We start from the raw sequence: 72,089 nt of genomic DNA, 5'->3' as shown, positions 1-72,089 counted from the left end.
AAGGCTCAATTAATGACCATCTCTGGTTGCTAAGATGATTGTTTCATTCCTCCACCTTCCATTTGTTGCTTTTGTTATCTTTTAAAAAATCAGACCGTATTCTTTATGTAATAATCTTTATAATTGCTTTTTAAAAATGCCCTAGCATTATTGACTTGGTATTAGCATTTCAAGTCATTATATGACACTTTAGTCTCTCGCTCCCTTGGGTGTTATAAAAATCACCCTGGACTGAGAGCAGGCAGACATGGGTTTCAGGCCCAGCTCATCTATTCATGTGTCCAAGATGTGGCCAGAGGCAAGTCACTTTAGCTCTCTCTCCTGGCCTCAGCATGAGGACTCGAGGACACAGCCCCTTTCCAGCTGGGCACTCTTGTGCATTCGTTTTCTCCTTTGGAGACCGCCTGTAACCATTTCCAGTCTACAAGAAAAGGTTTTGAGGACGCAGAATCATTTTGGCCTATAAAAAAGCATGGATAAACACCTGCCTAACCCACTTTAAGAAATAATAACATGACATTTATAAACCACTTTGCACAGTGTTTATGAATTCCCTCCCTGGACGCTCTGAGTTTGACTCTAGTTATTGTAGCTATTTACATGCCTGCGTTTGGGCAAAGATTTGCTCCTGTGATTATTGTGGATTCGGTGTCTCCTATTATGTTGCTGGTATAAAATGTGTTAAGACCAGTTTCTCTGACACAGAAAATGACCCAGAAAAATAAAGCAGGACTTCTTTTCAGTCGTATCTTTCTCGCTAGCTATATCTATGGACAAAAATCCTTCCCAAAGGCAGATGAACTGGGCTGGAATTGCATATCGGAGTTACAGCTTCAACCTGAAAGGGCATCTTAGAGTAGCAGAACCTATCATAATGAGAGGTCCTTTCCCCCTGGGAATGAAATGTTCAAAAGGTGATTGATATCTCCTATTTCCTGAAAAATTATTCTTAAGTGACTGAGCATCTTCCACATTTGGGGATTTTCATCTCTGTGTAGGTAACAGAATTCCCAGAGGTGCTGCCCTGGATGGGTATCATAACCTCCTCCAAAGTCCAAATCAGGGGAGCTCACCATCCCAGCCCCCACCCGCTGAAGACCTTCAATGGCACATCTCATTGTACAGTGAGACCCTTTCTAGACACTTCCCAAGGTACCTTCTACTCTGGGCCAGTCAGATTCTCCTTCTCCCCAAGAAGTCCTTACTTGCTATGATGTATGCATGTTGTGCAGAGGCACTCTGTACCAGATCACAAGTGCCTTTTTTTAAAAAAAATCTACTTTTATTGAAATATTCTTTAAAATGCCAATTTTCATTTTGTTTTTTATTATTTTTAATATTTTTATTAGTGCATGATAGTTAAACATAATAGTGAGGTTCATCCTGACATACTCATACATCATGGAAGATAATTTGCTCCACTCCAGTCCCCAGTGACTCCTCTTTCCCTTCTGTCCTCCCTCCCTCTATTCTCCTTCCTCTACTTTACTGGTCTTCCTTCTACTTATTTATTCTATTTAATAGATGCTTTGTAGATATACATAAAGGTAAGTTCACTGTGGTCTGTTTAGATATACACGTAGCATAATTTGGTCCATTTCGTCCCCTAGTTCCTCCCTATCCCATCCTTCCTCCTTCTCCCTCCATTCTCTTCCTTTACTCCACTGAACTCCCCTCTGTTTTCATGGGATCTGTCTTCCCACCTTTTTTCCCCTTATTTTTTTTTCTAGTTTCCACCTATTATGAGAGAAAACTTTTGACTTTTCACAAGAGCCTTTTTAAATTTGCAGGTATACTTTTTAAATTGCCAGTGATGTCGCTTTAATAGCTTAAAATCATCCATGCTGGGAATATTGGCAAGTGCTACACTCTGTCTCCCCACATGGTGTTGGCTGATAAATATCTCACGGCATATCTTTGTATATAAGGTTAAAGACTAAAATCTAATTTCCCACATTTGGACCCCAGTTGACTACTTGCTAGCTATGTAACTGTGTCCAAGTTATTAAATCTCTCTAATCTTCAGTGTCTTCATGATCAAAAGAAGGTAACAAAAGACCCAGTGTTCCAGGGTAGAAGTGAAAACAAGAATTAAACACCCATGTAATGTGGTGGGTAGGGTGCCTACACACACCGTATTAGCCAGTAAATGTTGACCACTACTATTATCAGTATCATTATTATTACTTTTTGATGGGATAATAAAAAATGACAGTCACTGCTAACTGAACACACTTTAGTCAGTTTTGATTGATGTATATTTTATTCATTTTCTAAAGTAAATTTAATTGTATATATTTGAAGTATACAGCATTGTGTTGTGGGATACAAGTAGATAGTAAAAAGTTATTACAGTGAAAAAAATATTAATCATTTTAAAGAGGTACCAATATTTTGCATGTGCTGAAATCTACTCAGCATGAATCCTGAATAGAGCACAATTTTCCCAATTGGAGTCTTCATGTTGTATATTTGCTCTCTAGACTTGTTCATGTCCCATATCTGCTATTTCATACACACTGGCCTACATCTATAACTACCTCTATAACCACTGTTTTGCTTTCTGCATATTTGATATTTTTTTAGATTCCACAGATAAGTGAAATCATGCAATATTTTTCTTTCTGTGTCTGCCTCATTTCACTTGGCATAATGTCTTCTAGGCTTAACCACATTATCACAAATAGCAAAATCTCATTCATTTGGGGGGCTGAAAAATATTTCTTTGTGTGTGTGTGTGTGTTTATGTGTATACATACACACACACACACACACACACATATATATATATATATATATGCATGTATATATGTATACACACATATAAACCATTTCTTTATCCATCATGTGTCACAGGACACTTAGGTATTTTATCTCTTGGATTTTAAAAATAGTACCTCAGTGAATATGAAAGTGCAGATGTCATTACATAATGCTGATTTTATTTCTGTGGGGTATATGCTTAAAAGAGAGGTTAATGGTCATAAAGTCGGTTCAATTTTTAATTTCTTTAGAAACCTCTACACTGTTTTCCATAAAGACAGTGCCAATCTACATTCCCATCAAGAGTGTATAAGAATTCTCTCTTCTCCATATCCACAAGGTAAACATGATGAACAATTACCTTTTGAGTTTTTGAAAATAGTTACCTAACAGGTAAAGGCTTGTATCTCATGGTGGTTTTGATTTGCATTTCCATGATGTTTAATGATGTTGAGTACTTTACCATATATACCTGTTGACAATCGTTTTATGTCGTCTTTAGAGAAATGTTTATTTAGGTCTTTTGTTCATTCTTTAATCAGGTTATTGGGTTTTCTAATTTTGAATTGTTCCCCAAAGGCTCCTGTGTTGAAGGCTTGATCTCCAAATACAACAATTTTTAGAAGTGAGGCATCTAGGAGGTAACTGGATCATGAGGGCTCTGACCTTATAAGTGCTTTAATCCAACAAGGGGTTCATGGCTGAATGGACTATCAAGAGGTAGTGGATATCATAGGAGGTGGAACATGCTTGGAGGGAGTGTGTTCTTAGAGGCATCCCTTGGAGTCTATATTTTGTCCCCAGCCTGTCCTGACATTCTACCAGGCTGCCATGAACTGAGAAGCTTTGCTCCACCATCCCCTTCTGCCCTGATTTCCTCCCTCATGATAGGTCCATAGCAATGGAGCCGGCTGACCCTGGACTGAAACCTCTACACCTGTGAGCCAACATAAATCTTTCCACCTTGAAGTTGTATGTTGCAGGTATTTTTCACAGAGACAAACAAACAAACAAACAAACAAATAAACAAAAACCTGACACAGAAAACACTCAAAAAATCATCATTATTGTCAACTTTATATGTTTCTGTGTTCTTTTATCCTATTTTATTGTTTAGGAGTTTTAGAGTTTCAGGTCTTACATATTTAGCCCTTTTATCCACTTTGAGTTAATTTGTGTTGGATAGTGTAAGGTAAGGTTTTATTTCATTGTTTTACATGTGGAAATGCAGTTTTCCTACCAGCATTTATTGACTAGGCTATTCTTTCCCCATGGTGTCTTCTCAGTACCTTTATAAAATATTAGTTGACTGTATATGTTTGGATTTATTTCTGGGCTATTTTGTTCTGTTGCTCTGTGTGTCTGTTTTTATACATGTGCCATGTGATAGTATTCATTATAGCTTTGTAATATAATTTAAAATTAGGAAATGTGATGCCTTCAATTTCTTTTTTCTTTGTAAGAATTGTTTTGATGATTTGGGTCTCATGTTTCCACCTGAATTTGGGAATTTCTTTTTATGTATCTGTGAAGAATGCCATTAGATTTTTGATAGGGATTACATTCAATCTAATTACTTTGGGTAGTATTGGCATTTTAACAATATTAATTATTTTAAGCTGTGAGTATGGGATATTCTTTCTCATTTGTTTTTTCCTTCTTCAATTTTCTTCATCAACATCTTTTAGTTGTCAATGTACAGATTTTTCACTTCCTTGATTAAAATTATTCCTAAATGTTTTTGATGTTATTAGAAATAATGTCACCTTTTTTAAAGTTCTTTTTTCCCAGTTTGAATGTTATTTATATATAAAACTTCAACTGACTTTTATCTATTGATTTTGTAGCCTATAACTTTGCCAAATTCATTTCTTAAGTGTTGCAGTTTTAAAAATTTTGTTTGGTGGAATCTTTGTTGGGGGGCTTATGTGTTGGAGCATACCATGTACAAACAGATCATTTTATTTCTTCCTTTCTGATTTGGATGCTTTTTATTTACTTTTTAATCTTATTGCTCTTGTTAGTGCTTCCAGCACTGTGTTGAATAGAAGTGGTGAGAGTGGACATCCTTGCTTTGTATGGGATCTTAGTGGAAAACCTTTCAGTTTTCCCCATTGAATGTGTTGTTAACTGTGGGTTTTTCATAAATGTCAAGGAAGCTTCCTTCTATACCTAAACTGTTGAGGATTTTAATCAAGAAAGGATGTTGGACTTTTTGGACTTTTCCCCCCTGTCATTTGAGATTATCATGAAAAAAGTAAATTCAGAGTTAAATCAATAACCTGCAGTATGGATTCTGGGTTTGCCCCTTAACAGTTGTGTGAATTTGAATGAGCGACTTCAATTCTGATTATAAGTTTTCAGACCTTTAAAATGAAAGTAGTAATACCCCATGCCATAATGAGATAAAGTCTACAAAATTAACTTGCAAAGTTTATGGCATTTAGGAGCTTCTCATTAAATTTTAGCTTTCTTACACTCTTTCCAACAGGTAGTCCAGAATATTTTGATCAATCCTCTCTATCCAAATGTTATCATTTAGAGATGCAGATATTTAAATCCTTGACTAAATGATCTCTTACTCAGTGATAGTCCAGAGTTAATACCCTTTAATGAGTACTGCTTTTATCAGCTGGGCTTTGATTTGATTTTAATTTCAGCTCCCAACTGACAATTTTTAGGGTTGCTTTCAGCAAATCCCACCAACCAGTTATCTGTGAATGGTACCCCTTTTATCCAAGTAAGATAAGTAGTCAGCATAAGAACAGAGCCTTGTCTAAAGCCACAGAAACTTTTAAATTTATATCAACAATTAATTCTCTGTGGCCACGTCAAATCTATCAGTGGGTTCACCAGATACGAGAGAAGACAGGAAAGTGCTGACTCAACATTCTCCAGGAATGAGCTAGGAGGAAGCAAAGCACAGGCTAAAGGTGAGAAGGGCGAAGAGGGGAGGTGTGTCTAGAAGTGGCCAATGGAGCCTTCCTTGGAATGGGAGAGAAAGACTCTTGGGTATAAAAACACCTAGGCTCCTTTCCCATAAGTCAACTTGATAGTGCTAGTTCTATATACACCTTGAAATTATTATTTGTTCTGTGTTTCAAATGGGAAATTGAAGTTTGACAAAGTCATTTGGACTAAGCCTGAATCTCATGCAAAGCAATTGGTTCAGAGCTATTAGCACAGCAGATTTCTCGGTCCATTAAGACTTTGATATAGTAGGTGGCATCTCCTTGTGATTCTTTCCATTCCGAGCTCCAGACAAACTGCCCTTTCTGGGTCTCTAGTCTGTTTCTCTGATTACTTTTTAAGTGTCTCTCAGGAAAGTTCTTCCTCAATTTGGTGCTCACTGTTCCGGGCCTTTTCCTTCCAGCCCTCTCTCCTTGCTCCCTGACTGTTATTTTTTTATACACTATCTTTGACAAACCACATCATATGGAGACCTCCTAAATTTCCTGTTCTCCCCTCTTCACTCTTTTCTTGGCTGTCTATTTAGATTCCTCCTTTATATTCTTGCAGCAATATTTCATGTATTCACTCTTTCCCTCTCAACGGTTGCCAAAATATGCAGCTGCTTCCTCCTCAATATTGTGAAGATCTGCCCTCTTTATCTATCAAAGTTAAAAAAAGACTTTACAACCTCCACATTCCAGCTAACTCTATAGGGAAAGATGGAGTCCCTAGACATCGACTGTTTGGTCTCCCGGTCTTTTTCGTCTTCACTTGTACACCCTTAACTTCTCTTGGTGTGGTCAGCGTCAGTGCAAGAGGGAGGCCATCTTTCCACCGCCTGCACTCCATAACCATGCAGTGTCTTGTCCTGGTAGCTGCAGTAAGTGCTTTTAAAAGTAGCACCCTGCCAGGCTGCCGCCATCCCCTTCCTAGCTGAGTCACCAAGACATCTTGCTTGGAGGGTGGGACCTGTGAGAATAACATACTCTTGTCTCATTACTTATTCCTTCTGTTCAACAAAATTCCAGACTGTCTGAGGCTAGGATTTCCCTTTTTCTGGTACTTTCCCACAGAAGGAGGAATGAAATTTATCTGCTTGGTGTGATGGTGAGGACCAGTTGTCCAGTGATCTGCTGCAGGGTAGAATCGGTGTGTGAAAAGTTGCATGTACTTGTGGTCTCACTTGGTTACAAGGCCTTCTGCACTCAGAAGGGATAAGGCAACCCAGTCCTCTATGCAGCTAGTAGGTTGAGTATAGGTTTGAGGTCCTTTGGTGCATTGGGTTTCCCAGGAAGTGTGAGGAAGCCTATATTGGCCTTAAATCAAAACTATGTTCTTCAATATAATTTTACTCACACAAATCAATTTTGTTTTTTTGTAGCCCATGTATCTATTAAGCCCATGTATCTATTAAGTACAGAGAAGAGAGGGGGAATGATTACCATCTCAAACTCCAAATAAGATCATGGTTTTAATTTCTTTTTATTTTATTATTATCAAAATTAAATGTATACATACCTAAAAATAATCATCTAAATTTCCATATCTCACTACTCCTCTTAAGTTATCTTACATCAATCCTGAGAAATAAATTACTAAAAGCCATCTCTTGCCCACTATAATTCAAGCACATTTCTGTTAGACAGATGGGGCTTAGGAGTTAGCCACTGGACTAAAGGACCCGACCAGAACAACTGTAGAGGGGGAAAAGTGTATTTGGGGGCTCACGGTTTCAGAGGTCTCAGTCTGTGGACTTCAGGCTCCATTCCTCATGGATGAACATCAGGGCAGAATGTGGGCAGAGGGAAGCAGCTCATGTGATGATCAGAAAGCAGAGAGAGAGAGAGAGATATCTCTGTTTGCCAGAGACAGATACATACCTCAAAGCCATACCCCAATTCCTTCCTCCTCCAACCACACCCTACCACTTCAGTTACCACTCAGTTAATCCCTATCAGGGCATTAACTCGCTGATTGGGTTAAGACTCTCACAACCCAATCATTTCCCCTCTGAGCCCTCTTGCATTGTCTCACACTTGAGCTTTTGGGGGACAATTCACGTCCAAACCATAACAGCCACATTCTATAGATGTGGAAATAGTCACAAGGAAGCAAGATAGTTTTCCAGAGATGAGACCTCATCACCAGAGAGTAGAGAAGCTTCCATGACAGCCCTATCTCAGTCCTAATGTGGGAAGCCAGCCTGTCCCTCTTGCTTTGTGTCATGCTCTACTAAATGCAAGTGGACTCAGTCAACATTATTAGAGTTGTTCCTCAGTATCCTCGGGGATTGGTTCCCTCACTCTAGCAACACCAAAATCCTCAGATACTATGTTCCTGGTGCAGTATTTACATATAACCTGAGCACACCCTCCCACATATTTTAAGCCATCTTTAGACTATATTACCTAATATAATGTAAATGTCATGTAAGTAGTCGTTATGCCATATTGGTTAAGGAATAATGACAAGAAACAAGTCTGTCCATGTTTAGTATAGACACAATTGTTTTGAAGTATATGAGATCGAATCTATGAGTGTGGAACCTGGAGATAGGGAGGACCAACTTTCATTCAGTATTCCTTGAGAGGTCTTCATTGAGTTTGGGGAAGAAGTACATTGTATAACTCAAGAGAGAAAATTAGAGAACACATGATATGACTCTTGAAGAAAACAGGACTCTTTCATCATAGTCCGAAGATAGGTAGATGAGAGATAGATAGATAGATAGATAGATAGATAGATAGATGATAAATAGGTAATCTTTTAATTTGCATGGGTTTATTTCTTCAAATTAAGTTAGTTTCTCCCTAATCTAATTATTTTTCTTTCCTGGCATACCATGTATCCTCCTCCTGCCTCTGATTCCTCCTGAGTTTGTGTCTATCTGGTTTACTTAAATACCTCTTTATATTGCATTAGCTAACCTTGTGCCTTGGGCAATTCATTTTTTTTTTGTTTTTCAACTTCATTTTTCTAGAATTTAAAACCAAACCCTCAAATGAAATATCTAAAATTACCTTTAGTTCAAACCGTGAGCAGAGGAGGGCAACACATTGAAGGGTGGGGGTACAGATCAGAGGTCCATGTTTTGGCTAATGAATGTAGTTAACTTACTTTCCTTTACTAATTTGTGGTGGAAAAATATTTAAACCCTACCCAAGGTTTAATTTTGGTGGCTCACTCATACACAATCATGTCTAATAAATCAAGGGACATGTTAGGAAATGTCATCCAGGACCTTCAAGTGAACTCACCATAAGTAAAGGAAATGTGAGGTATGATGGAGGTAGGGCCTGAAGGAGAGGTTTTTTATTTCCATTTATAATTTGATGGCTCATATGAGAGCTCATTTCTCCAGTCCCTCTTAGCATAAATTATATGCCCTGGAAGAAAATAACCACATGAGAATGGACAAAGGTTTATCACTAGCCTACAATGCTTTGAGACTTGTACAACTTAGCATAGAACCTCCTTTTTTAACATTAAAACAAAAGTATGTGTTCCTTTTCACTTCTAAAAATCAATACTGTAGATTCCTGGCCTTAAAGAGAGGTAGTTACTATGCCAGCTTTGCTAGTGTTCAGACTCTGCTGAGCTCTCAATCCACCATCATTGTGGTGCAGTGGTGAGAGTTCCAGCTCAGGAACATGGCGGGACAGCAGTGGAAGCCTTGGAAGCAGAGCTGTAGGTTGAAGTGGGACTGTGGAGAAACTGTGGGTGCCTGAGGCTAAGCCTTGATCAGCCACTGTAGTGACAATGATCAGCACTATCAATTAATGCATGTATATACCGTGTGGACCTTCTAGAAATTTCTTGAAGGGGACTCTCTTAGACTGACTTCCCTGTGGTCAAGCAATAATATGAGAATTAATGTTGGTTAGAGAATCTTCCATAGATCTGTCTCTTGCCCTTCCTTGTTCAACTTTGTATGATATTTGGGCTTTTGCAAGTTATATTTCCCATGCTTCTGTATCAACTGGTTTCTGGGTCTAAGCTAGCAGAACTCACAGTCCTCAGAAAAGTGAATGACCTTTTAGATGCTTGCGTGGACTGGAGAATAGTGTGGGTTAGAAAGCAAAAGATTATAGTCTTCCATCCAGCATGAGAAAATACCTTTCATTTTCTTCTGTGAAACAGCAAATTTTAAAGTAAGAGATATTTTGCCAAGTAGGTCCATCATGGATCATCAAGTTCTAAGCATCTCTCTGTACATATGCTAAATTCATTCAGATGGGGTGAGGTATGATGGCCCTTTCTCACTCCACAACCTCATATGAATTGTCTCCATCACTGAAATGGAAACCCAAGGGACAGATATGTACACATTATTCTACTGAACCTGACACAGTGACTGACACATAGTAGGCATTCAATAAACATTTAATGGAGCTGCTAAATTTTTTGAATGTGGTGGTGGTGACAGCTAATCACACATAGATTTTTGACTTGTCAGTTATACTTTACATCCTATGTATGGAGACCAGAACTTCCAGGTAATTTCCATAGCATTTGCTAAGGGACCATATTTTGAGAAGCAAAGCCAGACATTTGAAAAATACACACACACACACACACACACACACACACACACACACACTGGAGTAAGGGGCTGAGTCCCAGAGTAGGGTAGAAAACAGAAACATGCTTATGTATTCCTGTGCCTATTACCAACTACCTTTCTCTCCACTCTTTAGATCCCAGACTTTTCATCCTTCCCTAGCCGAAATCTACTTCTTGGAAAGCATTCATACTACTGAGTTAAAGGGCAGAAAAGATTAAATGACTATCTTTTGTCTAATATTGTTTACAGTTTTAGCAAGAAACAAAACTCTTGTATGTTGTGAGCCAAAGGAATGGAACTCTAATTATGTAATGTCAGGTTTAAGAAGACAGAAGGGAAACAGGAGACTACGCTTGTAGGTGATCACACACTCCAGCCACTTGGGAAGCCTTGCACAGAGAAAGTGCACAGCACAGGGTCAATGCACAAAAATATTTTCTGTATCAGCAAAGACCAATCAGTACATCACTTAGTGATGAAATGAAAGTTCACAAGTTGTATACCACAGACACTTTGTGTCATTATGGGCCCTCTGGAGTTGTCCATGAGACTCATTAGAGTAACAGAAGAACACAATCTACCTGTAGAGAATTTGCTTACTCCCTGTGAAAAAAATTAAAATTAAAGTATTTTTGAAATAAATATTACTCTGGCTGAAAATCTGCACACTTGGTAAATGATTCACTCTATTAGACAGGCAGAAATAAGCATAAAGAGTCATCAACTATCAGCTGCTTAGAATTAAAAATAGGAAGAAGTATGAATTTCTGTGCCCAATTTCTTGCATTCCTCCACGAAGAAGATTTTGTCATTTCAAAGTGAAGATATATGTAGTCTCTAGCTTTGAGGGAGTTTCTCTTGAAGCTATTGATGATTCCAAAAAACGAGTTGTCTGTACCACTGTGGACAGAAGCCCTATTGTGGAGGGCTAAAGACGTCATAATCTTTGTAGAGAACAGAAAGGCAGATATGTGCTGTGTTCTTGAGCATTCATTACTTTAGGGAGGACACTGTCCCTTGTTCCCGATAGTTACCCTCATGTGCCACCAAGCAATGCTAATAGATCAGTAAGGCTCTCACCCTGGCTCCAGTGGTCCATCAAAGTCGGATATGCTTAACTTTGCTGCTTTTTTAGTGGTTTTGTGTTTACTTCACTCTTTTCCCATCTTTTATGCATGCTTCCACGTGACACTTATTGATATCACTGTTGCTAAGTTTGGGCACGCTGCCAGAGAAGCTCGGATTTGCTCTTCCTTTTGCATCCAATAAATTCATCTGTTAAGCATTGGGAGAAGAATTCTGGAAACTCCATCACTAGTTGGCAACTATCACATTTCTTAAGAGAAGAAAAATCTTCAATCTAGTTGAAACCATATTTCTTGTGCTGGAATGGATTTAAGACCAAAAAAAAATATTACACATTTGGGCATGGACCTTGATTTTTCAACATACATCTTTCATGTGTTAGGAACTGATGATGCACTTTTTTTTCTTCTGAGGTTCTTCCTTTACTTAAGGCATTAAACTGCCTGCTCAGATGAAAAAGGATCTACCACCTTGAATGAATGTGCTGATTAGGAATGGTGAAATTTATGTACATTACATTGAGAAGGAAGGAGAGATTAAAATCCTATTTCATTTATGTAATTTGAGTTTTAAAAAAAAGGAAAAAAATAAGTTAAAGTAACTTATTTTGACCATCTGATAATTTAGAAATTAAAGTCATGCATGTATTGCCCAGAAGGAGGTAAGCAAACTGTCATGACTCTCTGGCAGATATTTCCTGCAGTGGCTTTTAAGCCTTGCTACCATGAGCACCTGAGAAAGCTCTCATGGTTAGTCTTTGTATTTGCCCATGCCTGTTAATATTCATCTGACCAAGTACAGCATAGCTCACCTTGTAGATTTCTACTACCAAACAGTTCTTAAACCTCAGCAAGTCTAATGATTTGCGACCTTTCTACTACCTAACTCAGAGATTCTCCGTGTATGGTCTCCACACCAGTAGCATCAGCATCCTGGAAACTTGATAGAATTGCACATACTTGGGTACAGTTCCAGACCTACCGAATAGCAAATTCTGGGAAGATGCCCAGAATTATGTGTTAATAGGCATTTCAGGTGGTTCTGAAATATGCCCTAACCAGAAAGGACTTGCCTCCTAACTTGAAAATGAGAATGAAAAGTTGGTTCTTTGGTTCTATTCCAAGGTGGCAAACAAGTAACCACAAAACAAGTATTAAACCCATCCTAATCAATGAAGGATAATTCCTTGCTCTTGAGAGTCAGTCAAGAACAATGTCACTCCAGACACTGTTTCTGAAAGTCAGCCAGTCCCTAAACTCCAAAGCTAAAAGTCAGCCTGCTTCAGAGTCTGCAAATCTGTGAACCCCATACTTCCTAAAACTCTTTATGATATTAAGTCTGGCTTTATTCAGAGAGATTGAGATTTATAATGGTAGCTATTCATTGCTTAGGAAGCAATATATTTAGCTTCTTTGTTTCATCTATATGTAATGGAAAGTTTCATTGTAGATTTTGAAAAAGTCAAAATTTATATCAAGAGAGGTTTTCACCAGCACTTCAAAACTCTTGTGATGCTGACTTTTTAAGAAACAAGATATGTCTTGTCTAAGATAAGAGCCAACTACAATTTAGAAAATATTTATTTCCTAATAAAAGGACAAATATATAGAACGAAATATAATTGTCCATTGCTATACATACATAGTTATAAAGTAAAAAATGAATTATTCATAAAAAGCTGTCACATAGTAATATCAAAACAACAGGGAGAGAAGAAATGAAGGCATGGGATTGATATTGATGCTACATCATAATTTCTGTAACAGAAAGCCAGAATAAAAAAGAGACAGGAGGCAGAGTTGGGAGTAGATAACAATAAATGATGTCACAGTGGACATCAATTAAATTTTAATGCAATTCATGAAATATTTGCTAAGCACATACCTTGTACTGTTATATGCTGTAGATAAAGAGACGGAATTGTGTTGGAAGAGATAGGCTGTAAGTAATTTCATTGCAATCCAAAGAAAGGTCAATTGAACTCTGTCAGTGGTGATGGTAGTGAAAAAAGCCTGTCAAGAGGAGGTCACAGGAACTAAGACTTCTAAGGTTGTGTAAGTGTTTCTTAGACTGAAAAGAGATAAGGCTTTGTGGCATAAATGGGCAAAGTCAAAGATGTCTGAAAGTGGGGATGGAATTGGGGAAGTAGTGATTTGGAGAACTGTCTGGTAAAAAAGGCTAGAAAAACAGGTTGGGCCAGGATACAAAGGGTCTTGAGGAGCTTGGATTGATCCTGAAGGCATCATTTTCATCTGAAGGGAGTCATGTATTAATGCCTTGGCATAACATTGAGCTGCAAAGGACTAACCTTTGCTGTTTTTAATAGGGCATCTTTTGGACTGAATAGTGTCCCCCTCATATATTGAAACTCACATATTGAAACTCTCACCCCCAATATTACTGCTTTTGGAGTAAGGAAGTAATTAAGGTCCAAGGAAGTCATTAGGATAGGACCCTAATCAGATAGGATGAGTGTCTTTGTAAGAAGAGACCTTAGAGATCTCTTTCTGCCACATAAGGGCACAGTGAAAAGGCAGCCATCTGCAAGTCAGAGAGACAGCCCTCACCAGAAGCTGAACCCTGTCAGAACCTTGATCCTGGAATTCACGCCTTCGGAATTATGATAAAATAAAGTCCTGATGTTCATGCCACCCAGTCCATGGTATTTTGTTATGTTAGTACTGACAGATGAAGAAAGGATACTACTGGAATTTTGGTTGGAACAATCCTTCATTGTGCAGGACTATCCTACATGTGGTAGGATATGTAGTATCTCGATCTTCCACTCTGAAATATTAGTGATGTTTCTCTGTCACTATGACAATGGAAAAATGCTCCCTTACTTCTCCAAATGCCCCCAAAGTGGAGAGCAGTACTGACTTTCCCAGTAGAAAACACAAAAGAAGGCCCATAAGAAGATTACTATAATTGACATAGTATTTGTCATATTGATTCCTGGTCTTTTAGTGATTAATGGTAGGACTTTTGTGAGTAAGGAATGTGGTATAACAACAGCAAAAAATGCCTTAATATTCTTCTCAAAATTCTACATGGTTGGGATGGGGTCATTGATTTTCAGAAGCAAAAGTGATCTCTAATTTGGCTACCTTGGTAGAAAAAAAAAACTGAAACAAAAATCCAAAATATAAAAAGCTCTTTACATCCTGAGATAAACGAAAGCAAAAGAAAGGAAAACCAGTAAAGACGCACTGTTTGATACCAGTCTTTAAAATAAACAAAACCTTGAACACTTCTATTAGGTTGCTAACTATTTAGAAAAAAGTAATCCCTGAATTTGACAATACTGAATTTAGCAGATATATGATACACTTGGAGATATAATTGTGTGGGGAAATTGTTGCTTTTCTCATCCTGAACTTAACCATACTGAACTTAGCCTTGGTAACCTCATGGAGTTTTTTCGTCCAATACCTGCAGTATCCTTTATTTGGAAAGTCCAGTTTTTCTGAACTCTTTCTAAAACCCTGCAAGCAAAGGCACTTGAGAACATTTCAAACTCAATAGAAATTTCATCATATCCCTTTGCAATTGTCTTCTGATTTATATCAACTTAGGTATATTTTTTCTCTTCTCAGACTTCGTGGAATCAAGAGTCATTATTCCTTTGACTTATTTTTCTTGTTCAGCATGTTTTTGAGACCTACTCATATTGATGAGTGTATCTGTGTTTCGTCTCTTTTTATTGCTGAATAGTATTCCAATGACTGAATATAACACAATGTGTTTATCTATTCTTTTAAGGGATCTGTTGGTTGTTTCCAGTTTGGGGCTAATACAAGTAAAGCTGCTAGAAATATTATTACAAAAGCCTTTTTGTGGATATGTGTTTTCATTTCTTATCTATGTGTGGAATTATTAAGTCACAGAGTAGATACGTTTTTAACTTTGTCAGAAAATGTTTCCCAAAGTTTTTATGGAATTTTATACCTTACTGAAAAACCATGCGAGTGTTCTTCAAACTCTATATCCTTGCTTTATCAGTCTTTCTAAATTTTGCCTATTTTAAGCAGTTGTAAAACAGTATCTCATTGTGGCTTTAACTTGTGTACTTGTGTTTCCTTTACAACTAATGGTGTTAAATATCTTTTCATATGATTATTGGCCTTTCATAAATTTCTTTTAAAAATGTTTTGTCTAGTTTTAGCTGGGTCATTTGTCTTTATATTGTTTATTTGTAAAGAGGTTTTTATATTTATGGATAGCATTTTTTCACATATATACTCTCTCCTTGCTCCAGTCTGTGGGTTGCCTTCTTTTTTTTTTTTGGTAGCATTGAGGGTTGAACCCAGGGCCTTTTGCATGCAAGACAAGCACTCTACCAGCTAAGCTATATCCCCAGTTCCTTGATGGTGTCTTTTGATGATGAAGCCTGTCTAATGTTAATGAAATCCAAATTATCACTCACACTCTTTCCTTTTAATGATAATGGCATGTGTTCTAAGAAATCTTTGCTTAATCTAAAGTTCTGAAGATATTCCTTCATGAGTTCTGTTAGAAGTTGTGTTGGTTAGCTTTCTCATTTAGATCTATAATTCATCTCCAATATTTTTTTCAATGAGGAGCAAGGTAGAGGTCAAATTTGTCATAGCTTGAGTTCTTCATGAAACAGAATTTCATGTAGGAAGTTTTTTGGGGGGGCGGGTTCAGAGGAAGAATATTTTTGAAAGGCTCAGAAAGCAGAACTGGACAGAGGGAGAAGTTGAACTATGCTGCAATAAGGTCTCAGCTGCTCCTTTGGGGAGCATGATACTTGAGATGGTCCTTTTGGTACTGGGACATACCATCATTGCTCAGGGAAAGAGGCTAGGCTATATGCTTGTCCACAAATATTCAAGGAGTAATTGGGAGGAAAATAGGTTTTATTTAAAGCCATCTTTGAAGGTAGATAGGTAACATGGTAGTATTGTCCCAAACAATGTGAGAGAGCTGAACTTTTGTACTTCTGAATTGGCCAGTTACTGGATTCTGGCTGCTACTAGGGACAGGTTATAACATTGGTTGGCCAGAACAGTTCCTGGACAGGAAGAGGCTCAGCTGTGAGCCATCAACAGCTGCCAACACTCCCATGACTGAAAAAATATGAGTCACAGCAAAAGTGAGGGTGAAGTGGGGTGGGGCTGAGGGAGGGTAGGGGTGATGCATCACAGAACTCATGACAAGGTTCATTTGGGGTTTCTTTTTTCCATACAGATATAGTTTTCCTCTCCCACATTTGCTAAAAAGACTTTTTCTCCACTGAATTGTCTTAAGGCCTTGGTTAAAAATCAATTGTGTGAGTCAATGCTTCTAACTGTATATTCTTTTTCATAATGTATTTTCCTCTCCTTATGGCAATATCAAGATGTTTTTGATGACTGTATTTTTATAGAAATTATTTATATTGAGTTTAAATCTTCCAAATTATTGAATTTGTTCATTTAAAAAAATTATTTTGGCTCTTCTCAAATATTAGCATTTCCAGAAAACTTTTAGGACCAGCTTGAATTTCTTTGAAAAACTTGGCTGAATATTTTTGGATTATGTCAAGTCTATAGATGAATTTGGGGAGAATGGACATAGTAACAATATTGAATCTTTGAATTAATGAACACTATATATATATATATATATATATATATATATATATATATATATATATATATATTCCAATTTATTTGTTTGTTCTTTAATTTTCTAAGAAGTCTCTTAATTTTTAGTTTGTAGTTCTCACACAAAATTTCTAGTTGTTTGATCTTTATTTTATTTTTTAATTGATTTTTATTTTTAAAATACATGACAGTGGAATGCATTACAATTCTTATTACACATAGAGCACAATTTTTCATATCTCTGGTTGTATATAAAGTATGTTCACACCAATTCATGTCTTCATACATGTACTTTGGATAATGATGTCCATCACATTACACCATCATTGATCTTTTAGATACTATTAAAATAATTTAATAATTGATTTCATTTTCCAATTGTTTATTGCTAATAAAAGGGAATACAGTGGATTTTTAAATTGATCATGTATCATACTGTGTTGCCCAATTCACTTTTTAGTTCTAGTATCTTCTGATAAATTTTGATGCATGTTTTACATGCACAATCATGCATTTAATCATGTAATCTACAATAGTCAATTTTACATTTTTCTCTCCAATATTTATGTTCTTTATTTCTTTTTCTTTTCTTATCAACCTAGACTAGATTTAGTACAATTTTAAACAGAAATTATAAAAAACCCATTCTTGTCTTGTTCCAGATCACACAGGAAAGATGTCTACAGTTTTATGATGTATAATATTGCCCATAGATTTTATGTATCTGACCTTTATCACATTGAAAAAGTGCCATTTTAGTCTTCCTTTGCTGAGAATTTTTATAATAGGCAATGAATTTTATTAAATGCTTTATTTTTAGTTATTAATGTAATTATACTTAAATTTTTTACTCTTTTACCATCAATCATTGAATTTTCAAATAATAGCTTTATATTCCTAAAATAAAACCCACAGGGTCATGTTTTTTGTGTATTGATAGATTCAATTTGCTAGTATTTCATTAAATTTACTTAAAACTATGTAGGGTATTGGTCAATAATTTTAAAGAATACTTTTGTCAAGGATTGTTACTGGGATTATGCTAGCATGATAAAAATTGGAAATGTTTATTCCTCATCTATTTTATGAAAGTTTTATTTTTAAAAATTTTGATAGAATATGAAATCTGGAACTTTCTTTGTGGGACATTTTGATTGCAAATTGAATTGATTTACTGGATATTGAGTTATTTAATTTTCTGTGTCTTTTGGTCACTTCTTGTAAATTGTATTTTTCAAGGAACAGGAATTTGTCCAGCTAACTTAATTCATATTGGGAGACAATTCTCAGGGTCTGTCACATTTCTGTATGTTCTGTGAGCAGAACATTGGCAGCTTTTGTACCAGATTATCTTTCCAAGCTGTTTGTATGTTGAATGCTCTTGGAAGACAGAGATGGTTTCTCTGACTGAAGAAGGAGACAGGTTTGTTTGCTGTCCAGTATAATAAATATGATGTCTCCCACTGGGGCAAATGTCAGGGAGGTTTATTTGCAGCTCCTTATTGAAGACTGGGTTTTCTTGGCCTTGAGATTTCTCAGCTCTGACACAAACCAGCTGTGAGCATGACATCCACCTGGACTGCTCATGTCATCCCAAGGGACTTGAGGTTTACAGGGGAGCTGATTGTAATGTGAGGCTCATGCTGTGTCATGAGTAATAAAGTACTTAGTCTCTGACCCAGAAGTCTCATGTCTGGTGCCAGCATACCTGACACAGGCAGGCTAACCCTTAAGCTTACAAACAAAGGGAAGTCTTCACAGGTCTTGACAATCCAAGACATTTCCTGACAGTTGGCAGGAGTGTGTTTATCTCTTATCACCTTTTGAATGTTTAGAGATCTGCAGTGGAAACTGCCTCTTTCAATCTCTCTCTCTCTCTCTCTCTCTCTCTCTCTCTCTCTCTCTTCTCTTCTCTTCTCTCTTTCTCTCTCATATCTTTGATCAGTCTTGCTAAATATTTACTAGTTTATTGATTTTTTAAAATAAAAGCTTTTAGCTCCATTTTTAAAATCTGTTTTCTGTTTCATTCATTCCAATTCCAGTATATGTTATTTCCTTTCTTGTACTTGTTTTGGATTTAATTTTCTCTTTTTGTTCTAACTTCTTAAGATACAACTAAGATTATTGATCTGAATATGTCATTCTTATCTTCTCATGTATGCATTACAGTAACTGATTGCCCCCTAATATTGCTTCAGTGTATCTCACAAATTTTGATAGGTTGTATTTTCATTACCATTCAAGTTAATAATGTTTTCTAATTTCCTTTCTGATTTCTTTGACCATTGGTTATTTAGATTTGCATAACTAACTTGTTAAGTATTTGAAGATGTCCTAAATGTTATATTATGATCAATTTCTAACATAATATGGTGGGCAAAGAACATGCCTGTACTCTATGTTAAATATTTGGGCATTTGTAAATAATGTATCTTTTTTGATATGAATATTGGGTATTTTCTAAAATGTCAATCAGTTATAAGACTAATACCAGTTTTCATACTTTTTAAGTCATTACTGATTTTGTCTGTTTTATCAATTACTAATAGAGGGGTGCTAACATTTCCAACTTTATGAATTTTCTATTTCCCCTCTTAAATCTCTTAGCTCTTGTTCCATTTATTTTGAAACTCTTATTACATAAATGCTCATTAGAAGATTGTTATATCTTCTTGTAGACCTAATTCTTTTGTCATTAAGTAATGTCTCTCTTTAACTCTGGTTATGTTCTTGATCTTGAAATCTACTTTGTCTGATATCACTGTAGCCACACAATCCTTATGGTGTTTATCTTAGGTCATGTTTTTACTTTTCATCTATTTGTCTTTATATTTAAAGTAAATTTCTTGCAAAGAGTATGGAGTTGGATCTTAGATTTTTAATACAGTCTGGTAAACTTTTATCTTTTACTGGGAAAATTCAATTAACTTAAAACTAATAGAATTAAGTGGAAAGGTTATGTCTAAATCTACTATACTGCTATTTAGTTCTCATTCCCCAACCTAGTGTTTATTTCCCTGGTCCTTCTTTGATGAATTCTACTGCATGATTGAATATGATATTTTAATTAAAATTATTTCCTCTATTGATCTTTTAGTTGCACTTTTTTGAGCATTTGCTCTAGATATTAAAACATGTATCTTTAACTTAACGTAGTCTACCCTTGAATAATATTTAATTATATTGCACAAAGAATAGGGCCCTTCAATGATACAAGAAAGTTGATTCCTCCTCCTACCCTTTGGTCCTTGTGGTTATAATTTTTATTTCTACATATTCTAAAAGCCCCAAAATACATCACTATTATTTTTTGCTTTAGACAATCGATAATTTTGTATCTCTATATAAACATGTTTACCATTTCGACTGCTCCATATTCTTCCCTACAGATCTTAAGAGGTAACTTTTCCCAGTTCTGCTGCCCTATCTCTGACCTTCCAAGAGCTGACCCCATAAACTTAGTGAGGAATTATGGGAAAGAGTTTCTAAATTGGCACAGACTTGTTCTGTGGCTGGGGATCCTTGCATTTCAATTCCATTGTGCTAGTGTATCTGTGGACATTAAAAGTTCACTTCCATCTTTATCAGTATTTGTGTGTGTGTGTGTATATATATATATATATATATATATATATATATATATATGTGTGTGTGTGTGTGTGTGTGTGTGTGTGTGTGTGTTATAATAGCCATTCTACCTGAGGTGAAATGCTATCTCATTGTAGTTTTGCACTGAATCCTATGAGTAGGTATGCCTAAAACATGTTAATCAAAATTTTTAGAATGAAAATTTAAAAGTTTGTAAAACAAACAAAAAAAAAGTTCATTTAGATTTTGTCTGGCTTTTCCTTTCTCCTGTCTACATCAGATTTTTCTTCCCCCACCACTCTGCCAGTAATGACTACACCTAGCATGCTCTTTTCTCCCTGGGAGGGCTTGTCACTCAGAAACTTAATTCATCCAGGTTTCTTTGTGTCCTCAGTTCTCTTACAGATTTAAAAAGCAAACAAACACCATCACACCCACAACTATGGTTTAGTAACTTCTCTGGAGTGTTCTTGTTGCTACCATGAAAGCACCAGGCTCTTGTGACATTTTACATCCTTCGAAGAAGTGGAATTCTCACCAAGTCTCCCTAGATTTATCTGTAGATCTCTATTCCTGAATGGAAGCTAATATAAGCCCCATGACATTTATGATCATTTTTAGTTAATAACAAGGTCTTCTAGTCAGTAGTCCAAATGTTTGATCTGATTTAATACTAGACACTTCCCTGTTGTCAGCCCCAGGCTACCTGTGGGCTGGACTCTAGCCATGGAAGAGGAGGACATCATCTACCTGTTCTTGCGTCTTCCTTCCAATCTGTTCTCAGACCATTACAGGATGGGAACAGTGGGAAAGAGGAGGTGCTGAAGCTGGAAATGCCTCCCTTGACCAACACTGATTTTGGTGTGAGCTGTGGGAGTTTGTTTGGTTTTCTTTTAAACTCACCTCTTCTTTGAGATCTTTAATGGATTCTTAGAGTCCTGTATTCCACATTTCCCATTACCAAGGAACCTCTGACTTTCCCTCCATGAAGGTAGATCCATCTCTATTACCACTGACCTTTTATGCCTTTCTCAGTCCTTGTCTCTTTGCTGGTGACTTCAGCTTTGGGTTTGCTGAGGTTGTTTCTCCCAGGTGTTCCTCTTAAACAAAACCTAAGATACCTCACAATGTCCTTTCTTGGGATCCTCCATCAGTCCTATGGAAATACTTTCACAATCTCTGCTGCTATGAACTCGGGCTTCCCTGTAGCCACCTCGACTTGACTTCTGAGCAGCTAGCCTAATCATTCAGCTAGCCTGGTCATTCAGATTTTCAAGGTGGACTTTATGGTTTCCAGGATTTCAGGGCTTACCTATGAAACTCTGGAAATTTCTTCCATTGTTATGATAAAAAGGGCAAGGATGCCCAGTCCTCATCCACAAAGTGATGAGATTTGCACTTTGCCAAATACTTCCTAATCCCCAAGCCCCACCTTCTTTGTATCCTTGGCAAGCTGCTGAAGTCTCATAGCTGGTTTTTCCTCTGCTTTAGAAGTATATGATCTTCCACCCCCAAGATCTTAGTACCTCAGTGGAAGCTTGCATTTAAACAAAAACAAACAAAAAAACCAAAATGAACAACAACAACAAAAAATCCAGTTCCATTTGCCATCCCCCCCCCTAAAAAAAATTGAGAACAATCTAAAGTCCAGCAATATGAAGTTGGTTAAGTAAATTATGGTACAACTAAGCACGAGAATATTCTTAGTCCCCCTGCAAAGGGAAACCTCCAAAAGACTGAAGACTGTCTTTATTTGTTATGAAATGATCCCCACAATATAATATTAAGGGGGAAAAGCAAGAGTGTATATTTGCAAGATGATATTGCTATTTTTTAAAAATGTGGAAATTCATGTTTTTGCTTGTGTTTAATAAAATATCCCTGAAAGGATACACAAGAAGCTGGTTACTTCTGGAGGGAGACATTTGATAGCCTGGGATAACATTTTGTACAATTTTTAAACCAAGTGAATATACAACTATATTTTAAAAGAAGAAAATATTAAATTGGGAAAAAATAAATGATGGAATAAAGACTGCAACTGATTCATTCAAGGAGTCTGACTGTGAAGGAAAGAAGAGAGAGAAGAAGCTAGTGCTGAATGCAAGACAGGGGAAAGATGCTTCATTTTTTCCACCATCCCATGACTATTCCCTGGTTTGTGTAACACTATTCCACTGAGTTGTGACATTTTTCCCACACCCAGGTATTTGTTGACACTCACAGATTTATAGGAGGCTGAGGCTGTTTCTGGAACGTCTTGCATTACACTCACAATAGGGGTGTAGATGTGTATAACATATCTACCCAGTGGAAAAATTAGTTAGAGGTGAGCAAGTAGAGACCAGATTATTAAGGCAGGATGAACTCCAAGGCAAAGAACTCTGGGAAGTTGCATTCTGGGCCCATCATTCACATAGAAAGCAATGTACACAGTGCCCCCTGGAGTTGTGCAAGGCATCAGGCCTGTTGAGGTCATGCTTGCTAGTGGGTTTCTTCATGAAGATGAAGGCAGAGGGGTAGGAGTCATTACCTTCGTTTGTCTTTTTATCTCAGTTGTCTAGACACCATGAGGGTGGAGATTGGTGGAACTAGGACCATTAAATGGAGAATACCAGTGGCTAGAGCCATCAGTAGGACTCTGCATGGAACCCTAGTTAAGCTGAAGTGAGGTCAGAATTAGGAATATTGCTCACTCAGCTGGGATCATCAGAGGCAGCAACACCATAACTCTCTAGTGGTGGTTGATGGAATCTCAACATGGGGGATTAGGAGGGCTGGGAGAGGTGGGTCTCTAGTAAGGCAACGGTGAACTCAGTTTTTAAATAAACATTTGGGGGCTGGGGATGTGGCTCAAGCAGTAACGCGCTTGCCTGGCATGCTTGGGGCGCTGGGTTCGATCCTCAGAACCACATAAAATAAAATAAAGATGTTGTGTCCACCGAAAACTGAAAAATAAATATTTTAAAAAATTCTCTATTTCTCTCTCTCTCTCTCTCTAAAAAATAAATAAATAAATAAACAAACATTTGGTTCCCTTTTCTTTGGCAATACCCGATATATATCATTCACATATATTTCTATGTGAATGATGAACATTGGGTTCATCATTCACATAGAAAGCAAGGGGCAGGAGAGAGGCAGGCTCGGTTAGAATAATCAGCAAGGTGCTTGAGAACATTTGTAAACTGATGTTTGTTTTCCAGTCTGCTATAAATTGGATTTAATCTAGATGCTGATAAAGCCTGAGAACATTTAACTCACTTTAATTATTTGTAATTTGCTTTTTATGTTACGAAAGGCTTATATATGTTTCTTAGATGGGGCTGAGTAGTTAAGATGAATAGCTTGAACCTAAGAAAATAAAAGTGAGGGAAGAAATAAGTTAATTTGTCAAGGTTCTGGTCCCAGCTGAACTAGGGATAAGATCGGAGGAAGGGTACCTTCTGTTCTGAGTCAGGAGAGAAGGAGCTGAGTTGAAGGCAGATTTTAAAATGTGGAATGGACTACCTCTCTATAGTCAGAGGCTATGTCAGCCACTGAGTGTGAGTAAAGTGAGAACATGGTAGGATCTTAAAAGGAGCTATGAAGGTTTGACCACTCACCTGGGGGAACTGAGCTGGAGCTGACCAAACATGATGAAAAGATCACTGAGCTGTCCCCAGGGCCACTGAAATCATAACCATGAATTTGAAGTGGCAAAGCCTTCCCTGGCCATCTAAACCTTAGAGTCCTCCTTTGCACATCCAGTACTCTGTCTGTGATGCCACTCTAACAATGTTCATCACACTATATGTGACTGTTTAACTCTATGTGCCCCCAACCAGTTAGACTTTTTGTGTGTGTGTGTGTGGTACTGGAGATTGAACCCAGGGCCTTATGCATGCTAGGAAAGCTCTCTACCAACTGAGCTATATCCCCAGTCCCTTCTATTTAAGCTATATGCTCTGAGAAAGATCTTTTCTTTCATTTACTGATTTATTCCTCTGAGTCTAGCATATAGTTTGTTGCATAATAGGTGCTCAATAAATATTGGTTTGTTATGCATCAGCAATGTGGCAGTTGTAAGATTTCACCCATGGCTCTCAGAAGCCAGGGTGGAGGACAACAGAGGTAGTTAATGTTAATAATGATCTACAGCAATCAGTGGATTGGCAGGGCAGGTGTAACAGGGAGTGAAGACGTTAAGGGTGCTGGCAGAGCCTTGTTGACACGATGCTCCATGAGGGCTGGGTTGGATAGGATTTGAGAAGTGTCCAGAGTGTCCAGATAAGAAAGTCTGGGTGGGGTGAGGTCGTGGGAGTGGAATGTTAGTAGAGAGCACTGGGTTAAAGCAGGGCTGGGAAGTGACCTTGGCAGGTCCAAATGTCTCTTTAGTCTCTAAATTCTACTTCTCAGTGAATTCCTGTAGATCCAGTGGGACCCTCCCATCATTAAGCAGAGGGAGGGGACCAGCATTTAAACAATAAATAAATTCTACTTGAAAAATAGTTTTGTGAGAGGAAGAAACAGAACTTAGATACTTTGGATTAGACAGAGGGGAGTGAAGGGAGGGGAGGGGGTATAGGGGTAATGAATCAGACATTATTATCCTGTGAGCATATATGACTAAATAATGAGTGTAATTCTAAATCATGTACAATCGGAAGAATGAGAAGTTGTACTCCATTTATATATGATGTGTCAAAATGCATTCTACTGTCATGTATCACTAATTAGAACAAATAAAAAAATAGTAGATCAAATATTGAGGTCTTAAGTGCAAATTGCAAAATACAAGCAATTAATACGGAGCAGGCCCAGCGGCCTGCTGAGGGGCAGAGCCGCCCCCCACCACCCTCGCCTGCCAGGTAGGGGAAGGGTGACCACCGACAGAAAAGGCCCAGTGGCCCGCGGCGGGACAGAGCTTCCAATCACTCCTGCAAGGTAGGCGGGCCTGCGACCCACCGGCAGAAGAGGAGCAGCGGCATGCTGAGAGGCAGAGCCGCCCACTCCCCCCCGCGCCTGCAAGGTAGTCGGAACTGAGACCACCATCAGAACAGGTCAGACCTGCAACCGAGAGACAGAACAGGCCCAGTGGCCTGAGGAAGGGTAGAGCCGCCCCCCCCCCACGCCTGCAAAGTAGGCGGACCTGCGACCCACTGGCACTACAGCCCCAGAGGCCTGCAGAGGGGCAGTGCCGCTGCCTGCGCCTGCAAAGTAGGCAGAACTGCGACCACCGACAGAACAAGCCTAGCGGCCCGCAGAGGGACAGAGCCGCCGCCCGCGCCTGCAAGGTCGGCGGACCTGCTACCGACTGGCAGAGCAGGCCCAGCGGCCTGCCGGCGTGGTAGGCACATTGCCCCAATTGGAGGAGGGGCAGAGCTGCTGCCCGCGCCTGCGAGGGAGACTTTGCAACTATACAAGACCAATATAAATATATAGGGGGAAAATTCAATAGCACAACAGTTTCACCAAGAAGAAAGGAACGCGAACAGTATGAAGAGACAAGGAAAGAAAGGACCACAAGCATTGCAGGTCAACTCAACGTTAGAAGAGGTAATAGCTGCAGCTGATGGAATGTCAGATAAAGAATTCAGGATATACATGCTTCAGATGATCTGGAGTCTCAAGGAAGACATCAGACAGCAAAATCAGACAATGAAAGATCACTTCAACAATGAATTACATAAACAAATCCAAGAAGCAAAAGATCAACTATACAGGGAAATAGAGGTTATAAAAAACAAACAAACAGAAATCCTAGAAATGCAGGAAGCAATAAGCCAACTTAAAAACTCAATTGAGAATACTACCAGCAGAGTAGAACACTTAGAAGACAGAACATCAGACAATGAAGATAAAGTATTTCAACTTGAAAAGAACATAGACACCTCAGCAAGACTGTTAAGAAACCATGAGCAGAACATCCAAGAAATATGAGATAACATCAAGAGACCAAATTTAAGAGTCATTGGGATACAGGAAGGAACAGAGTTTCAAACCAAAGGAATGAGCAATCTATTCAATGAAATAATTCGAGAAAACTTCCCAGACTTGAAGAATGAGACAAGCAATTAATACAACTAACATTCAAGGAAATAAGTTTGCCCTATTTCTTTAAATTAAAAAAAAAATGTTTCAAAAATATCTATGGATAGAGTGTCAAAGAAAAGGACTTTCATTCCCATAAAAAGCAGGAATGACTAATATGTATTTGTATATTCAAATACAGTGGACATTTATGTTCATCTACTCAGTCATTGTTTTTATTAGTGAAAAGTAAAAGAAGTAGTAAGCAAAACTTCTCAAATCTCTTTAAACAGAAGAATTGAACCAAGAAAAACGTGTAACTCCTACTCTCATAGTTGTGCAGTAACAAAGTCATGCTTTTGTCAAGGCTGAGTTATAGGATTTCTCTGAGCACATCTGGCTCAACACTATTCAGCTTGATGTAGAGATTTGGACTTAAACATTTCTTATAACTCAGCATTTAAAACATTGGCTGTCATTATCATGAACGTTTTCATTTAGAGGTAATTTTAGTTTTACAGAAGACTTCAAAGGTAGTACAATGAGAACTCATATGTACCCTTCACGCAGTCTTCTCCTCTTGGTAACATGTCAACATTTATCAGAGCTAATAAATCATCATGAGTTTGTCAATATTAATTAAACTAAATATTTCAAGATAAAATGCTATTTCAAAAGAGCTTTTCTTTGATGTAGCATTCTTTCATTAAAAACAAATACATTGGTCAGAATGCAAATATAAGGAGAGTTTCTGTAATAATTTGTACTTGTTAAAAATTTTAAAATTTGTATTCAACATGAGAAACCTTGTTCACACATCTAATTAAATAAATACTTATATTAATTTCAAAAAAAGGAAATTAGATCTTAAACTGCAATATTAAAGTTAGATGTTTACAGAAATTTTTTCCTTAAAGCAGTTGAAATGAGATTTGCATAATCATGTGGTTAAACTTTGCAATTCTCATAACTTTAGATCACTATAATTATCCCGGTTTTGAAAACAGGGACAATATCTTAAGTTTCTTTGTGGGCCCTGCTCCCCACCATAAGGGATTCCTGTTCAGTAGGCTAATGTCTCCCTTAAAATATCTCTGAGTCTTCAGTTTCCTTTTTTAGTAAGAATTAGAACTGTTTCCACAGACATCCTTGGTCAGTTAAATTGACATGTTTATTCTAATGGTTTCACTTTGACTGTACGCTGTAGATGAACTCTCCGAGAGTCTTATTTAGTATTCACTTAACTATTCCATCTATTCCAACAAGTATCTATTGATAGACCTCAAAAATACTGAGTGCTATCAATAAAAACTGTGAAAGGCCATGAAATGGGCCACAAACGTTATGGACATCTCCTGTGATAACAACTAGACAATGTCTAAAATACTATTTGCAGTTATCTCTTTCAACATCTTAAATCCATTTTGCAACTCTGGCACATTGAAAGAAATGAACAATAATCCAAATCGCACTTTTCCATAGAAATACAAATGAATAGTGTTCAGTGGGGTGCAATGGATTACTTTTTAAACTATTTGTAAATTCATCACAACATTTCTTATTGCCTGTATATGTGGTTCTTTGATTCTCCTTTGAAGTGGTTGTAACATATTAATGGGTCTCTCCTTAACTGATTTATTAAATAAAATCTTAGACCCCTGTTAATTTCATGTGAGAGTCTCAATTTTATATTTTTTTAAAAAAATCCTTTTACAGGATCTAGTAAGGTGTGCCTACAAGTAGTTGGAGGCCTGGGAGATGTGCCAAGGGGACACACAGAAAACCACTGCAAACTACATATGAAAGAATCAGGGCAGGAAGTCAATTTTATAATAGTTTTCACTTTGCCACTGGATTTGAGAGGGAAAGAAGATCAGGTTTGGAATAACCAAGAAGCTTCCAGAGAGGAACTAGGATTTCATAGCTAAGACTTCAGAGCACCTGCAGGAGGTAGAGCTAGAGCTGGAAAAAGGGGAGGACACAAGCCAAAATAAAAGATGGTGGAGATCAGCGTGGTCTCTTCAGAGATCTATTCTTATTCAGAGACAAGGCCTGAATAAGAAAAATAATAAACAAGGCTAAATTCTACTTGGCATCCACAATAACAAGGCATGGGTGCCAGAGGTTCTACCCCTGGGTGCCCATTAGAATCCTCTATGGGAATGCCAGGATGCTGATTCCAGAGCCCCATCCCCCAAATTCCAACATGATTGGTCTGAGGAGATAGGAGTCCAGGGAAAGCTCCCCAGGTGACCTAATATCAATCCAAGTTAGTGAACTGCTGGGCTATGCAATATATGTGTGGGTTTTGGTTTAAGGAACCCACCCAGGAACCCTGTGAAAGAAGTATTTTCACTCTTGGACATAAAAGAAGACTAGGTGATTTGTCTGGAGATGCCTCTGTGACTTGCTGTAAAAGAAGACAAAGGACAGAAAGTGGGGCGAGGGTGGATGGCTGGTGGAGAAAATTTTGCCATTGCTATTTTTGTGTAAATACGAAAATAGAAGTCACTCATGCAGCAAATGTTTTCCAGACACCTACCAGGCCAGGATCTGCTCTAGGGACTGAGAGTAAAAACAAAGTGTCCACCCAGGATGAAAGGCAGAGGGAGATCTTCTGCCCTCTCAAGGAAAAAAGCTCCAACTGAAAGAACAGCAGAAAGAGCAGCCAGACACCCACTAGGGGGTGAAGGAGGTGCTAGCGGGAGGGGACAGGACCCATGGTAAGCAAACAGATAGATACGAAGTAAGGAAATGGAATGGCCTGGGGGTCTAAGAGTGGACAGTGCCTCGTCCTGCTGCTGCTCCTGGTTTCTGGCCCACATTTCAATCCCAAATTTTAGGTATTAGCATCTTATTCTGTTTTGACTGGTTATCTTCAACTGGGTAATTCATAAAGAGAAATGTATTGCTTACAGTTCCAGAGGCTGAGACTCCAAGATCAGACACCTGCAAGTTCTGTCTGGTGAGGGGGCTGATTCTATTTCACAGATGATACCCTCTTGCTGGGTCCTTAGGTGGCGAAAGAGGCAACACACTCCTTTTTGTCTCTTTATGGGCACTAATCACATTCATAGGGTTCTGCCCTCATGACCCAATCCTCCCACCCAGATGCCTTACCTCCCAGCCTAACTGCACTGGAGATTATGTTTCAAAATATGAATTTGAGGTGTGGGGTGCGGGGACACATTCAGATTATAGCAGATAGAGATGTCAGTGAAGATCTTTCTGTGACTCCATTTTCTGTAGTTGGGGGTAAATAATTAATCCTACTATGTAATGTTGGTTTGCATATCAAAGTATAGTGTCCTGGACATAGTAATTATTCTATCAACTTTATTTATAAATCCATCATTTACTTTAAATGTTAAAAAAGACTTTCCAGTAGAGTTACAGGGTACCCTTCTGGGGAGTTAGGAAAATGTGTAGAAGCAAGCAGGGCTAGGGAAATTGAGAGTAAATGATGTTCCCCCTCCACTGAAAGTATTTCCAGGAATAGAAATAACAAGTAAGAATCTTGTAAAATCTGGCTGGGCCCAGTGTATGAATGTGGAGTTGAACCATTTGAATATATTTGGGTTTATTAAACCCCATAATAATTTTAGTAGCAGTTATTTTTCTGTGTATGAGATTAATTCTTAATTTATGAAATAATGTAGGAGTCTAATTTCTATCCTTTTATAGAAATCGTTTTAGAGATATAGGGTAAATTTACAGGAATATATGAATTACATTAGATTAGGGATATTTTTATAGAAAAAGTCAATTATGCTGGAAAGTGTTATTACTTTATAAACAGAGCTAGAATGAAGTAGATTATATATAGCTGATTTTAGTAGCTAAGATATAGCTCATTTCAAACACATGCTGCATTTCAGAAATATATTTTTTCCAATATATATATATATATATATATATATATATATATATATATATATATATATATATAAAGCTGGGAATGGGAAACTCCATCCACTCCCTTCCCCCTTTTGGGAAAATACTCTGATGAACTTTATGATAAGATCTTTTATGGTGAAAGAGAAAACAGGTCTACATTTTCTGTTTGGGGAATTTGGTTTTTCTCTTTTGTACTGTGTGGTTACTCATGTTGGAGTAACCCTGTATAGAACTATAATCTAGTTACAGATCATTGTTATTAGTGTCAATGATAATTACACCATATAGCTTGATGGTTTTACAGTTTTTAGAGTGTTTTCCCATATTTTATTTAAGATGCTCTGCAACTCTGAATGGGGGCACAAGACACACACACACACACACACACAGAGAGAGAGAGAGAGAGAGAGAGAGAGAGAGAGAGAGATTGGGTTTTTTGTTTGGTTTATTTAAACAAAGAAAAACAGGTAATGTTTGCCTAAAATCACATAGATGATAAGTGGAACTAGGATGCAAACCCCCATTTTGGATTTCTAATCTAGTGCTCTGCATTCATCCCATCTAATCTCAGCACTGAGGTTCTGACAATAAATGTCATAATATGTAATAATCTTTCTTAATATATTCAATAAAAATGAGAAGGTGTGGGGCAATGAACCTGGGACAAAATACAGAGAAGGGAAGGAATCCTGCTCTCATTGGGATGCCTTCCCTTCAAGTATCTGAATGATGGATGCAAGCTGACCCTAGAATGATAACCAACTTCATCAAGTTTTCCTGAGTGATGATCTCCAGTGATGAATCAGAGGTGTTCTCTCTGGAAACTAGTTGGTGGCTGATGCCAAATGAAATATTGTTCAACTGAGAAAGAGACGGAAATGCATCCATTGCTATTTCCCAAGCTTATTGCCCTTCCTGTCATCTGGATCTATCCCTTCTCCATGCCCAGCCAGGTTGTTGGGGGTTCTGTGCAAAAGCCAGGCTCCCCTCTGGCATCTCCTCAGCCTCCTGATCTTCCCACCTCCACTCTTGGCACTTGAGGGCATGCACTCCTTCTGTCTTCTTCTTCCTTTCCTGACAATCCTGGTACTTTAACCGCAGGGTAGGAGCAAAGTTTATCTTCACAAAAAGATCGAGGACTCTTCCCACCACACAGTCATTGTGGACAGATTAGACAGGGCAAGAAGGCAGTGAGATAGAAAACACTTTCTTTCTTATTTTCTTCCCTTCTGTTCCTTTCTTTTTGCTTTTCTTTGCTTAGCTAGCTAGTCTGGTGTGTTCCTTAGCTAGCATGTGATTTTGGGGTAGCTTGCTGGCTGTATTTTGAAAGCTTGCTAAGGCCTGGCCATCTAGGATTATCCTTGTTATTTCCAAACTTCACTTTTGCTTCTGCTTCTAATTATCCAGACGGTCTAAAAAGATCACTATGACTCAATATGAATTGCATTTATTTATTTCCATTGCCCTGGAGCCTGGCTGATATATTGGTTGGATCATTTGAAAAACAGATACCAAGATAGAGGTACAATTGGAAGAGATGATGGGAGGGGGATATAATCCTTGTGAGAGATAAAAGGGAAAGAAAGCAAAACAAGGCAAAAAATTAGGTATTAAGGACACTAGACCGTGGTGCAGCTCCCAGAAGAGTTTTCCTAATGGTGAGCCCTTGAACCACTTCTGTGCTCATTCATTGATCGGGGGTATTCAGGTAGTGCATAATCTCAGTTTGAATACTTAGTAAGATTCTGAAGACCCCCTACAGACAGAGATGGGCAGTAGTTTTAATCTTGAAGATTGATCTAAATTGTGCACTTGCATAGCTACCACAGCTGGGCAAAGGGAAGTAGATGGTCACAGCAAGCTAAGTGCCTACACGATATGTGAGCGGCTAGATCAAGTGGATTCATCCATGCATCTTTCCATCCATCCATTCATCCACTCATGTATTGCTTTAGATGGCAGCAGCAATCTGTCAAAACTTCTGTCATAACCTGTTGTTAGTGCTGCCTCAGAAATCAAATCTAGATTTTGCCTCTTCTGCTACAAAGACCACCATCTCTGAGCATCAACCAGTATGTATCTCCACCCAATCTGCCTTCATCCTTTCTTGTAACCGTTGATCAATCATCGGAGACGAAGCCCTTAATTATACCTTAATTGCTGCTAGTCTGACATACCTCTTGCTTGAATCCTACTAGTACTTTGCTCTCCTAGATGGATTATAATTCAGGTTTTAGACCCTGTGATTCAGTGTTCCAGGCATAAAACCTACACAGCAGGTGATGAGGTTTATTGCAATGTCCTTGTGTTCAGGGTCAATGCCAGCAACTAAGGAGCAGCAGAGGCAGTGAACTGATTTGGCTGTGTGCCTTCCAGTTCTTAAGTCCCTGAAGTTGTTTACCTTCCAAATGACCCTGGCCTTTGGTAATATCTCATAGCAGCCTCTCTCCAACTAATATGGCAACCAGCCATGCAACTTTGAGTCTGGAGAAATCAGGGGTATTATTTTGAGAGCACATTACTTGGGAGGATGAAGATAGTGGAAATGTGTAGGAATTGGCAAATATTAGGAAGAAGTTGTTTTTGAAAAAATAAATATTTCTGCCAATTAGAATCTAATCTTCCTCTAAAGATCTCTAAGGTCCTTTCATTTCTTTCAGTCCATTACTTAGATATCAAAGAACACAGTCTCACCACAATAGGGACCAATTCTTCCCCCCCCACCTTTTTTTTTTTCCTAGAATGATGTTTATATTTTGGCAGGCTTTCTCTCGTGTGGCTTAAAGAACCACATGTGTTTAGAGGCATTCTATCAAATAGTTTAAAGAGCATAAAACTTGCAGTAATATTTTTGGGAGTAAATTTTATTGTTACGGCTTTAAAACACAATCAAATAAAAACAAGAATTCCATTAGTAGTTGAATATTGTAATAATAGAGTTGAAAATAAATTTTATAGCTATAGGAACTATAAAACAGCAATAATAAAAAACACTATTATTGTGAATAAATTGTATTGAGATGACTAACTAGAAAGCTATAAAACACAACGATAAGGAATAATCTAATCACCAGGAAAGATGTGATAATAATTCACCCTTGTTAGCGAGGAGCCCATGGTTACAGTTCATTGGCCCCAGTGTTCTGGGTTACTGCTTACATTCCATAAGGTTATAGAAAGATAATCTTTGGCCAGTGGGGTTGGCAGGAGACCACATATTACACTGAAATTGGACATGGGGATTGAGGAAAATCCAATTATCAGTGGCTGTTAGGAAAAACCCCATGTAGTAATGCCAATGTCCTCACAACACATTTTAAAAATTATTTGCAGTTTCCTGCTGACCATTTATATGTATTATTTGACTGTGCATTTCATGTATTTTTATTTTTGTTCCTTTGTCTCATAATGACTGTATGGAAGGGCATTTGTTGGAGGTGTTATGGTAACCTTGCCTTTTATTTAGACTATCCATGCATCCTTCTGCCACGAGTCCATCTTGAGTTCCTATTCTAATGAGCAGGAAATGAAAAGAAGGCACCCTCAAACTTAGGTCCTACTCCTTTCTGTGGAACTGACGCTCCATTAAAACCCTTGCTACAGAATTAGTACCACTCAGATGCCTTCATGAGGGGAAGGGTGCTGTGGGGAGTGCATTTTACTCCTTGTTCAGAACATCAAGGTTTAAATTTGAGATTGCTAAATTAACTATATCCTAAGAAGATGATGGAAGATCGGAAGAGTGCAGCTTCCGTTGGGGAGCTTGGTCTTAGGTAAGCTATTCGGAGTTACTGCCTTCACCTTCTTACTCCCCTTTCCTTCTGTAACCAGCTCCAGTCAGGCTTTTGCCCCTGTGGCGTGTTTACTGAAATAGCTCTAATCAAGGTCTCCAGGACACCTAATGGAGTTAGTTCTAGGACTTTGTCTGACTCCACTTTTTAGCATTTGACCCCGCAAATAATTCTCACTTTCTTGAAGTCCTTTCTTCACTTGAGTTCTGGGGCACAGTGGGATTCTAGGTGGCAAAGGACTTCATTTAAATCCTCTACCTGTTCTGTATTCAGGTTGATCTTGCTCATGTAGATCTTTAGCTGCAAACTGACTTGGCTTTTACTGGTCATTGGTTTGAGACTTAGGCATGTCAGAAAACACAGTGTGGTGTCTATTAATAGAGTCCTTTATGTGAGACAAAGGTGGGGGAAATCACCTAAGGAATTTAAACTGTTTTCACTGTTCACAACTGGAGAGACCTGGGTTTGCACAAGAAGTGGTCCATCAGAACACGAGAAGGCACTTGATCCTGAACAAGCCTTAGATTGTGAGAAGGAGTGGATTCTGAATAAATGACCATGCCCACCATGATAAGAGTAAAAGACACTCCATCTCCTGGGCCCAGCAGGCCTGCATGGAAGGAGAAGCAGTAGTAGTGGCTCCTGAGCACAGGCCACAGGGATTCTTAGAAACACAGATGGGACTTTATTTGTCCCATATTGGGTTACATAAATGCTGAGGAAATTTACTTTGGGGTCTGGTAGAATCAAGAGCTTGTATAAATTGGCTTCTAGAGGAGAAATGAGATGTAAAGTGGTAAAGTGTTTTCCACGGTTCAAAAATGTGTTTGAGGACATGATGGAGTTAATGAAGCAATTGCTCAATTGTTTCTGCTGAGGCATCCATTGACTGACTTATCTTATCTTGTCTGTGAGCCAAGGTCTTGCTTGATGCATTCTCAGAGACATTGAGTTACTGACCAGAAATAGAGGCCCAGGATTCTCTAGCTCTGTCTACAGAAGAATGAAGCCACTACTTGGGACCCTTTACCTTTTGGGGATGCTGGTTCCTAGGGGGCTGGGATATGATAGGTGAGTGTGAAGTGGGAAGAGGGACTTTTATGATTTAGATTGTCTAAATGGAAATTTTTTTTCAAAATCTGTGCAGCTAGATTCTTCCCACTTCTGATATATGTGCACCACCAAAATAACAGTGATTATGGGGTTCTATCATGGAATATTACTCTAATAATTTTTTACTAAAGAAATATCTCACAAACATTTCCTAGAACAATTTATGACAAACACCAACAGCTATCTCATGTTTTATGATTGGAGAGAGGAAATTATAATAAAAATTCTACTTCTCTTATTTTCATAGTTTCTCAACTGGTAAATCACATTATTCTAATTATTAAGAAAAGTGTTTAAAATTATCAAATAATTTCACCTGGAATAATTACTGTTAATATTTTGGATAGATAGATACCTAATTATGTTTATGGCACTATTACTGAAATTTTTCAGTTAAATTCCTTTGAAAAGATTTTCCTATGGTATTTGTAATTAATTTAATAAAACCTTCTGCAATTGCTGTTTTCTCATTAATTTCTGTCTTCTCATTTTTACAAATAATGCCATGCTGAGTAACCAGCTAAATAATTGTTTCTTTTCCAAATTTTTATTTTCCTAATATAAGTTATAAAAAGTGAAATCACTGGGTCAAAGTGAAAAATATCCACTATTGACTTTCTTTGTACTTTGTTGATTTTAATCAGGTGAAATACTTTGTCTTATTCATTACTCAGTTTTTTAAACTCTATTTGCCATTCATGTCATTTGCCCATTTTTGGTGCTTTGCCTATTCTTAAGGGATCATAACTTCTCTAAATATATAACAAATGTTAATCTCTCTCTCTCTCTCTCTCTCTCTCTCTCTCTCTCTCTGTGTGTGTGTGGTTTCATTAATAAAGTATATTTTCCCTTATTCATACATAGCTCATTATTTCCCTCCTTTGCCATATTTCATGAACTATGTGTGGTTCATGAACTATCCATGATTCATGATTAAAGTAATCTTGCAACAAACTTGTTCTCACAGAGCAGAGAAACCCACCCTGAGTTTTGCCCCACATGGGTGACCTCAGACAGACTGATTTAGAATATATATAAAGAGAGTTCAGGATGTATGTGAGGCCAAAAACCTGTATACACATTTCTGTCTCAGTTCTTACATTAGTTGACTTGCTTTCATATATATAGTGCATTTACCTTCCTTTCTGAGATTTTTTATCCATAATTCAAGACCAAGACTCTTATTTCTTTCACAAGGAAAATATGAAAAAATTAGCCTGCTTAAAGATATCAAGAACCTTAAAACATACATCTTTTGACGTAATGTCCCTATGTCTGGAAATCTATACTGAGGAAATCAACTAAAATATGGAAAGAGTTTTACACATGGAGATGCAGCTTTATTTTAATATAAAGATTATAGTATTTGAAAATTACCTAAATGTCCCATATAATGGTTATATAAATGCTGATGTATGATATATGACACTGAAATATTATTCATTCCACTCAAAAATAATATTTAAAAAATTAATAGCATGAGAAAATTTATGTTTTATGCTAAAGAAAAGATATAAAGTACAAAATAAAATTAAATACTTAAAAATATATGCCAAAATGGTAATTATTATTTTGGGTGATTTTTTCCCCTTTCTTCCACTAGTTTTTACTTTGAAAATATTACATAATGAAATACATAATACTTTCATTTAAAGAAAAATATTGGCATGTCCAAGTCAATTAGCGATTAGGCTCAGGCAGAAGAACATAGAACACAGGGTGTCCACTGGACAACTCCTTTGATTGCATTCAGTGAAGATATTTCAAATCTTTTTGACTTTGTCCTTATTGAGTATTTTTATTTTTGTTATTATTTGCTGATATAAAATAATCTTCACCTTCATGTTACTTTTACCAACTCAAAACCTATAGGTTAGCTGCAAGTTTCAAAACTCTCTATTCACTACAATATGTACAATGATAGTCTAAAACTAATAGATATTACAAGCTTATACTTGTTTATATATATTTCATACTTTCCCTAAAAAGTCTGCATCTATAAAATCATTTAGGATTTAGCCATATGAATCAAATAGCTTAAAAATGTTTTTCCTCTTTGACAAGGGAATAATCAGAAATGAGAATAAATATTTATACAAGAAGTTATTAGCTGCATAATTATTTATAATGACTACTCCCCCAAAAGAAATAGTTTAATCTAGCACAGAGAAAATATTGAAATAAATGATACTATGTAAAATATATTAATTGTAAAATATTATGCAGTCATTAAAAATAATGCTTAAAAAGAGTTTTCATTGGTTCAAGGAAATGTCTCTGGTAAGAAATGGAATTAAAAACAGTAAATTCAAAATCATACAAAGAGATCTAACTTGCTATAAATATATGCAAGACGGGAAGGAAATATGTCAAAATATCAACAGGGATTCACTCAAGGAGGTAGAATTATTGAGATTATTCCTTTCTTCTTTTATCTATTTTTCTACTATTATTTATAACATATACGTAAGGTATGTTAAATTTGTAAGCAGGAAAGTAAAAATTGGAAATATATTGCTGCATGAAATATTCATATGACTGTTTCTTTGCTAAGTATTTAAAACACAAAATTTGCCTCAATATTCATTATTTTCAGCCTCTTTATAAATTCCACTGAAAATTTTATTCAAGCAATCTTTGATCTGTAGCATTTATTAATAATGCACCCCAAAGGATCATTTTCTCTGTTAAACATTTTATGAATTTCTGTTCAAAAAGAATACACAAAGTACAATAATCTTTTCATTTGCTTGGTGAGAAGAGACTAGTGATAATTTGGGGGATTAGCCTGCTTTTTCTTCTCCTTCCTACATGTATTATGCATTAGCCAAGAAATTGCCTAGAAACAGGGAACAGCCTTTGTAAGTAAATGGCTTAAACATTCACTTGAACTAAGTATTAGAGTTTCTGGGATTTAAGTATTGTTTTAGTTTTGAATAAAAATGATAAGCACTTTTAATATTAGTGGTTTTCACCCAAATCCCAGCCCGTTATGTTTCTGGCATATTAGATGGACCCAGTCATTCAATGCTGAGTTTAGAAAACAACACACTCACATGTCGTGAATATTAGCTGGGGACAGCCAAATGTTGGTGCTTGAGGGCTTCCTCTGCTTTAATTTATTCCACTCTGTGTTGTGACATTTCCAGGGGATCTCAGCCCACTTGAAACAAAAATCCTGCAAGTGTAATCCTGCTTTTTAGTGTATCATTAGCCTTCCCTATCTGTGGATTTCACATATACCAATACAGCCAACTACAGATTGAAAATATTTGGGAAAAGAATTGTGTCTATTTGCAGACTTCTTTTCTTATTATAATTCCCCAAACAACGCAGTATAAAAATTGTTTATACAGCATTAGGTATTATAAGTAATCTAGAAATTACTCGAAGTATACACAGGAGGATGTTTGTAAGTATTATGCAAATACCACAACATTTGATCTAAGGGACTTGAACATCTTAGGGCAGGGGGTGTTCCTGGAACTAATCTACCTGGGGAACCTAGGGAGGACCACACTCCCTTTCCCACTCCACTGAGCAGATGACTGTGATAAGACAAACCCCAGACGACTGCTCAACTCTGTGAAGGAACCAAGAACAGTTACCACCCTCGTAAGCAGCACTGCTGTGCAAGTGTCTCCAGGGACCTTGTTTCCTGGCAAGAATGACAGGCAGAACAACCAGGGTGAGGAACCAGGTTCAAGTTTCATTTCTTTATTTGTAAAATGAGAAAATAACAGCATCTTCTCAAAGGATTCTTATAGGGATGAAATAAATTAATCCATGTTTAACAATTAACACAAAATTTCTATGAAATCAATTGCTTATAAATTTTAGGACACAATAATTTGAAACAAAGCAAAAAACACATTTACATGCAATGCTATTAAAAATAAAAATTTTACTAAGAATAATTTAGCCATCTAATTAGTATTATTCTTAAACTATGTCAAGCTACAAAATATTTGATATAATTAACTGAAACACAAATTCTAACCTTTATCTAAGTACAACAAATAGATAAATTATATTTTATTTTTTTTACCTAGTTCATTTAGTATTATGTACCACAACTAACTACTCTAATGGAAATTGATTTCTCCACAGAATTTCATTACTTTAAACTTGGAGTTGCATTAATTATTCTTAATTATTAATAGTACTTAAAATAATAATTTGAATTTAACAAAAGCTCTTTGTCCTCAAAATTGTAAATGTTTAATTACACTGTTGGAATGAATATTTAGCTTTCCCAAGTGAAAATATCAAGAGATTGGATTATCTAAATGATTAGCTAAAACAATGAAAATAAATTTTAAAAGATTAAAAGAAACAAATATTATTTAAATTGTAATAGTTGAGGAGCAAAGTGCTTATTCATATTATTCATAAAATCATTTCTAATGTTTATTATTCACACACACACATATATGTATAGATTCAAATAATATGTTGACACTGATTGTTCTAAAAGATATCATTTTAGAAGGAAGAATACATATACCCCCTAGTGTGTTTCAAATTTATAAAAATTCAATTACAATTAAATGTAATTTAAATGCACATTTTATGTCTACTAACTAATCAGAAAATATACTTTACAATAACATTAGTTAACTCTTACTGAGCACCATATGCAGGGTGCTGGTCAAAGTGCTTTATATCATCCAATTTATCCATTCAACGACCAATGGGTAGGTCTTCTTATTACTTTATATGAAAGTAGTAATTGGTAGTAGTAATAGAAGATTTCTTTCTTGCATTTTAAAATCTACTTTGAAAAGCAAAACTAATTTAGCTATTAAATAACAAGATAGGAGATGTAATAAACAAGTACCTGATTACCAATTAAATGTCGCTCAAGGTACATAAAAGTCAGGAAAGGGAGAATTCCAAACTCAGGCTTAGCCAATAACAACAACCACCAACATTTTACTAGAACTGTTTTCAGAACTTGATATCTATGTATCTATATCTATATATCTGTCTATATGACTCATTTAACTTTAATAACAACCTTTTGATCTTGACTGCAAATACTATCATTTTTATGTTCTTTTTTTTCTTAAGACTTTAATACATAGGCTCAACTACTTTGTATTACACCCTAAAATATCAGTTGAAATGTCTACTAGCCCATTTCTAAATTGGCTACTTTTGATTTTAACTACAAAGAGAACAATAAGTATCCCTGTTTAGATGTCACTAGAAAATACTTTTAACCCTTTTCAGAATGGGGAGAAGAGGAAATGAAGCAAATGAATGCCATCTTTCTAGCCTCTTCTTGAACCTGGTTCCTCACCCTGGTTGTTCTGCCTGTCATTCTTGCCAGGAAACAAGGTCCCTGGAGACACTTGCACAGCAGTGCTGCTTACGAACAACCAACAATAAAAAATTAAAAAAAAAAAGAAATGAAAACTTAGAGATAAAGAAGGGACAACACCATAAAAGTTTCTCCTTTTTTGAAAGTGGAAAAACAGATAAAATTTATTGAAATATTAGCTCATTAGATCTCTGACACATTCTCTTGCAATTCAGGATAATGTACAAAATTTGCACCACAGCATCATCAAAAACTCACACCCCTGTTCCCTTGCCATAGTAATCATTTACTGGGCAAATGAATTAACAGTATGCTTTCACAATGAAATCAGAACCCAGTTTTTTGCTTAAACAAAGCTTTTTGGCTAGGATCTAAAACATTCATCAAATGTTTGTGTGGTTTAGAGAGAGACTAATAATTGTATGACTTACTGGCTCTGTGACTCTTTGCAAGTGACTTAATTTCTTCTGGTCTTACTTGTAGAATCTAAATAATAACACTTCAGAGGGCCATAGGAATTTTTAATGCAATATCTGGTACAGAGGAGGAACTGTATGGTCTTATTAAACTGCTAAAAGATAAATCACAAGTAGATAGTTGGAACAAGCCTATATCTATTAAAGACAATGAATATATGATCAATAACCCTCTCAAACAGAAAGCATCACAGAAAGTATCACACCCAGATGGGTACACTGGTGAATTCTCCCAAATATTTAAAGAAGAAGTTATACCAATTCTCCATAATCCTTTTAGAAGTTAGAAGCCCAAAGAATACTTCCTAATCCATTCTATGAGGCCAGAAATACCCTAAAACCAAAATCAGACAAAGACATTACAAGGAAAGAAAACTACAGAACAAAATCTCTCATAAACATAGATATAAGCACCTTGGAAAATTCAATATAGTTATATATAAAAAGAATTACATACCATGACCAAATGGAATTTATACCAGTTATGCAAGTCTGCTTTAACATTCAAAAATCAATTAATGTTATCCACTACAACTACAGGCTAACGAAAGAAAATCACACGATCATATTGATAGATGTAGAAAAAGTATTTGACAAAATCTGATACTCATTTATGATATAAAAAGAACAACTTCAACTAGCACACTAAGAGAACATATTTACTCATAGTATATAATTAAGAACATAAAAGATACATAGAGAACATAAAAACCCTGTAGCTAACATCATAATTAATGGTGAAAAATTAGAGTGTGCCCGTTAAGAACAGTCAATAAAAGGACATTTGTCCTCACAAATGTTTTCCAAAATTCTGATGGAAGGCCTTAGCTAATGAAATGAGACAAGAAAAAGAAATAAAAGGTATACATATTAGAAAGGAAGAAATAAAACTGTTCTTGTTTGCAAATGACATGATTGTGTGTGTAGAAAATCGGAATCAGGAACCAAAACACCTCCCAAAACAAATAAGTGATTATAGCAAAGTTGCTGGATATGAGGTTAACATAGGAAAATCAATTGATTTCCTATGTACTAAGCAATGAATAGGTAATTTTAAATAAAAAGAAAACATGTTATCACTTATGTTAATGCCTGCCAACTGAAATGCTTAGGCATAAATCTAGCAAACCCAGCATACCTATAAAATTCTTATGAAACAAGTCAGAGAAGAACCAAAATACATAGAGGCATATTCTATGCTCATAAATGAGAAAAATTGTCAAGATGTCATTTCTTCACAACTTTATCTATAGTGTCAATGCAATCTCAATCAAAATTCCAGAAAGTTATTTTGTGGTTATCAACAAACTGATTCTAGGGTTGGGGTTGCCTAGATTGTGTGAAGCACTGGGGTTCGATCCTCAGCACTACATATGAACAAATAAAGTCCATCAACAGCTAAAACATATTTTAAAAAACTGATTCTAAAGTTTATGTGGAGAAATACAAGTCACAGAATAGCTAACAAATTGTTGAAAGAGAAGTATAAAGTCAGAGAACTGACACTACCTGATTTCCAAACTAAATATGAAGCTATAGTAATCAAGACACTGGAGTATTGGCAAAAGAATAGACAAATCAGTGGAAGAAAACAGGGAACTCAGAAATAGACACACATAAATATAGCCAACTTATCTTTGACAAAGGAGCAAAGATAATACAACAGAGCAAAATATTCAACACACAATACCAGGATAATAACTAGACATCCAGACACAAAAGAGTGAATTATGATATTAATTCAATAATGTATCATAGGCTTAAATTTTAAATGCAAAACCATAAAACTCTAGAAGATAACTTAGGGTAAAACCTAAATGATTTGGGGTATGGAAATTAAATTATAGATACAACAGAAAAGGTACAATATATGAAAGCTGAGCTTCATTGCAAAAGCAAATGTGAAGACAATGAGAAGACAAGCCATGAACTCAGAGAAAATATTTAGGAAAGGTAGATCTGAGAAAAAACCTGGGTACAAAATATACAAAGAACTCTTAAAACTCATCAATTTTAAAAAAGACCAATCTGATTTTAAAAATGGACAAAAACATCTGAAGAGTTACATTACCAAAGATAATATAGAGATGGTAATTAAATGCATGTAAAAATGTTTTATATCATCTGTCAGTAGAGAATTTCAAATTAAGACAACAATGATATACCATAGCATATCTACTAAAGTGACCCAAATTCCAAACACTGACAATACCAAATGTCACTGAGGATGTGGAGGAACCAGAACTCACATTCATTACTGGTGGGAATGCAAAAGGTTTCAGCAATTTTGGAAGTTAGGTCCTTACAAAACGTAACATACTTTACCCTATGATCCAGAAATTATACTTCTTAGTATTCACTCAAGTGAATAAATGATTCAAAAAATGTCATCACAAAAACCTTCACATGAATGTTTATGACAGCTTTATTAATAGTTGCCAAAAACTTGGAAGCAATCAAGATGCCTTTTGATAGATGAATAGTTAAATAAATTATTGTGCATGCAAGTAAAGGAATATTATACAGACCCAACAAAGAGATGAGTAATCAAGTCATGAGAAGACATGGAGGAAATGTAACTATAATGCTTGATATGTGTCATCAAACATTTGTATAAACCCGTGGAATGTACAAGCATGAACCCAGATATAAACTTTGGACTTTGTGTGATGATGTGTCAGTTTATGTTCATTGGTTGTAACAAATGTGCCACTGTGTTGTTGGATGCTCATAATGGCAGGAGGTTTTGCATGTGTGAGAAAATGGGGTGAATGGGACCATCTGTACTTTCCACTTAATTTTCCTGTGAACCTAAAAGTGCTCTAAAAATGTTTACTTAAAGAAAAGATAAACCACTGCATAAAGATTAGTTCTCACCATTATATAGAGCACAGTGGTTAATATTACATGCTCTTTAGTCAGACTGTTAAGGTTTAAATCCCAATAACACTTTCCAGGTGATTCAGTTTCTTCATGTCTGAAATAGAGATAATAAGAGTATCTATCTCAGAGTGTTAGAAGTAAATGAGATTTAAATTGCTTAGAACAGTGCATGTCTCATAAAAAGTTTGAGTTCAATAAATCTTAGCTATTATTCCTTTTACAAATTTAAAAGTGTGTTTTATCTGCACTGTCTTATTGAATCATCCTAGCTTCCCTGCAGGTTGAAATGATTGTCCTCACCCTATAGATAAAGAAATTACAGCTCAGAGTGGCTAAATGGTTGCCCAAGATCTTACAATTAGTAAATCACAGAGACAGGATTCAACACTGGTTTTTGTACTTCAAATCCTGTGCACACTGATTTCTGCTACCTTTCTGATCAACTTTCTAACCTTCAGAATATCCTTCTTTCTTCACTGCGTTTGATCCTGTGTTCTTCCCTTTGCAGATCCTTAGCACAACACAGGAATCAGGTTGTGGACAAGACAGGGAGTCCGTGGAAGAACCTGGAGACCTATTCCTACAACAAGTACCACCCCATGGAGGAGGTGAGCAAGGGCTTTACATGGGGGAGGAGCCGGACGTCATGATTGTTTTAAGGATGTACAAGAGAGGTTTCTTTGTTAATATCCATGTCAAAATAAGGAGTTAGAAACCTCAGTTTACATGTTTGGGGAAGGGCATAACAGGGTTTCTTTCTAATCTTAGAACATAGCAAAAGATATTGTTGGTGCATTAGTCTGCTTTTCATTACTATGATGAAATAGCTGAGGGAGATAGGCTTAACTTTATAAAGAAGAAGTTTATTTTGCTGAAATAAATTTTAAGCCTGAAAAGTCCAAAGAGCATGGTGCAGTTTCTAGTTTAGCTGCATCTGCTCATGGTGGGTGGCAAAGGCAGGATCATATGTGGGAGGAAGACATAACATCATCAAACAGGAAGCTAGAGAGTCTAGGGGTCAGGCTTAGGCTTTTGTCACCATTCATCCCCAAGAGAGTTCCCTCCAGAGGATGGTTTTCCCTTCTTAGGATAGAGTTCCCAATAACCTAATGACTTCCCACTAGGTCACACCTCTTAAAAGTTCCACCAGCTCCCACATCACCATACTGGGGATCAAGTCTCCAATACACATGAACCCTTGGAGCACAAACAACATCCAAACCACAATCATTGGGATCCATAAAGATGGAAGAAGGACCCACCAGATAAGCTTAACCCGAAATTTCTGGCTTGACTATGTGCCACAGGAAAGCAAATTCTAATGATGGTGAAAAGGTTGTGTTATATGTTGTCTCTCAGTGTTCCTGGTGGATTATTAAAATTGTTAATTCTCAATTACTTATTCATAAAGTTAGTTCAGCAGGGTGTCCTAAGACTTGTAGGCAGAGTAGAGTTTTAGAGAAAAGGAAAGGTGGGAGAGAAATGGTACACAGGTTTAGTTTTCTGTTTTGTTTACAACAGTGTATAGTTCAATGTCTTTGTGAGAGAAAAGGTTATCTTAGAGGCAATCAAGTCTCTTCCTATTGATAGCCATGGTCCTCCTGGGCTGTTTCAGATCTATCTGTGGATGAGCCAGATCAGTGAGAAGCATGCAGAAGTGGTGACACAGCATCTCCTGGGAATGACATTTGAGAACAGGCCCATGTATTACCTGAAGGTGAGTGAAAGGGCCAGAAGGGCCTTCCTTGGAGAACCCCTTCTCCATCTGAGGGTCGTGTTGAAGACTAAGGAAGGGCTCTATCAGAAATGTGGGAGAAGTTAAAAGGAGCAGAGCAGAAAGTCATTTTCCTTTCCACTCCAAACTGGGCTTTTAAAATTCCAAACATATTGATGTGTATGCCTTGATCATGTGGGTGGGGCTAGAGAGGTAGGACTAAAAGAAGCAGGCCCCAGAGGTGGCCATTCCCACACATGCCTCTGCCTTAGCCAGTTCACTTGCCATCTGCATTTTAAATGTTTTCTAAAGTATTTTCTCTTTTTATTAAAAAAAAGAAAGAATTTTTTTTCATAAAAGTATTTTCAAGTTGCAGACAATCTTCATTATTAGTTCTTTCATTTTATATTTGAAGTTACAAAGATCAAGAGAAGCAAGGTGACTTTTTTAAGGTCCCACAGCTGAATAATTCCACAGCCAGGGGAACAACCAGGTCTCCAGGTTCTCCTGCCCCTTTTGCATATGACATGGTGAAAACTACTTGGGATCAGACAGCCACTCTTCCACAAGGCCAGGACTTCTGGGCTCCCAGTTCTGGACCACTGGTTTTCTATCCTGGCTACACATTACAATTACCTGGAAACTGCAGAATAATTTGTTGCCTAGGTGCCACCTACAGAGATGGTGGCCTATTGTTCCAGGATGGGGGCAGGCATGCTTTGAAAGCTCCCCAGGTGATTTTCAATCTGTAGCTGAGTTAACAACCACTGCACCCAACCAGTGGTTTTCAAACGGTGGTCCTTGGACTCACAGCATCAGCATCACCTGGGAATTGGCTAGAAAAGCATATTCTCCGGATGGATTCTAGCCATGTGTGTTTTAACAATCCCTGCTAATCCTGATGCACACTTGAGTTTTAGAACTACAATGTGTTTCTAACAAGTACCTCAGAGACATTGATATTGCTGGCCAAGACCACTCTTCAGGTACCTCCACCAAAATAGTCTGGCATTTATTTAGTGTTATTTATTTTACTGCTTTTATCTTGTACAGATATGTCAATCTACAAAGCAAAACCCCAAAGTGAGAGTTGTCACAACTACTGTGTGTGTGTGTATGTGTATGTGTGTGTGTGTGTGTGTATATATATATATATATATATATATATATATATATATATATATATATATATATATATATATATATATATATATCAGAAATAAAATTTATCCAGGGATGAAGTAGTTGGTGATGTGGAAGCATGGTGCACCTGCCAACCTGATTTTCAATAGACCCTCAAACTCTGAACTAAGACAACATGACACAACATCCTCTTCCCAGGGCATGTCATAAGCATAGAAGGAGTATATAATAAGGAGGCAATAAAGGTAAACTTATAATTAACACACATGTTCTGATAAAATAGGGCAGTTTTTCAAATTAGGAGGTGAATTAGGAGTTGCCATGGAAGTTTTGAAAAATAGATGAGGTTAAGGAATTTGAATATGATTGGTCCAGCCATGTATTTATCTCAATTTTTAAGTATCTCCTGGAGGGAGAGAGCCTTCACCAGCCCAGCTTCCAGTGATTTTCAATAAAAAGCACTGGTCTAGGCCACTAACAAATGTAAAACAGATATGACTGTTAAAGCATGGGACTATTTACAGCCCTTTCTCCACAAAGGAGAATCCACGATTGCTAGTTTAATTCCTATATGCCCACTCCTCTGAAGAAGGAGGGCATCTTTCTTGCTGAAGTGAACCGGGACTATATCCAAGAATAACAAACGTGCAGAGAAGAAAGAAGGTTGAGCTGTCTGGGCCTGGAGGAATCTCCAAGCAAAAGGAGAATTCCATTAGTGTTTCAGGAGACTGTGTATTTGATATCTTCACAGTTTCAGGAAGGGTAAGATTGGGATTTATTTTAAACTCCTTTTGATTCTTTAACATTGTCTCTTGTGCATTTTGCTACTCTGAATGAACTCTATGTATAAAACTGTCATAAGGTTTATAGGAATTTAGCCTTTTGGCTTGTGGCTTTGGGGACTTATATGTTTGTCCATCATTAAGGAATAACTTAGGGTGTGGAGAAGGCCACTTTTTGGGTGGGTGTGCATGGTCCTGAGAAGAACTACCAAAGAAGTCAACAAGCAGGAGAAAAAGAGTAGCAGGGAGAAGGGTCACATTGTTGGATGTCTCCACAAACGATGTTGTCACCTTCTTGAAACCAGAGTGCAATAAGAAAGGGAAATGCAGGGGAATGAACATGAACCCTAGTTCATGTTCATGAATGAACCCTAGTTTTTCACCCTGTAACAGTGGCTTACAATAATAAGTGACTATTGGGTAATCGAGCATGGATTCTCCCCCTCCACAGATCAGCCAACCATCCGATAACCCCAAGAAGATCATTTGGATGGACTGTGGAATTCATGCCAGAGAATGGATTGCCCCTGCTTTTTGTCAGTGGTTTGTGAAAGAAGTAAGTGTGTTTAGTTTCTTCCTAATGGTAAAATACTTCTTAAAACATCTATTACTTCTTGGCAACTTAGAATCCATGCTCCTTTCACATGTTAACAATGAAACTCTTCACCAAACTAATCCTTCACCTCAAGTGAAATAGAGTTAGGGGCTAGGGATACAGCTCAGTTGGTAGAGTGCTTGCCTTGCTTGCACAAGGCCCTGGGTTCAATCCCCAGCACCACTACCAAAAACATAAAATAAAATAAAATAAAAATAAAGAAAGAGAGTTAATGAGTAGCTTTTCTGAAAAGTTAGTATCCTGATCTTTTTCCTAGTACATCCAAAGTCACTTTTATTGGAGGATATACATTTCTAACTATAAAAGATGATTCATTTTGGGAGTCATAGATGAGTTTGAACCCTGGGCCTGTCTCTTTTAAATAGTATTGGACAAATTTCCTACACTAGGAACCCTAGTTTTTCACCTGTCAAGGGTGTATGAAATGACTATTTCGTGGGTTTGCCATGTGGATTAAAAGATTTGGCATATGGAAAATACTCAGCACAATGAATTTTTGTATATTATTTATATCCCTCCCTTTAGGGGAGTAAGAAACCTTTAAAAGTAATCTGATACTTTTTGTGTCAGTATTTTCAGAAACCCAAATATAAATACATATTTTTAATATTATATATTTATGTTATGTATAATATTTAAAATATTACATATAATTTTTCAATTTATTTATATATGTATAGAAATAAAGTAACCCACAGAAGTACTTCTTGAAATGTGGCCTCCAAACCAACAGCATCAACATCAATGGGAACTTATTGAAAATACAAATTCTTGGCTCATCTGAAATTTAGTAAATCAGAAGCTCAGGAGGAGAGGGAGGAAAAAGGAAAACAGATAAAGCCAGACAATCTATTTTACAAGGTCCTCCAGGTGATTCTGGTGCATGATAAAGTTTGAGAACCACAACTATAAAGAATAAGATAACTAAGGAAGGGTGGGAACTGGAGGGTAGAGGTGTACTATGCAGTCATAAATTGAAATTCACAGAAAATCGTGAGGAAAAAAAAAAACTTCTTAGAATCAAATGTTTATCTCTTAAATTTCCAGATTCTGCAAAACTATAAAGATAATCCAAGAATAAACAGGTTCCTTAGGAATCTGGACTTCTATGTGCTTCCAGTTCTTAACATAGATGGCTACATCTACTCGTGGACAACTGTGAGTACCCGGGGTTGGTCCTGGGATGCATTCATGAACCAAAGTTCCATTCGGCTCACTACTCCAACCTCCCCTGTTCTAGCTATAAAAATATATGGTACCCATGTAAATAAAGAAACACCACATGGGATTAAAAATCAGCTAAACATTTTTTTAATCAAAGAGTCAAAGTCAATTTTAAGATTGAGGAAACCTACAGCCTTCTTGGAGTTGAAGTCTAGCAGGGAGGGTATTTTCTTGGTTTCTGACACCTTCCCAATTTTCTAGTCCAATTTTCTCCTTGACTAGCTTCATGATGTTTTTGAATTTCCCATCACTCAGTTAGAATTATATGGATATAAAACTTATGTACCAACCTGTATCTGCCTCAGATCAGTACTAGAGGCTTAAGGAAATAAATGATGTATAAAAACTAAACAAAGCTATATTTCTCCATGTGATCATTCATGGAGGGGCAAACATCCCATGCAGTCTTTTTGTGGAGATCATAGACAGCTCTGTCCTGACAAGGTTTCTAAAGCTTGTCACTCCCTCTTTCTAGAGAGCACTCTTCCTCCCTCTGCTCTCCTCCCCAAAAGTCCCTTGGGGGCGGGGGGGGGGGGGTGTCTCTGTCTCTGGAACAGACTTTCTTGCCTTTGTGTGAATTGAGTCCCTCCCTCTGAGCTTGGCTGGTGAAACTTGTCTTTCTCTCCATCTCCCCTCATCAGTCATCTGCTTCCAGAAACGTGCAGAGACCATCTCTGATACACCTGGAACAGCCTTTTTCCATCTGTCAAGCTATTTCCCTTTCATCCTGTATCACTCAGCCCTTAAAAATGACTCGGAGATTTGCTCTGAGTAAGCGGGTCACGTCCACAGGCGCAGCTGATCTGCTCCGGAGGAAAAAGCCAAACTACTTCCTCCAATTTGATTGTTTACACATTTGCATGCTTTTGGTTGTACAGATGTTTCTATGATTGGGGGTTGCTAGTCCATCTTCCAGACTAAAAATTACATGCATAGGCTTCGCCATGTTAAAAGCAAGTTTTTCCAGATAATCCTAGGAAACATTTTTCACATTCAAGGACCACCTGTCACCACTAACACTGTGATTTATGAAGCCTTGGAATGGCAACATCCTTTTTGGTTCCTCTGTTACAGGATCGTCTTTGGAGGAAATCCCGTTCATCCCACAATAATGGCACATGTTTTGGATCGGATCTCAATCGAAATTTCAATGTGTCCTGGTGTAGTAAGTACATGTCTACTGGATGAATTGGTGGGGGGGAAAAGAAGCGAGAAACAAGGAGTGAGGTGAATTACTAAAGATATCATTTTTTAAAATTTTGTACCGCTTTCTGAGCATTCTGTCCAGTTTTATTCCAAGAGTTGACATTATGTCTATAGTAAGAGTCATTGACACTCATGTACAGGACTCTCTTCAAGTGCAGATAGCTAAACAAGGACAAAGCAGACCTAGATCAGTACAAATATATCTAAAATTCTTCACTTTGTTTGAAGATATTTAGATCATCTTAAAGAAAAGAAAACCCAGAGCATTATCCTTGGAGATTATTGTACAGCAGGGAGGTAGCAATAAGCAAAGCAAACATTTTCTTCTCCTTATGGCACTTCTATGTTTCCAAATCTCAGTATGCCCAAAGAATTGGAAGCAGATAGAGGCAGGAATGGTTAAGAGCATTACCACTCACCAGATGGCAAGGGTTAATATTCAGACTTGGCAGCTGAGTGGTCTTGGAAAAAAAAATCACTTCATCTTTCTGCTTTAATTTTCTCTTATGTAAAATGTGAGTCACCATAATCCCACTTTATCAGAAGGTCACCATGAGGATTAAATGGGATGCTACATAGGAGAGGCTGGGTGCAGACCGAGCATGTAAGAGGTGCTCAACTTGATTGAGTTTTATTAATGAGCTTTATTATTGTTAATAAGGAGGACTCCTTACATCCTTGCAAAATAGCTCTAATGAGACTTAAGCCAGTAAGACACTGAAGGAGCGACTTAGGCCAATAAAATTATCAGAAATAGACTTAGGCACTTGGAGACTGATTCCCAAACATTTGTTTCAGAGTCCACCTCAGGTTTAAGTGAAAGATTACCAAAATGCCATTTCATTTTTGCACTCTCTCTCCTGGGCCATGGACTTGGTTTCTAAATCCTAATGTCAGGCCTCCTGCCTTTCTGAGTTGCTTCTTGCCTGATTATCCCCGGTGACTACCCAAGCCGACTAATTTACTCGGGATTGACTTAGTCAACCAAGGTCAAGTTTTGATACCACCCACAGATGCCCCAAGCAAGGATGACTCTTTGCCTTCATTCATTTCAAGATGGAGATCATGAAGGCTTCTTTGTCGTTTCTTGTACTTTCACAGGTATTGGTGCTTCCAAAAACTGCCAAGATTTAACATTCTGTGGGACAGAACCAGTGTCTGAACCAGAGACTAAAGCTGTCTCCGGCTTTGTAGAAAGCAAGAAGGAAGACATTTTGTGCTTCTTGACCATCCACTCTTACGGGCAGCTCATCCTCACTCCGTATGGCTACACCAAAAATAAACCAAGTAACCACGAAGAACTGGTAAGCCCACAGCACAGCCCTGTGGTCTCCAGAGAAACCCAAGGAGGCCCTCTGCTTCCTTTTCCTCGTCTCCTTTTGCAAGGGAGCCTCCAGCCTCCCTCGTCTTCTCTCTGCTCATCCTTATTTTCTTTTTTTCTGTGTTTCGTTCCTTGCCAGATGCCTGCTGAGAAGGCTTTGGGTTAAATGCTGCTTTACCTACATTAATTAACTACCTGTTTCATAAAGTGTCAAGTTGGGAGACATCTTAGGTATTCGCCTATAATATAAATGAGATGATTATGCTAATAATCTGCAGAAACGAGCTTTCGTTTCTGTAAATTCTCTTGAAACTCCAATCGGCAATTACAGCTTTTGAACCATGCTTTAAAGAACTTGCCAGCTGTTAGTGGAATATGGCATATCTGAAATAACATGGCTAAATAATATCTGCTCTCTTCTCTGCTAAACACAATTCTCTATTTTCTTTTAAACTCTTTCTACATCATTTGCCGGGGAATATCTGTAAGGGCAAGTATCAACAAGAGGCGAGCTGGTGCAGGGAAATTCTTTTGTGTTTTATCCACGTTCCTTTCTGAGGCAGTTTACCCAAGCCCTGGTGGGCAGAACTGCTAAAAAAGAAGTGGACTTTTTGCTCTTTTGTAAACCTAAGGACAATAGTCACAAAACAAAGGGAGGGCACATACACAATTGTTGTAATATTTACTATTTTTATTTTTAATTCTTTTTTTCAGTTTCTAATTGTGATAAAGTACACTTAATAGAAAATCTACCATCTTAACCGTTTTTTAACTGTAGAGACCAAAGTATTCGCAGTGGTGTGCAACCAATTGCCAGAACTTTTTCATCTTGTGTAATTGAAGCCCACTAAACAACAACTCTCTGTTTCCCTCTACCACCAGCCCCTGGCTACTGCCATTCCACTATCTGTTTCTATGAGTTTGACTATCATAGATTCTTCATATAAATGGAGTCATGTAGTATTTGTCTTTTTATAGCTGGCTTATTTCACTTAGTATAATGTCATCAGAGTTCATCTGTATTGTAGGATGTTGTCAAAATTTCTTTTCTTTCTAAGGCCAAATTATATTTCATCATATGTATAGGTCATGTTTTGCTTATCCATTTATCCACCAATGGACACTTAGGTTGCTTCCACTTTTCAGATATTGAAAATAATGCTACTATGAGTATGGGGTATGCAAATATCTCTTCAAGACCCTGCTTTTAAATCTTTTGGATATATATTCAGAAGCACAATTGCCAGATCACATAATTCCATGTTTAACTTTTTGAGGAAACACTAGATGGTTTTCCATAGTGGCTGCACCATTTTATGTATCCACCAACAATGCATAGAGTTCACTTTCTCCACGTTCTTGCTAATGCTTGTTATTTTCTGTTTAAGAAGCCCCTCATTATGTGCAAATGCTGGAATGGATGTGAGACAGCCTTATCTCAGAGGCCTGCTGGTTATGTTATTCTTCCTGACCCTCTCTTACTGGAAGATGACCCATAAAACACAAGATCTGGATACAAAAGGAAAACCCACTACAGATTTTTATTGGAGGGAACCCTTCCACCAGCAGTTAAAAATATCCAGCAATACTCCAGAACCTTTTGTACAATAACTTTTCCTCCCTTGGTCCAGGAAAACTTGTATTGCGGTCATTTTGTAGACAGTGGAAGTAACCCACATTTGACTATATCTTTACTATTTACAAAGGGATTTTACAGCCACTATCTCAGTTGATCCTTATAACAACAAAATAATCTCACTTTGGAGATGTAGAAACTGAGACCTTGGGATAACTATATTTGAAGACCCCTATAGACAGGAGGTGGAGGCCCAGCTGGACTCCCATGACCACCTTGGTGCCATTATTCTTACACTGTCTCTCTCTATTCAGAAAGGGTTTGCAACTTTTAGCAGCAATGATAATTTAGAGTCCCAGTCAACTATGTGCCATTTCTTCCTCATCGAGAAGCCCTAGAAGTTTCTTCAATAAAGAAATACGCAGAGCAGAGATTTCAGCCAAGAAGCTCAGAAACTTCTACATCCTCAGTTTCTGTGATTTTAGTTGTAGATTTCTACTTTCTCCTTCAAAGGAGTTGTGACAAAGCCAAGAGACTCTCCAAAGACATTATAGATCCTTAATGGGAAGGGGGTCTTCACCAACAGAAAGATCTTTGGTGGGAATGGCTTTCCACCAGCATTTATATACCCCAGTACTTTTCTTCCTTCTCTTTTTTGGCTCAGGAAGACAGATACTACATGACTATTTTGCAAGGTCTATATTCAAAGGTTAGAAAGCCTGTGTTACTGACAGGTTATCTGGTTAGATCCCAGTGACATAGGCTATAGAGTTAATAAGAAGTCAGGAGAGACTTGGGGCAATCATGCTGGCACTAGAGGTGGTAATTCTAAGACAAGAATGCTAGCAAATCCTTAGTACTAAACATAGAAATTGGAAAATTCTCTTGTATCTCTTACAGTCCCAGGTGCTGAAGAGTTCACATAAATGTTTAATCTAAGAATTTTCCATAGTTTGTTTTTCAGTGTGAAAAATTAGCAATCATGCTTCAACCTTATTGAAGCCACTTAGTGGTGCTTTTATGTTGTCAGGGTAGGTAAGCTTTGAACAAAGACACAGAATCAAGCCAACTGCTCCAAAGAGATTTTCATTTCTAACATTATTTATAATCACCAAAGACTAGCAATTAATCTCTCTGTATTTACAAAACCAAAAACTTTTGGAAATCATGATAAATATTACACTTCATGACAGACATCTTGGCAATCACTATGTAGGGGAAACATTACTATATATAGCTCCTTTTCTAAACTGCTCTGGCAATGAGAATAACTCTAAGAATTCTAATGTTTTACATGCTTCCATTATTTCCACTTTAATTATTTTCATATAAACCTCTTTATAACATCCCAAGCTCTGGTTCTTCCCTGCACATGCCAGGTCCTTAATCATACACCTGCCTGTGAATACATGCTTACAGGCATTTCTCTAGGCCTGGAGAAGGAGTTGCCCATCAGGCTATAGAGGTCTTTAGAGTGTAGAACATGATAATGTTCTACTGGCAAAGGAGTTTTTATCATTTTTACCAGGAAATACTTTTAACCTGAGAAGGGCCACAGAAGTATTGAATCTCTATGGCCTTGCAATACAGCATCAGGAGAGAGAAGTATACTCAGAGCTCCACCCTAGAGACGGAAATTAAAGTCAAAAGTCCAGGGGATTCCACAGCATCTTCTTGGAAATCACCTGATTTATAAGCTGAGGATCATTTCATATATGTGTGTATACACACCCACACACAAAATATATATATATAAACACACAAACATATATATACATATATATACACAAACATATATATACATATATGTATATATATACATATATACGAAATATATATTATTATATGATATATATTTTAAATATGATATATGGTATAAATAAATTATATATATATATATATATATATATATATATATATATATATATATATATCCATCCCTTATCTGCTTTCCCATAGTAATTACTAATGGAAAATTCTTTAAAAAAAAATAAAGTCCAAAAGTTTTGGGTTTTTTGTCTGTAAAGATGGGGGAGAAGACTATTTCTGGGAAGACTATTTCCTACCCTACAGCCAGGATTTGAGGAAAAGGAACTATAGAGAATAAAATAAAGCTGGCAATGGAAAGAAGAAATGATTGTCTGGGGTAAGCTCAGGGTGAGGGGACGAAAGGAATCATTTGGATTGAAAATGTAGCCTGGGGCTAATCCATGAATCCCAAGTGAAAGGTAAGGCCCACCATGGATCAGATGATATGGAGTTTCATTCAAAGAAACAGGACACGCATAGGAATTAAAAATAATTGAAAACAATTTATATCACTGCTAGACAACTCTCAAGGAACTCAGGAAGGATGTCGTTGGTAAAAATCACAGCGGTGCTTCCCCAGGCCTCCTGCTCTCCCCTGCATCACACAGCGGCTCCTTGTGTCCTCTCCACCCTTCACGCTCATTTCCTTGCTTGCATTTTTCTCTCTAGAGATCTCTTTCTGAGTCTCCCCTCCGTCTTATAAGTTTCTCTTCTTTCTACACTGTAAGCGATTAAACAAGCTTTACACCTTGTAGATCTTCAGCCTTTCCTACCCGTTATCTGAGTTCTAGGCAACACGAACCTAGGAGTTGGGGCAGACTCAGAATCATGGGGGAGAGAGAGAAAGAGAGCAGGTGCATGAGCAAAGGTAGAATTCTCAGTAGTGAGTAGAGAAAAGGTGAAACATTTGCAGAGATGCTCAGGTTAACATGTTTTTAAATTTTTCTTTTAATTTAGCCAGACCTAGAAAGTCCCCAGTTCCCAAAGGATGTTGCCCACAGCTGCTGCATACAACACACCACCACCAACACCAACACCACCACTGACTCCCTTTTTCATTCTTCCTTTTGAATTTTCCTGGGTTCTTCCTCACTCCACCCAAGTACTTCTCTATCACATCTTGGCATTCATCTGGGCAGTGCAGAGCCAGGAAAGGAGAGTCAGCATCTCAAACTAGGCCCAGCATTAGTGAGAGTCAGGAGAGTTGATTCATCTATAAGCACAACTAAAACAATGGTGGATCATAGTGCAGGCAGGAGTGACAAGGGATTGGTGGTGTTTTTGTAGAATCTAGAAGAAGTATTGGGATGCACCATTTGGTGGGTGGAATATAGCATGGAGGAATCTGGGATGGGGAATACTTAGAGGGTCTGAGTGAGGACAGATCTATGCAGTAGGATTTGTCAGAATGCCAGTAAGCACAGCCAATAGACTCAGACCTCAGTAACTGATCTCAGGAAAGGGTCTTCAGGGAATAAGGTCGAGACCTTAGAAATCATCTGTTTCTAAGGAATTTCCAGTAAACTAAGGTGACATGGTGGGTACAGGGACAAATGTGCCTTCCAGCTCAGAAATTTTTATGAGAGATGTCATCAAATATCTATAAAGAAAAATAAGAGGACTCATAAGAGAGGTGTAGATAAAGGGCTGTGGGAGATTTGAAGTGTGGAAAGATGAAATCCAGCTGGGGTGACCAGATAAATCTCTATGGAGAAGTTGGCATCGCAGACAGCCCTTTGAGGTTGAGTAGAATTTAAACAGATAGAAATCCCAGATAGAGGGAACATCCTGAGGAAAAGCAGAGAGACTGAGGAACCCAGGGGAAATTTGAGTTTGACTATACTCTAGGGTGGACGTCCAGAAGATGGTGTTGGAAAGCTGGGTTAGGGCCATACTGTAGAGGATCTCAAAAACTAGACTAAGACGTTTGTACTTAATTCAGTGAGCAATCTGGAGTTATTAGGAGCTTTTCAGCAAGATCATGATCATAGCTCTACTCATCTGGAAGCCAGGTGGAATAAATTGGGATAAGGATTGATGAGAGAAAGAGAAACTTTTTAGAAGAAGCAACAGACCAGTTCAGGTAATGAGCCTGACATATGGTCATGGTACTGGAAATGAAAGTTGGTAACTGAGAGAAGGAGAGTCAAAGATATTGCAGGATTTTCCGTGTTTGTTAAGGAGCATGCAATGCCAGAAATAGTAAAGTCAGAACAGTCTTATTGGTGGGAGAAATGATGAAATTGAAAGTGAGTATTTGAATCTGAGATACCAACAGGCTACCCAGATGTTTATGTTCAATGGGAAGTTGGAAAGATGATCTAAAACTCTACAGATCGATCTGGACAAAATACCAAACGCTTGGATTGTCGGATTTATTTTTAACACCAGATATCTGTCTCTGCATTTCCCACCTACAGATTCGAGTTGGACAGAAGGCAGCCAATGCATTGAAAGCAAAGCATGGAACCAATTATAGAGTTGGATCGAGTGCAGATATTTTATGTAAGTATCTTTTTTTTTCCTTCTCAGTAGTATCTAAGGCACAAAAGAAATCAATGGAGTTTGGGTGGTGAGGTGGGCAGGAGAGGAATACAAGAGCCCCTAGGATCAACAGGTATTTGTACAAATCAAAATGACCAAGGATAAAAGGGAACCTCTTCAAGTCCAGAATTATACTCTCTAGGGATAAAGTATGAACTAAAGAAAAAAAAATACAGTCTCAGACCAGAGACTCTCTGGCTCCAGTTAAAAAGAGCTGGCAAGTTAGAAAGCACAGGAGTTAACAGTATGGATATTGTACACTGACCCTTGGCCAGTTAATTCAATTCCATCAAGCTAAGAAAGCAGAGCAGAATGAGTCCTGGAGAAAGAAACTAAAAGAAAAGAATTTAGTTGCAAAAAGAAGGTATTGCTTCTCCCAGCCCCAACCACCACTTCCTCTGCCCTCTGGCATCCCACCTACGTAATATTGCATCATAGTTTTCTTGTGGGTCATTTTACTTCTGTTCCTATCAGTTCACTCTTGCCTTTTGCTATGAGATTAACTAGACTCTGATTCAGCTAAGAAGCTCCAACCAAACCTCTGCTATGTGCCAGGTGCAGGGCCAGATTACGGGAGCAGACGGGCTAAATAAGACACAGTCCCTGCTGTGTAGGGGCAGCCCATCAGGAGATGGAGAAGACAGGTCTCCAGGAACTCTTAATGAAACCACTCCCTTTTTATATTGACTGAGCTCTTATTCCCTAGGAAATCTGTCCTTTACAAGTGAGATTTCTACTTGTGTCTTCATGTTTTCATTTACAGATCCCACATCAGGGTCTTCAAGAGACTGGGCTCGAGACATCGGGATCCCCTTCTCATACACATTTGAGCTGAGGGACAATGGTACCGAGGGGTTTCTTCTGCATGAAACTCAGATCCAGCCCACCTGTGAGGAGGCCATGGAGGCTGTGCTCTCAATCCTGGATGATGTGTATGCAAAATACTGGCTCTCCAACACTGCTACAAAGGTGACATCTACCACTGTGTTGCTGAACCTGCTGTGGCTTTTCACATCTCTTCTCTAAGTGCGTCCTACTCAGGCCTGCTCAGCACCAGTGATGTAGATGTGGTTAGAGGGAAGATGTGTGCAGTTTTAGAGAAACCAAAACTCTAAACTATAAACACCTAATTCAATAAAGAACAAACATATTTGCATTTAGTATTATTTTACCGGTAATTAATTTTTATTAATCTACAAGAGTTTGTTATTAGGTTGCTACAATAATGATGCAAACCCCTCTAAAACTCAGCAATGTACACATCTATAGGCCAGCAAGGAAGTGCTGCCATCTTGGCTGTGCTCATTACGTGTCTATGGTGACTGCCCAGGCAGCTGGTTGAACTTTGAAAGGCTAACTCTTTCAGCTGGTCTGGGATAGCCTCAGCTGGGATGAGGAACAATAGCTATGTTCGATGTATCTTCTCCTTCAGAAAGTTAGTCCAGGCCTGTCCTCATGGCTATAGTGAAGGAGAAAGCAAAAGGAGAGCATGTGCCAGTGTGCAGGCACTTTTCTGCATCCATCATATTTGCTAACATCTCATTGGCCAAAGGAAGGCACAAGGGGTAAAAAAAAAAAAAAAAAAAAAAAAGCACAATGCAAGGAATGAAAATCTAAGGGTCATCAATGAAATTACTCTATCTGGTGTTTAGTGCCATACCCTTGAACTTCACTAGTTTAGCATTTACAGTTGGGATGACTGAGTTGAATTGGATGATTCAACTAGGTTATTATGAGTCTTATCCCGCTTTTAACCTTGAAAAGTCTGTGAGTACCAGCAGAACCCCACTGCTCTTGAAGTCTAATTAAAGGTCACATGATGAGATTCTTATAGGATCTTTCATGTTCTACTAATTTTTTTTCTGATTGATGATTTCAATATTCACTAAGGAAAATGAAGTAGGAATAGATTTCCTGGATCTGGGGATTTCTTTTTTTCTCATCTAAATTTTTTGAAATTTTTTTCTTATGTCTTTGAATCAGGTTCTCCCTTGAATTTGTATTAATGATTTAGCAGCAGCATTCAGAAGATAAGTTATATGATGTCTCTATATAGGTGTTGCTCTCTTTTTTTGGTATTTATTTATTAAAAAATTGTTTTGAGATTCTACTAGGTGCATTTTCCTTGGTCCTGAGATGACAATGGTAAGTAAGGTAGATATGGTCCCTGTTTATTTGGAATTTATATTCCTGTGCGTAAGATCCAGAGTAGCAGTCGTAAATAATTGGGATGGATGCTCTGCCTCCTACCAGGCAAATCCCAGCTCGAGGGAAGCCACACCAAGCAAGAACACAAATAAATAACCTAAGTATTGCAGGTTGTGACACATGCTATGAAAGAAGTAAAGAATAAGTAGAGAGACAAGCAAGGGCCAGATTGTTTATGGATATATAGGCATTTAATTGTGATATCTCATCTATTAAATTTTAGGTGCTCTTAAAGTAACATCCATGACTGTCATTTGCTATGTATCTCTATGTGACACCTTGAAATGGTGCTAAGCACTTGTCAGGTTTTGAACAGATGTAGCTGTGACTAGCTGACAGGACATCCTTGGGTGTTCAGTCACCCATTTCCAAATTTCCTTGTTGGTCACAGTCACAATACACTTCTTGGTTTGTAACCCTTTTATTACCTCTCTTTGTCCTCTTTATTTCTTCATGTCTTGCTAGTGTGTGGCTGATAAGGGTCAGAAAGGAAAATGTCAGGGGCAATAGGGCTTAATGAATCAGAGAACGGCTATTAACATAAAAATACCAGCTCCACAATTGTGGCATTGTCGGGGCATTGTCAGGGAAAATGGTTAGGTTTCATCAATGGTCAGACTAGAAAAGGAAACTAGCAGGACCACTCAGCGCCATATTTAAGAAGAAAGCAGGGGAGCTGTGCATAGAGACATGATTATTAATTTTAATCTACCCTGTGCTTTGGCTTCCAAGGTCTTTTTCTTTCTTTCTTTAATAATTTGGGCCTCTGAGTATTAAAAGAGCCTTAACTACTAAGTTTATTATTTGATGTCTAATGATTGAGCTAATGGGCAAAAAATGTTGGAAGAGAACAGATAGATGCTCAAACCCATCACCTTGCTGAAACTTCCCACATGAATTTTTTCTGACTTCAGGACACAACCTTTGCTTCCTTGAGAGACTTGTTTCAGGGACTTTCTACCCTCTGAGGGTTCAGGGTACTGGGGGACATGACCATTTTTTTTGTTTCTCCTGATTTTTTTTTTCTTTCTTTCTTTTTCTTTTCTCTCTCAATGTAAAAAAAATTCCTTCAAGAACAAGGATAGAAAGGTGAATGACCACACTTGATCTTTCTTAAGGGTGTTTTCTACTTTCTGGTCTAAGATACTTATCATTTGGGAAAACTTCATCACTAATACAACTAATCAATCTTTAGAATGTCCTGTTCTGTGCTTTTGTCTGGGATTTAATATTACCCTACTTCAGCTTGCTACAGTTTTATGGATGTAGCAGAAGGCATAAAACTCCTGGGTCAGAGTAAATGGACAGTATTTCTCATGGCACATTAAGCATCATAAACCCTGGTACATCTACGTTGGTTCCCTTTGCTCCCAAGTTCCAAGAGGATAATGGAAAGAGCTCAAATGCCTTGTGTATGTTCAGAGAAGTATGTGGCAAGAGAGAAACATGAGCTTGGAAATCCACTGCTTTTATAGCAAGCAGTAGGCAAGCCTAACCTTTATTCCAGAGACAGACACTTCCTCTTCATGCAAGCTGGTCTGTTTGCAGCAAACAAAACAAAACTCCAGGTAAGCAGTGGTCAGAGTCTTGCATTCTCAACATAGCTAGCAGGATGTGTAGAAGAAAAGGAATCCATAAAGAACTGGCTCCCAATAGACTTTTTGTATCAGGTTGAATGATATGAAGTTACTGTTTTTGTAGCTCAAAAGGGTTTTACGAACTGGTGACTTTTATATGGTTCAACTTAATATTATCTCAGTGCTAATAAAATATTTCTACAATGCCTTTTTTCTTTTTCTAGAAAGTTTTATACGACTGTGTTTTCTGTTACAATTTCTTTCTTTCCACCAAACTCTGTCAGTGCTTTTTTTCCATAACTAGTCTTACAAAAGATCTAGGTCTTCCTGACCTATAGATGAATTAAGAATTTAAAATGATGCAAAATGAGAAATTCGGATGTTGTTCTTGCTTCTAATTTTTCCTAAAGTGGAGTCAAAACAAGTTATAGGTTTTTTTCTACTATGTATGACTAAGTTCTATTTTCCTTTATTTTGTGTATATAATTTGAATCTCTCAAATTTATTATGGCACTAAGAGAAGCCCACTGACAAATTTTAAATTGTGATACTAAATACAAAGGAGTTTTAAAAAAATAAATTTGTAATTATTCATTTCTTTTGCAATGTACAGTGATTAAAATATTGTATGTGTTATGTTGGGTGACATTCCTTAGAACCCCAAATTAGGTATTTCTGTATGTTTGAGGAAGAAGCTGGGTCAAAGAGAAGTTAGTAACATGCCTGTGGTCACTATTCTTAATAACTATTGATTGACTAGATTATAAAGTGGGATGGGAATTTTTGGTTCTAGGCCATCAGAAGTATTCTCCAATGGATGTTGTGGGTGCTTTGACAAGACTCCTTCAAGTCCCTTCTCCTGTATCCCTTCCCATCCTTGAAGTGGGTTTTTGCCTCCAACAGCTGTGTGACTCTTTTTCTTGGGATAGTGCATGAACTTTACCTGATGCCACAGGAAGCCAGAAATATGTGGGAATTATACCCACCACATAACCTCCAGCCCCTGCCTGGATGGTAACTGATAACACCCAGGAATATGAAAACCTAGTTCCCTTGCAGTGAAAGATGTAACTTATGTTCAGAGATTCTGTGGGATAAGGTGAAAGTTTCTCTCCAGAGAACTTTCTGGAAAATTGCACTCTTGTGTGGCTTACTCCCTTCCCCTGTCCTGCTTCCCTGCTCCCTTACCAGTCTCTCTTGAGAGCAACTTCCTCATAAAGCACTCCAACATGAATCCTCACTTCTGGAACTGCCTCTGGGAAGCCCAACCCTCTTTGGAATTATTGTGAAGACATTTTAAATTTCTTAAAGTGACCTTTAATACAACTATCATTATTACTTAATATTCAGAATATGCCTGGGGATTCCAAATATTATATGGACAGAAACATTTCTATGTTGAAGATGTGATCATTCTAGGTCATGAGGTGCCTTGTACTCAGAGAAGCCTTTTACATAGAGAAAACAGTTGCATTTTCATTTGGGCTGCTTATTGAAGACACAGTAAAAAGAAAGATTAGCCTTTATGGACTTGTAAATTTTGAAGTAGTTGGCATTATAATAAGACTTTATGAGAAAATAATAGCCACTTATTAGATTTTTTTCACTCTGCTTGTATTTGAAGCTACACAGTCTTTTCTTAGCTACTCTGAAAAAGAAATCTTTCTTTCTAAGGATTCATTCATTTAAAATAATAAAAATGAATAAATAAATAAACTCAGAACAGCTGTAATGGGGATGGTGCTCACTCCCATCCTGTGGCATGGTCCTTCCCTATGGAGCTCTTATCATATGTCCTGAGGATTATTTTTTTCCTTTTTTTTTTTTTCAAACAGATTTGAGAAAGTCAGTTCTAAAATAATTTTTCTCATCATGGTTGAACAGTGTCCTTTCTTTTCACATATATAGTGCAAAAGTAACCATAGAAATATAGAAGAGATAAAGAATCATGTATATTCATGGATTTGAACCCACCAAAACTCAGTCATCTAGGAAGAGGATCTGAGCAGGAGAAGCAGCAAGATAGGGTAGAAGCAGGGGGTTGAAGGTCCTGGATGCTAGATAGGAGTCTACATATTATTTCTCTAGGTCACGAAGAGCACCAGCACTTATGTTCAGGGGACAGGGTTAGACACATTTGTGTAAAGACTAGAGTGAGATAATGGAGAGGGAAAGGGCAGCAATGTAGTTAAATGTACTGTGGACACATAAATTGATTAAGACCTAAGTTGACTTGGTATCCCTAGAAATGAAAACAAATGGATAAAAACCACAGACCTTATTAAAAAGATTTAATGTGGCCAGTATTTGAATATGGAGATGTGAAAAAGGACGGTTCAAATTATTGAGAGTCACTGATTAGAAGAACTGTGGTATTAGAAGATTGTGAGAACGTCTCTTCAGTCATCTGTGTTTCATCTCTGACTGGAGAGGTATAATCATCTTGAAAATGGACTTCTAGATCCATGGAAGCCAGAAGGAGAGCAGGATGGAAAAAGAAGAAGACATTTGGCTTCAAATAGAAAATAGGAAATGCAAAATTGCCACCTTAAATTGTCAGTTGAAAAGCCAGGGTTGATTTTACATCTTTAAATCAGGTGTCCCGTCACAGAAAACCGTCATTTCAATCTCATATTTCAAACTTCATTCAATAGGGAAACTTGGCAAAAGCTTTTTAAAAAGTTAAAAACTATAATCACTACCAGTTTCCTCTTGCACATACGCTGATTTACCCTATGACATTTACTTTCTAATTAGGTTTGCAAGTCTATCACTTTAAAGGTTGACTATTTTCTCTAAGGCTGTTGCTTTAAGATTTGTTTTACAGCAGACTTTTTATTTCAAATAAAAATTTACCTTGAAGTATGATATATAAATCAGATAAAAACAAAACTCTCCTGCCTTATTTGGGAAGAAGATTGGGTGGCAGGACTGAGGATAATTCCTCTCCCCAAATTTCCCTGCAGTTCTGAAGTACTTAATAAAAATGTGGTCCATGGACATTGGTCTTAGCTAGAAGCTTGGTAGTAATTCCAATTCTCAGACATTAGAGCTTTCCTTTAACAAAATCCCTAGGTAATTTGATGCTCTTGAAAATTTAGGTAGCACTCTTTTAGAGTACATAAATAACCTGGAAGTCTTTTTAAAACATGAATTCTTGGCCAAATCAACAGGTCAATGACAGGGCATGAGATTTTGCATGTTTGACAAGCTCCCAGGGGATGTTGAACCTGTTAGTCCTCAGTCTACTACTGAACACCGAGCATCAAGAAGCTAGAGCAACAGCTTCCTAACATTAGTCACTCATCTGGAAAGGTTTGCTTAAACTTGAACTATTCCAAAGTTTCTGATCCAGCAGGTAGGGCCTGAGACTGTGCACACCTAACAAGTTCCCAGGTGGTATGGATGCTGTTTCTCCAGGAAACAGTGCCTTTATTTATTTAATTAGAATAAAAAGGGTAAAACACAAGAAGAAAGATCTCTTTCCAGGAGGATCTTAAAATCGAATTTAAAATACAGATAAGGAAACAAATACTTCACATAGTAAATACTGAAATGAAGACCATGTGCAAGGAGCTGAAAAGAGCCATTGGTTCAGCCTCTGTGGGCTGGTGGGAGGGGGCTAGGGAAAGGGTCAGCTGGTTCCCTAAAACTTGAGTAGAACTTGGAAATGTTGACTGCCTAAATGATCTGTGATCCCTGCAAAACACATTGTTTAATTTGAGATTCCGATAACAGTTACGGATTCTCCACTCCATCATGAGGGAGGTAGGGGTTGCAAGGGAGCAATGGAAGAGAGGATAAGCCTGAACAAATCTTCCTTCAGACAGAAGAAGACACTGGAATGACAGTTCAGTCAAGCAATGCCTAGTTGTTTATAGCTCTTCACTGGTAGAAAGTCAAACAGCTACTGTTCCCAGTTACAGGAGGAAATCCCCACAGCTCCACTCTTGAAGAAACGAAGTTCTCAGGCCCCAGCCTGAAGGATGTACCTGCTTCCAAAGATCCAGAGGTGTAATTGGGCATAATTTTGTTGTAAAAAGGTGACTGGAACCCCCAAACTGACTTAACCAAAAAAAAAAAAGCAATGAATTTTTTGGTTCATCTAACCAAAAGGGTTAGAGAAATAGTGAGTTTCCATATTTAATTTTTGTATCTGTTCCCTCTCTGATATTAGTTTTATTGAAGCAGTGTCCTTCTATGGGTAACTCCCCTTTACCAGCTTTGGGTCTTGATTCTATCCTCTCTACAACCCTGGAAGAAAAAAAAATCTCTTTTCCATTAATTCTAATAAATTTCCCACAAAGAGACTAGATGGGCCTCCTAAGGTTAAGAAATTAGAATTTGCAAGTGTCCAGGTCCAGGTCACAGGCCCACTCATAGACCAGCTCCCCCAATCACACAGACGGGGACAGGAAATTAAATCAGGGTGTTTGCATTGGAAGGAGAGTGAGACAATACCAGTCACTCAAAAAGCAACAGCTGCCTACTAGACCAGGAAAAACTCAAGGTCTTTCCTCAAATCTCAAAATCCCTGCTAGCAGATTCAGAGAGTCATATTCTCCAAAAAGAAAAAAAAAGTAATTTATTTCTCAACTGTGTCCTGGGCGTTCATCCAAAATTAGGTTCAAGGTCCCCCAAAGCAGAGCCAAAGTCCTCTACTCATGGCATCTGTTTAATTGTAGCAATCAAGTCTCTGTGCCCTTACACAAATTCTTCAGGGAACTATTTTCATGGACTATTCCCAGGTTTTGTGTATGTCCAAGACACACTCAGGAAGTGTCAAACAGCAAAACTTCAGAAGCCATGCTGCCTAGGTTCCAAAGTGCCACTTAGTCCCCTCATGGTTATGTGACGTGGGGCAAGATAATGACACTGTTTGTCACCAGCTCTGGGCCTTGATCCTATCCTCTCTACAATCCTGGAGAAAAAAGTAAGTTAACATTTGTAAAGTGTTCTGAATAACATTGATTTTCCAGGGCAAAGTCCCTGAATGACCCTGGACACCTCCACTAGCCACAGAGTAACTATAATTCTTATCACCACAGCATCATTTCCTGTCCCAGCACCAGCTCTCATGGGAAACACTATGATACAGGAGGAAAACTTTCACCAGAGTGAAGGATAAGAAGAAAAGTGTTCTGGAGGATGCTCACCAACCTCTCCTATGTGGACATGCCTTGCTGAGGTGTGATGTGATTGTTGGTGACCAAATACACCCTCTTCTAACTCCTGGTTTTCCCAATGCTCAGTTATTCTGGGGTCTATAAGGTGTCTCACCTTGGCATCACTGAAGAGGTATCTGTACCTGCAAGAAAGACACCTGGCATGGAAGACTGAAGTGGAGGTCCTCCCCATCAGTCCTTACCATCTTGGCTGCCTGCCAGGCCTCTGGACTACACTTAGACCCACACTTCTCTGATGTCACCAAGAGGAGAGAGCAGTGTCCTTCCCCTTCTAAGAACCTTCCATTATCCCTCTCCTTATGGTCTTTTCCCTAGGCTGATCCCATAGTTTCTTCTGGTCTTCATGGTCTATCTTTCCATTTCCCTCTGTAAGACAAGTTTTGTATCATAGCCATGAAGCACACACATATCTAGTGAGGAGCAGAGAGCAGGTTCAGTAGATCCTTTGAAGTTATTTCAAGTTAGGATAACATGGAGAATAGGATGAGTGTGTGAGGTTATCCAAAAAATTGCTTCCAAAACAGGCAAATGAGGGAGGGCTGTAAATCCAGTAGAAGGCACTAAATGTCAGAGGACCCAGTCACCTCCCTTGGGCAGTGACCTTTCTTTTGGTCTTCACTGGCTTTTTGCTTTAGGATCATCTGGATTCCTAATCTTGACAAAGGTCACCATCTAGTGAGATTATCTCTGACTGGCACCAGCTGTCTCACTCCAGTTTGAGGTCCAAAGTTACACAAGATAGATTATCTGATCCCTGATAGGTGAAGATTTCTTGTATGTTCAGTTAATTACTCTTTATCTATTGCCTGTCATTTAATTGCAATCCCATTTGTTCTCAAGGTCATGTTCAAGCATCGTCCCAGTCCCTTAGTTTGTCTTCCTCTGCTTCATTGAGCCTGCATTTGTTCTTTTCCTGGTCCTCTTGAGGTCAGACACTGCCAAGAGAGGAGTGTTCCTGATGTCTACAGGTAGGCATGATATTATAATGACACATCTCCCAAATTATTGCTTTAAGATGACTGTGAATCTAAAAGCTTTTGACACATGACAATACAGATATCTCAGAAGATGAGATAAGATATTCCGTTCATTTACTCAGAAACAGTGAGGATAAATATGAGCAACTATGCTGTAAATAGTGAACACTGGCGATTGTAGGTTAAGGTGACTGCAGTTCCATCTTCCTTCTTGTGGCCCATTTCTTATTCTTCCACCATTTCTTGTTTATAGCTTTCCTTACTCCCTCTCATTCATTTACCTGCAATAATCAAACTGAGCTCTTAAGATCACAATAGTAGCTCATTGTTAAGTCCTTGTTGATATAACATTATAGTTAAGAAGTTGGATTTTTAAGTCAGGCAACACTGGCTCAAAATACAACCACACCCCTTAGCTAGTTTGGGTTCTGTTCACCCTTCTCTACATCCACTTTTGCCATGCCTTCATCTTAAGCACGGTGTTGTACTTCCCCATTCTTTAATTTGGGGTTCATCCATATGACATGCTCTGGCTAATTTCACATGGGTATTGTGCTAGTTCTAAGCCAAGATTTAAGTAATCTCATCTGCCAATTTGAGGCTGTCATCATGAGAAATAAGTACATGGCCCAGTTGGCCTAAGAAGAAAGAGAGATGCATGGAATTGAGCCTCCACTGAGTTCAGCTCAATGTGGCCAGCCTCCTGGTAACCATTGGATGTGTGACCTAAAGAAGTGCTTCTGCGGATGCCTCTGAGAATCTGTGGTCCTTTGTTACACAGCACTACAACAATAGCTAACTAAACTGTCTCTCAGTTTCCTAATCTGAGAATAAAGGATCATAACTGTAATAGGGTTTTGGGGAGGAGTAGGTGAGACAATGCTTATGAAGTGCTAAGCATAGTGCCTGATGTGCAAGAATCAGTCAGCACTTAGGCTATTATTATTGCTGTATGCTTGGATTTATATTCATTATTTCCATCTATGTTTCAGTTCTTCCCATATATAAAATGGAAATCCAAAAATATCCATGAGACCAAATCACTTCTGCCAATAGATTAGGAATGAAGACAAAAGGCATCTTTCCAAGGAATTGATGATAATGATGCAAACAATGGACCAAAGACTAGAGCATTTGGTTAAAACCTGGGTCCAGAGGTAAAGGTTTTTGGACCCTGGAATAAGTCCTATGGGTCTGTATGTTACTACTATTTTAAAGTAGTTTCTGCAATTCACATCACACTCCGTGCCTTGTCACACTTTTTTCATTACTGGAGTCCCCTGGAGGTGTGTGGGGCTACCACCATGACATTGTCAGAAAGGTAATGTCTGATGCTCCTGTTGTGAGGAAGGCTGTGTTCCCAATTCCTTTCATTAGGATTTCTCTCCAGGGGTAAAGACAAAGGACACTCCACACAGGTGCCACAGCAGAACCCCTGCTCTGGCTTTGTTTTCCTGGAGCCAGGCTGAAGCCAGGTGTTATCAGAGCTTTTCAGCTGTGTGCCTCTAAAAGTCCAGGGTTTTTAAAGGATGAACATTGAAACTGCTTTCAATACAAGGCAGGGGAATGAAAGAGAAGTGGAAGTACCCCTGGATGCTCTTTATAGGTGCCCAAACCAGAGCTCTGCTCATTTGCAAATATTCTCATGGCCTTTCTCTTTTCCCCAAATAGTCAGGATGCTCCAAACTTAATCCCAGGCTTACAAAGAAGTCCAGCTGAAAAGGGCATCTTTAATTAAATGTTAAGATCAGTTGGATTTGGTGAGGTAGTGACAGGGTTTCATGGACTATTTTAGATCATAGAAAAAAAATGTGTGTGTGCTTTTCTAAGGAAAAAAAATGTATAAATTTTCAAATTTTAAAAATAGTTTTCGAAGGGTTTACAACTTCCCTTCCAAAAGATAAGAGTTACCAACTCAGAGGGATACTAGTTGAACTTAAGTAGTTTGGATAATTAGCTGACATTTAATTCAGTTAGTGAAAATATTTTCTTATTCATCTTTATATAGATAATCCCCCTTTTTTATTTCTAAGGAAAGTGGTTGACAGAGAAATCTGTTACCTCATTCTTTTCATGATAACAAGCCTTCCCAGATGGATTTGTTCTTGTGGCCCAAATCTGACCACTAACCTACTGTAGCCTGCAAAGCTGTTTCTCAAAGACAGTTGTGTGTGCTGGCCTTTGGATGCTGTGAGTTTAAGTGGAAACCCACAGATGCTTTTCTGAATCTTCTAGTGCTTTCTTAAAACATCTCATTAGTGATCTCCTCATGCCTATAAAGTGGAATCTCAAGCAACAATTACTATGGAGAAAAAGGGCCAAAGAGCTCAGAACTGTCCCCACTCCCACGCTCTGCATGTGCATGCATGCGTCTTCTGCTCCCTGTCCTTGGTATAGTCCCTAATGGTGTAAATAAGGTTGGCGCCTCTTCCAGAGATCCCAAGGGCAGGATCCTATTGGTGCCAGGTTCTCATTTACAGTAAGCAGAGTCTGTTTACAGCCTCAGGAGCAGAAAGCGGGAGTAATGATCACAGCTCTCTACACCAGTGGCCTCCCTGACCTAGTTGCTTGTTTTTAATTAAGAGGACAATACGACACCTTTTGGTCTCCTTCAGGAATTGGTGCATTCCAATTTGGAGGGGCAAAGGAAGACAGTTCTGTGAGCCCAGGTCTCAGGTTCTAAACATAGAAAGCCATGATGCCCAAGTCCTTGTTTTCTTGGTGGCATTGGAGGAGGCACGACAGCAGGCGCCGCGTGCAGAGGGTTTTCCAGGAGATGGCAGTGCGCTCTAAGGCTGGATCCAGGCTGTGCCTGCTTCCCTATCAACCAAAGAATATTGTAATTGAGACATAACATTATAATGCATTCCAGACCACACAGCTTCCAGTGTCACCTCAGAATGCTTCTCCCCAGTTTCAAAGTCACTGTAACCAGGGTAGGGAGGTAGAAGTGAGAGGGAGGGAGCAGAGTAACAGGAGGGGGGCTTTGGAGACAAATCAGAGGAAGACACTTGGCATCACTGTGAGTGGAGTTTCACTACCGGAAGGCCAGGAGCTACCCTGATCCATATTTACGACTGTTCCCGAGTTCACCTCTGAAGACCAGTAAAAGGAAACTGAAGGACTCGCATTGTCTGCATTTTAATTTCTAGGTTTACAAGAAATATTTCATTATTCGAATTCAGGGAGAAATAAAGCATCTTTCCTTTTTAAATGAAAGGTCTCCTTGTTCAGGGTGAAGAGCATAGCAATTCAGTCTCTCCCCTGGGAGGCAGAACGGGCCCCAGATTCCAGGCAGTGAGGGCATGGAGACAGTGGGTGATGGGAAGAGAGAGGAGAAAGGACAACACTGGCCATTGACAGACTCTGTGAGTGTGTGAGTGTGTGTGTGTGTGTGTGGAGAGAGAGAGAGAGAGAGAGAGAGAGAGAGAGAGAGAGAGAGAGAGAGAGAGAGAGAGAGAGAGAGAGAGAGAGAGAGAGAGAGAGAGAGAGAGAGAGAGAGAAACACATTCAGCTTTACTACATTTCAGGTAGGGAGACCCACACAGCGATCCCCAATGCCTGACAGTGATAACCAGAAGAGACCCAGGGTTGGTAGAGGTCTTTCCCCTGAAAGGGGCTGTGGGCTAAGTTGCTGGGTTTTACAGGCTCATGTATAGGCATGAATGGATCCAATAGGATCGGAAGGGGCACTGCAGTGATGTTTCCATTTTGTCACATCATTTACAACATGTGTCCCTAGCTTGGGAACCTGAATTTCTATTTACAGGGTTCTTACTTGTTTGTTTTTGCTTATAGTTCCTTGGACTTGGCCAGAGATCTTCATACAGACAGAGAGAACACTGAGGTCAGCCAGGTGGACCACTTGGGAAATATGTGCAAAGGAAACTGACATTTAAGGAAAGGAAGAGAGAGAGAGAAAGAGAGAGAGTGGGTGGGGTCGGGGGTGGGGGGAGGCCCAGTCTTTAAATGTCTTTGAACTTCTCCAGAGACTGGGTGGGGTTTTCCTTTCATTTGTGCAGAGAACTAGTTGCTTTCTGTCTTTCATAACCTTCTCACACTGAAAATGAGTTCTATTTCCCGCTAGTCCCTTCTTCTGTGAAGCTCCATTCCACACTCATACCTAGTTCTAAGAGCAATGCACAC

The 72,089-nt window shown here is 38.0% G+C and overlaps 1 protein-coding gene across 1 annotated transcript; it reads left to right on the top strand.

Annotated features, from left to right (window-relative positions):
* Positions 1–35,265: 35,265 nt before the first annotated feature.
* On the top strand, positions 35,266–59,021 carry Cpo (carboxypeptidase O). Its single transcript, XM_027942059.3, has 9 exons — positions 35,266–35,333; positions 44,569–44,668; positions 45,676–45,777; positions 48,151–48,255; positions 49,363–49,473; positions 50,614–50,704; positions 51,847–52,049; positions 57,872–57,956; positions 58,759–59,021. The coding sequence occupies exons 1-9, from the start codon at positions 35,266–35,268 to the stop codon at positions 59,019–59,021; spliced, it is 1,128 nt and encodes a 375-aa protein (XP_027797860.2).
* The last annotated feature ends 13,068 nt before the right edge of the window (positions 59,022–72,089 follow it).

This window comes from Marmota flaviventris, chromosome 11 (assembly GCF_047511675.1).
Source record: "Marmota flaviventris isolate mMarFla1 chromosome 11, mMarFla1.hap1, whole genome shotgun sequence".
Lineage (NCBI taxonomy): Eukaryota > Metazoa > Chordata > Mammalia > Rodentia > Sciuridae > Marmota > Marmota flaviventris.
This window is presented reverse-complemented; position numbering and strand designations above follow the sequence as displayed.

Excerpts from the sequence above, each read along its gene's own strand:
- Cpo (XM_027942059.3), top strand. The coding sequence starts at position 35,266 with ATGAAGCCACTACTTGGGACCCTTTACCTTTTGGGGATGCTGGTTCCT. Across the intron at positions 35,334-44,568 it reads AGGGGGCTGGGATATGATAG|ATCCTTAGCACAACACAGGA; the intron begins GTGAGTGTGAAG and ends TTCCCTTTGCAG. Across the intron at positions 45,778-48,150 it reads GGCCCATGTATTACCTGAAG|ATCAGCCAACCATCCGATAA; the intron begins GTGAGTGAAAGG and ends CCCCCTCCACAG.